A 72,089-nucleotide genomic window follows, 5' to 3' on the forward strand; every position below is an offset into this window, starting at 1 on the left:
TTATTTTCTCTGGGCTTTCTTCTGGGGATTCCTGCTGATGAAGCCCATCTCACATCTTCCCTTACCTGCTTCAGCTGTTGTCCTCGCAGTCTTGCATATGATGTCTCCATCACCTTTCAAGACCCTCCCAAAGCCTGAACACAGCTGTTGAAACTGCTGTTCATTTTGGGCTTTTAGAAAAGCGCTGTATGAGAGCAGCATCTTAAAAGGTCTCATCCAAACACAGTCTTTGGTTCTCAGCACGTTCACTGTGATAGTCAATTGTTAACTTTAACAGTAGGTAGATCTCTTTCATACACAACTGAATTAAGTATAAAGGCCTAACAAATCCTGATGTTCCAACTCTTCCTCCACGTTAGTTCAAAAGCATGTACCTCTGCTGATTGCAGCAGAGCTCTCTTCACAGTGTTTTCCACAAGACAGAACCCTCGTTTTCCATCTTTAAAGTGAGATGATTATCCTTCCTTTAGACATTAATTTTGGATAGGATTCAGATAAAATGAAGGAATCTCTTCTACTTCTGAAGTTCACATACTACCAGGCATGGTTTCTTGAGGACTTTCTCAAAAGGGGATGTTGAATTGAAGGGTCAACTAGACAATCACACCCAGGAGACAGCAGAAGGAAGTCTTTGAATGCTGTAAGCAAAGAGTTTACAGCAATAATTTAAGAAATAATGAAGATGTGCTTCTTTTTGTGAGCACGAATTTCTGCTGATGCACCTAAGCAAGTAACTTTACTCACTCAATACCTTCTTTTGGAACACTGGACATGCTTTATTTTTTTTCCACAATTTATTTAAACATCTCACATATACAAAATACATTTTCTTTTTTTTTCCTTTTGAGAAATGGTGGTTCGTTTTTATCCATTGGAGAAGATGAAAATGAGATTTGGAAGCAGAAACACCTGATTTTGGAAGGACAAAGATGAGGAAAAACGATCCACATGCTTAAGCTGGGGATGAGACAGATTTCAAAGAAACAGAGAAGTAATGCTTTAACTGCTGCTAGCACCATCAGAATTCAAGTATTGGAAACACACTCCGGAATAATGAAATTAGCACCACTATATTCAGAGTGGGACTGAAAGTAACTCATACGATGTCGAAAAGTGCCTACAAAGGATGTGGATCACACTTGGTTTAATGTATGAGGTAGTTTAAACCTTTGGAAGTTGTGGTTTTAAACTTCGTCTGTGGAAGACAGTCAAAGGCCACAAGTGGTGCAAACTTTCATGATTTTTTATTTTTATTTTATTTTTTTTGTTTTTTTTTCTTTACAAAGGTTGACATTTCCCAAAGCAAGGTGTTAAATCTTGAAAGACTTCCAAGTCCTTTTGGGGCTGTATTAAATTTCATTGCACAATGCTCCAATCAATTCTTCTCCTTCTCTTTCGCCCAGAGTTTAAGCAAGTAGATGAACAGAAGAAATGGAAGGAGTCAGCTCTCATTACAAAAAGAAATGACAAAGAATAATTTTGGGGGGGGACTTTAAGTTAATTTTAGTTCATTCATTTGAAACAGACTGGGCCAATGTCCAAACCGAATTCTTGGTCAGCGCCACCAATGTCCAAAGGTGCAATGTCAAGGATGGGCAAGCGAGATGGCTTATTTGTTCTGTACTCAATGATCGTTTTGCCCCATTCGCTGTTCTTTCTCTGCAAGAGAAGATGTGTTAGAATTGTTATCGCATTGTTCATAGAACTGAAAATTGTTTCACCTAACTGGAGCATTTCTGAAAGAATTTTAATTTTACTGCCACTGTTTGCAAATAAGATGCTCATATCCAACTAATCAGAACTTGGATACAGAGAAAACATTAACATTTGTGAGGCCCTACATTTCTATAGTTTTCATGCTGATTAAATCCTCAGGAAATGTTCCCTGATCTTCTGAAGACTTGACCCTGCCTCTCCTGCACCTTGCGTACTACATTCCCAGCACACTTCAGTTTCCACAGAATTTGGGTCTGGTTCCTCAGGAAAGCTTTTCCATTTCTTTGCCACACTGCACAGTACAAGGATTTGTTAGTTCCCTACTCTTTGCCATTCATTAAAGATCTGGCGTAGCTGCTTCTGTAGGTGATTTATCCTCACTGAGTAAAATTTTTCTGGTCTGACTGACAATCTGAATCAAAGCACAGCCCTCACCAACCAGTACAATCACAGTGCCCACAGTTTGTGATACTTACAGAGCAGCCATCCACAAGAACGCTGTAAGTGAATCTGCTGTTGCCTTCAGCTCGTAGTTCAACATCATTGGATCCCTGGAGTATAACAGCCTTTTTAAGGTTTCCAGTCTCCTCATCCATGTAGGCAATGCTGTTCTTGCAGTGGTAGGTGATGTTCTGGGAGGCATGGTTGGCCAGCAGACGCATGAAGGCAAGTTGGGTGGCCATGTCCTTTGTGGTCACACCTTCACCATTGTATTCAAACTGAAAAAGACAAAGAAACCCACTCAATTGAATTGCTGGGGAAAAGTGAATGTTTGCATAGCTGCTGTAGGAATAGGAAAGAATTAAAGGCCACAGACATCTGAGATCAATTGCCTACTGCAACTGAAGAGCTAGAAGACACCACACAGAACTGGCAGGAATTAATTAGTGGGCACATGGAGTGGGTGGAGTTAAGCTGTAGAACTCTGATCCAAGATATGACTGTTGTAAGCAATTTATGTGGATTTAAAGATAAGATCAAACATATTCAAAAGAGGAGAAATTCACTGTTTCCTCAAATATACAGAACTCCTGCTTGAAGAAAGCCCTGATTCTTTTATTTCAAATTTTAGTTTCACAGAATAGTGTCTGTGGATGTTATGAATGATTGCTTCCTTATATTCTTTAACAGCATCTGCTTTCAGCCAATGTGAGAAACAGGACTCTAGAATATGTAGGGCCCTTGTTCTGATTCAGTAATAAATTTTTTTGGTTTTATATTATAGACCTTGGACAGTGAGATTTCATCATAAGATGAACTCAATTTCATTTAAAAATTATGAAACTAGTTCTTAGTCATAAAAAGGACTTTCCAGCAGGCTGGCACAGTAGCTGACATGCAGGTAGGCATACTGATTTTACTTAGTGGCAATTCTGAGTGCTACACGGGCATACACTTAGGATCCATTATGAGCAATAAGATATTTCTAGGTGCAATATGTCAAAAATAAATCCCAGTTTAAAAAGATAGTAATAAAATAGCTTTTGCTTTCTCAGTTTCTGGACTGTCTCTGTCCTAAAGTAACATATTCCAGGACAGGATTCCCTTACAAATAGCCACTAGCCATGCTGAATTGATCATCTGCAGACACTGATGAAAATGAGAACAATACTAGGAAATCCTGTTAGCAAATTGTGCTTGAAGTCAACACTGGAACCCCATTCCCTTGAGATAAAACAAAAATTGTTCCCCTTTTCATATTTCTCCTCTAAGAGTTTATATAACGGGTTTTGTTCACTGAGAGTCAGCGAGTAGGGAATTCTTCAGAAAGCATTGGAGGAAACAATCATCCTCCAGTGCATCACATACCTGAGTGCCACCGTTGATAGTTTCACCAAACCATACGTGCTTTTTGTCCTTGGGGTTCTTGTTGACGTACCAGTTCTTAATTGGAATACTTTCAGGGCTAGCATGGATGCAAGTCTCACCAGTGGCAAAGTCACAGTATGCTTTAATGGCATCTGCAGTGCAGCCTTGGTTAGGATCAATCCAGTAGAAACCTTTGAAGAAAGAAACACTTGCGTTCAGTTTATATTCAATGGTTTGATAGAGGAACTCTGTGGTCACAAATATCACTTCAGTACTGTACTTAACTGTGATAACTGGAAGAAACACATCTTTTAGATCATCAATGTGTAAGAAATCAATTGTATTCAAAAACCAGGATTAAACATTTTGCATTATTTTAAAAGAGACTGCAATAATTGCACAACAGTAGATACTTCAAATGTCTCCAACTGTCCTCACAGAAATGCATTTTCACTGGAGGCAGAAGGAACTTCACTGCCCATTTAGTACTTCTGCTGGTTGACCAGGGATACCTTTCATCAAGGAAAGCTAATGAGCTGAAAATAACTTGCTGAGCCAGAAAGGGCAAACATCTGGCACTGACGTACCGCTACTCCATTCTGGGTGGCTAAGTCTGAGGTCACGGCAGGTGCGAGCTGGGTTCTTTCTGGAGCCTTCTGGGGTCAGCAGGGTCTCAATTTGGTTGTTCAGTGTTTTCAGAGTGGCATCAACTTCATAATCCTTGGGTCTGAGAGAAGGCTGATCAGCTCGGTAGTATTCTGCATCAAAGCCAACTTCATATCCACCACCATTGGGACCAGGGGGACCTGGGGGACCGGGAGGACCAGGAGGACCCTAAAGTTTTTCCAAAAGCAAAAGACAAGAAATGTTGTTTTACAAATATGATTCTTTTAGCAGAGTGTTTCCACACAAGCACTGTCCTGCCGAAGCCTTAGCACCATCAGCCATAATCTGAGGAAGGACCCGTGGACCTGCTGTGTGGTAACTACTGGGAACTAAAGCAGAAGATGCACTGTGTAGGAGTACCACATCTTGCTAGCCATAAAAAATGAACAAGGACTTCAGGTTTAGATCTATTAGGGAAATGTTGAATGTTCAATAACCAACATTTCAAAAATCCTTTTTGAAATAAAAATACCTCTCTCTATGAACTAAGATTTTGAAGTGATTTTTGTTTAACTGTTACCTAAATGTGTTAAATCAACAGAAGTTATACTCACAGCAGGGCCTTGGCTACCATGAGAGCCACGTACACCAGCAGGGCCAATGGGTCCAGGGAGACCATTGCGACCATCCTTACCAGGAGGACCAGAAGGACCAGGAGGACCCTAGAAGGAAACTCAATCAGTTTAATGACAACAGGGAACACTACAAATAGGAATTCATGTACATGAGTAAATATATTCCATAAAAAGAATGGGAGAATTATTTGCAAACACTTAAATTCACGTACCCTTGGGCCAGCAGGACCATTGTTACCAGGAGGACCTTGATCACCATGTTGGCCCTGTTAGAAAAAACAAATGCATACTCAAAAAAAATGCAGTGCCACAACATCATGTATTAACATAATTCAAGAGGGGATCAGCAGATTAATTTGGGTTCAGAGAATGGAAATCTAGGATGACTGGCATTAGTGAAGTTGGGATATAAAATGCAGGAGGAAAGAGAATGAAGAGAGACGTTTAGAAGGATAACCTATAAAAGTCTCTATATTGTTTCTTAGGGTTTCCAGAGAAGCCTTTACAATAAGAGCCAAAATTCCCAAAGAGGATACCAGAATTTAAAGGGAAGATAACCTGTAAATGACTTGTTTCTCTGTGATACAGAAGCTTTACAATTTCTGACCAGAAAAGAAGAAGTAACACTAAAAGGCAGAGCTTTTTGAATTCTTGTCAAATATAGTTGATTTTCAGGGCAAGCAATGGTACTCACAGTTCTAAAATCAACTATCAGAGTCATTAATAAAATTTGCTCTATTATGAGGAGAGCACCAAATGTTTGGATCTTTCAGCCTTTGAAACATGATGCAGAGAGAACTAAGTCGAAGTACTGAAGATGGTTTACTTACAGCAAGACCAGGAAGACCCTGCAATCCATTGTGTCCCTTCAGGCCAGGCAGACCTCTATGTCCCTTATCACCAGGTTCACCCTTCTCACCACGTGGACCTTGTGGGCCCTAGGAAAGGATACACATGCCAGAGAAGGCTTCAAGTAGATATTACTGACAAAGAAAGAACTAATATAAAAGCATTCTACATAATGCCACAGGTTGCCCCAGATAGATTTATGTGCATCCTGTAAAGATGCCCAGGAAAAGTGTGAATCTCAAAAGCTTCAGGTTCAATTCCATGATACAATCCAGATCCTAGGTTTATAAATATTTACAGAACTACTTTTTATGCTGAATGCAGTTGTGGGTCCTTAATAATTAAGCATATGTTTTCTCTTCCTGTAGCAATGTATATAGAAATGAAGACTTACAGCAAGACCTCTTGGGCCAAAAGCACCAGCAGGACCAACAGCACCAGCAGGACCCTGGAACAAGAAAATATCATTGATGTATATCATACCTAATAAAGGTTCCATGCTAAACCTATCTCTACAGAAAGAGAAGTCGTTATTCAGATATTACAGGGTTTTGATGCATACATGTATGCACATTATATATATAATGTATGTAAGTAGGATGGACAAATGTTAGTCCTGTATCAATCAAAAAATGTAAGATCTCATCAACTCACAGGATCACCACGGTTTCCAGGCTTTCCAGAAGGACCAACTTGACCATGAGGACCAGGAGCACCCAGAGCACCACTGGGACCAGGGTTACCAGGAGCACCACGCTCACCCTGAGAACAAGGGAATGCAAGAAGAGAGATGCTGTGTTACTACTGATTTATACATACTGGAAAATTTCTTTCATGAATATGAAATAAAAGGGAACAAGTAGTCACCTTGAAACCAGGAGCACCATCACGGCCTGGAGGACCATCATTTCCAGGATTGCCCTGTTAAAGTACCATTTAAAAGTCAGTATTCCATCAATATTCAACTCACATAGAACTTCGTGCCAGACTAATTACTCCCAATGGGATATAGACACTGAGATAGAATAGCATGAATCCTGAAGGTAAGCTTTGTTTTAAATCTTACATTCAATTCCCTTAAATAAATTAACATTCTCAGAAAACATAGGGTGGCCTTCAAATATTTTACATTATGAATATAGGAGAAAGTTCATGATTTTTGGTTCTATTTTTGTAAACAGAAAGTCAGTACAGGAGTTCTATGCTAACACTGCCTCAGATTATCAAATAAACTTCCCTTATAATGCCCAGAGAAAAATTTATCTTAAATCCTTAAGAACTATAACATGAATATTTTACTTCTCTTAAGAGTATAAGCAATACCTAGACACTGTGTGGATACCCTTCAAAGTGAACTACTAACCTGGATGGCCACGTTGAATGGTTAAGTTTATTCACTGCTCTATGAAAAGCTGGTTGCAGGGCCCTGTCCACCAAACAATCATCCATGAGGCAGGGTATTAGAGGGGACAGTTTATTATATTGCAGTACTCCCACATATCCCTTTCTACATAGGATACAGGTCCTCAACTCCCTGCGTTAATCTGTGGAGCTCAGCGCTATCTGCCACACAGGCCAGAGTTTGTCTCACCATGTTTTTAGCCTCCTTTACATCTCATGGTGAAGGAACGCATGTCAGATAGATACGCAATCACAGATAACCAGCTTCCCTGATATAGCTTCCCTCTCTATAGAGAAAAGCTTGTTGTGTGGGATGTAATTTTTTTTACCAGCTCCAACAATTAAGGCTTCTTCCCACTCAATCTTTTCCATCAATTAAGCCAAAAGATTCTGATTGTGACTCCAGAATTTACCCCACACACAACTTATGCCTTGAATTTGTCAACTAGTCAGTGCTACTGGAGAAGAGGATTGAAATTAGCTCCATAATGAGGAGGTTCCCTCTGTTCTAGACCTTGCCAAATATGGGATGTGTGTATTGGGATCCTGCTACTGTTTTCCCTGAAGACACTGGAAGGTAAAAGTCTGCTAGCAGAACAGCATCCAATTGCATTCAGTTTTCCCTGTGTGTTTGTCTTTGACTCAGAACAAAAGTAAAGCAATCTTGGAGAAGAAAGAAGTCATAGCTTACATCACGACCAGCTTCACCAGGAGCACCATTAGGACCGGGAGAACCCACAGGACCAGAGGGACCACGAGCACCAGGAGGACCAGAAACACCCAGGGGACCAGGTTCACCCTAATACAGGAACAGTAGTAACAAAATGTATTATAATACAACAAAAATCAGTCTTGTGAAACTGTCAGCCTGTATCTAAGAGAAACATTTCTTTTGCAGTCAGTTCTGGAAGTGAAACAGAACCAAACAAAGAGAAATGTATTAAACTATAGCAAATATCTTCGTATTTAAGTTCCTAGTTCTTCTATGTCTTGCTAAGAATGGATGCTTCTAATGTCATTCAAAAATATGTTCACCTGCAGGCACAAGTCTTGTTTGTCTGCAGTAAGCAATAATTTCTTCCACTTCAAGTCTATAGGCTCCATTTAACCAAGATCTGTTTGCAGCAGCAATGAAAACAACAGAATCTATACCTCCTGTCCTCCAATATTCCTTTAGAGGAGACCTCAGCATTTTACTTTGTAGTTTAAGGCAGTTAATGAGTCAAATACTCACTGTTGCTCCAGCAATGCCTGGAAGACCACGTTCTCCCCGAGAGCCAGGAAGACCAAGGATACCAGGAGCACCAAGAATACCCTGAGGACCTGGGGTACCAGGAGGACCCTGTGACATGAAAAGATGATTATTATCAGGGGGAAAAAGTCCCTCCACATTTCTCATTTATTTTGTTCTATAACTATTTCCCAAAGATCTCCACGTGGGTCACTGCCAGTTTCCAGATGAAAAGATTTATGACCAAGGCAGAAGATCAAAGCTAAAGGTTTGTAAGAAAGTAATGTTGATTATATTCTACCCCCAATTTGCTTTTCCTTTATGGAAAAGATCTTCTACTATGCCATTCACATTCATTAACAGTGAGTGGTGAAAACTGGAGTGTTCAGAATGGAGAAGATGACTGTATTGAGGGAATTCCACAGTAAAGAAACTGACCATCTAATTCAGTGACAGCCTCAGGAGGTACCTAGATGGTATATGACATCTCCCCACAAGCCTTAGAGCTCATTACTGATCCTCTGAAAAGGCACAGGCTGTTTAGTTAAGAGACTTTTCAATTTCCTTAAAATCTGAGCATGTGCTGCTAGATTTAGCTTAAGTAATCATCCTGAAAGATCATTATTCCTAATTGCAGTCACACCCTCTAGTACAACTATATTTTCTTACAACAAAACTAGAAAATGTACTGCTTTTGCCCCAGAAAGCAAAGTATAATTTCCAATGGTCCCTTAAGAAGTTTTAATGTACATGTCCAACAGTGACAGTGAGAACTTTATTCTGAGCTGTAACCTCTACAGATCACAGAACAAGCTTCTATATATTTGCATTGAGAAACAGTAGAGAGGTAATTCACATGAAGAGATACTTCTACAAGATACTTGACACAGGTACTGCTCACTTTTTAAGGTACGTTTGTCAAACATACCATATAAATAATTTCCTGAATCTCAGTGGAGCGACTGCTTAAATACTTTGCTAAATTTGGTATAGGAGAAATGCCCTTCAAAAGTGCCAGAGGTATCTTAGTAGCTGTAGCATTTACACAAAGAGAGACATTTGTAACAAGACATTACTTACAGCAGCACCAGCCTCTCCAGATGGACCTTTCTCACCAGCAAAGCCAGGTGGGCCAGCAATACCCTGTTCACCAGTACGGCCAACTGGACCAACATCACCACGCAGACCTCTTGGACCATCTTTGCCAGCTGGGCCAGGAGGACCAGGGGGACCAGTGATGCCCTAGAGGATAGAGCATGAACCTGTCATCATTACAACAGAGACCCAGAACTAGGGAGAAGAGAGTAAGCTTCAAGCCATGCACAGAAATGGTGCTTTCCAATAAGCAGGTGATCAGCTGCTTTGGAGCAGCAACTACTCCTACTTCTGTTAAGCAGTGCAGAGCTGGAATCAGCAGATTATTGAATTAGGGAACGTGGCAAAATTTTGCATGTAAATATTGATTTGGCTCTAGACCCATTCATTGTTAACTATAAAGTCTTCAGGGAAAAAAAAAAACCTACAACTTTCCATTCAGCAGGATTGTTTAGCTTTGGATAGTGTGATTTAAAATACAGGAAAGAAATACCTCTTCCCAAGGCTTGGAACACCTTTGTGAAAAGTAAACTTTACAAAAAAAAAAATTGGAAATAAGAAGTTTGGGCTAAAAAAAGAAAGTCAGTCACTTTCACAGACAATGAGAAGCTTCCCTGCTTTGGGCATCAGTTGGAACTGCAGATACTTTAGAAAGTGTGGAAATGAAGTAATCTCTACATTCTTTTTGAGGAAGGATATGACCTTATTCCACTCAAAACCAATATATATGCAGTTACTCTCAGTGAATAAAAGGAAAAAAAAAGCCAAATTTTTACAACAGGCAAGGAACTTCAAGATGCAGAAGGATGCCTGTTAGCTTTTGAAAAAAAACCTCGTGGACTGGAAATTAAGCATTTATTCTGTCTTATACAGTCTTGTAAAGTTTTGAAGCAATTCTAGTAAAGTCAGAATTTGAGTCATATAACAAAAATGAGGATTATCCCTAACCAGTACAGCTTCAGACTTGTCTTCCACTAAAACTTCTCCATCAGATACTTACAGCAGGGCCTGGAGGACCAACTCTTCCAGCAGCACCAGGGAAACCAGTCATGCCCTAAAAATATTAGTCAAAAGGAAAAATTAGTTTAAAGGAAACAATGACTTCATGGAAAGCAACAAAGCAAATGGTAAAAGTCTGAAGACTTACAGGAGGACCAGCGTCACCACGCGGGCCAGCAGGACCAGCAGCACCAACAGGCCCCTATGTGCAAAGGGGAGAAAGAGACAGATAAGCAAAGACTTGTTATAAGAGAAAGTAAGCAATGAGATTGACCCCTTACAAAAAAGAAAGAGAATTTTGTCATTTACTTTAATTGAAGATTTTTGGGCAACAAAACAATGTACTGATATTAGGGGAAGAAAAATTTAACGTACTTCTTAACTCAATATGGTAAGGACTGAAGAGTTGCATAAGGCATTCATGATTCAAACAAATCTGCCTTGGCAACGGTACATAATCTAAGCAAATCTGTAAGTAAAATGTGAAAGGTGTAGAGTAAGGCAAAGAACAGCAGGACCTCTGTTTGCACAGTATGACTGCTGCAGTCATGTAGTTTCAAGATGTGGTATTGGTCTTACAGAAACATATGGTAAGAACCTCTGCCTATGTCCTCTTACAAAACTTTGGAGTATTTCATATACCAAGGTCTCACTTTCTGCATCATTTCCACCAATAAGCCAGTAAGAAGGCTGCATGCGAAACAGTGTATACCTTTGGGCTACATTATAAGCTTATTTGCAAGGGCATGCACAAATTTGCACATATGCACCTGCAATGACTGAATCTAAGTCAGACTGCAGTAGCACATTCTGTTTTTAAGAGGAAGGTTATCAAGGTCCTCATCTCAGGAACTTACCCACAAACACCTTTTGAATGGTTCGAGATAGACTGATTTTGCTGATCTTCAGCACAAGTTGAAAACTATTTTTTCTCCTCTTCATTTCAGTTTCAGACTCATGATCTCAGCCCACATAAATAGACTGATAAGGTATTATATAATATGTGAAAACCAGAATGTTGACTTCCTTCACAAACCAATTTGAAATAGTTTCCTCTTTTTTTTTTTTTAATTACCTTTTCAAAATTCCGAGGCCTTCAGGTTAGCACATTGCTTGCATAGCACACTTAAGAACCATTCCTTTTACAAAGATACTGTTCACTTACTGGTGGTCCAGAAGCACCAATTGGCCCAATAGCACCTGTTGGTCCAGTTTCACCCTTTGGTCCCTTAGGCCCACGCTCGCCTTTAGCTCCAGGCTGACCAGCTGCACCCTGTAGGCAGAAAAAATACAGAATAAGGAGTTGGAAGAGCAAGCTAAGAAAGTAAAGGAACAGCGTGGCATCAGTAAGAGGAAAATGAAAAAAATACTCACAGGAGGTCCAGCAAATCCACTAGGACCCACAGGACCAGGCTCACCACGTTCACCCTAAAGAGAAGATGAGAACTAGTTGGAATTGGCTTTACAAGGGCACTTCTCTGAGTATCACATCTTTGATAGAACAAAATAATTGAAGGAATTGCTTCTTACAGGAATACCACGGGCACCAGCAGGACCAGCGGGACCAGCAGGACCTCCTTCACCCTGAAATAGACAGGAGACACAATATGGGGGAAGGCCACACTTGTCAAAGCAGATCTTGTGGTACTGATGCATATAGTCTATCTCCCCATGTCTTTGTTTTAGTGTACCCCATGTTAAAAACAACTTCTAATGATACTTGGACAGGATAAAGAGTCATTAGGCTCTAATGTGTGGTTGTTCAACACCGTATCAGAACCTCTTCCCACAGTGTGAAGAGCACTGTAGCCTCAATTGGAAAGAACTCAGACAAAGCTCAAATCTGAATCTCCTCTGTAAAACACTGCTGTATAGATATACTTCCATCCATCCCCTGGCCTTTTAAGAAAAGATATGGGGTGCAATGGCAAACTCCCAGTAACACTTGCTTCCCATGATGTGAGAACTTAGAAAATAATTCCACCTTGTTTTGCTGTGCAAGTTTTGTATTAGACTAGAAAATTCCTCTTAAATGTTCATATTGTGGATAAACTGTATAAACAAGACACTTTTCACTCAAAGAGCAAACTTACCCGATCTCCAGCTCCACCAGCAGGGCCAGGAGCACCAATTGCACCAGGGAGACCCTACAGGATAAGAGAAGGACAAAATGTAAGCAAGAGTGACTAGTTAAATTTTTTTGCTCTTTTCTCCTAGAGATAGGCATGTGACTTTATTTCAGTTATTCTTTAAAGGACACCTGGTTAGGTAAAATATATTAAGTCTACGCTGTTATTCTCCTCCTGAAGTATGAAATCTAGGACAAACAGCCAAAATGTCAAATTAATGTTGCATGGCTTTGCAGGCTGCCTTTACAATTGGATATAAGGGCTGAGCCCATAATGTTCCAGAGGACATCACACTGACAGCTGTCTATGAAACAGTGATCTCTGCCAATGTCATATCTCTGCTTCAATGCATGAAGAGCAATCTCTTCCCTCTCACTCCTCAAATTCACACATCCTGGACAAGGGGCTACACTGTGATACTGACTTGCACCAAAAGCAAGCAGCTGTAAGAGGGAAAGGAATACGCTGGAAAATAAGTCATAAATATCCTGTTTAGTCACTTATGGGGTCAGGTGCAGCAAGGTAAACTCAATTAGAACCAAAAGATACTTACACGGGCACCATCTCTGCCTGTTGCACCAGCATCACCTCTCAGACCTGGGGCACCCTAAAACAAACACAGAGAGGAAACAAGCATTATATCAGTAGTATGGAAAACAGTTTGTCAAAAGGAAGCCCTGAGCTGTTCACGGAGTGCACACGTATTAGAGATACTTCTGCTGGTTTTGGTTTGGGAATGGACTTAGACTGGTTTCATTCTTATTGCTGAGTATGTATTTGCAAAGATAAAATGTGTAGACCAAGAGGATCGATAGAATTTGACAGAATTATAATCTTGTCTCTTTTATTATATATAAACCTATTTTGTTTCTCCCAAGTTCCAAGAATTAAAAATTCAAAATCAAATCAATGTCAATTCCAAATGGTGAACGTAAATATTACCTCAAAACCCCTTTTCTTTTGGTCACAGAAGAACCAAATATAATTTTTTCCTGGGGACTCATGTTATGAACTGTATTTGAAGCGAGGAAAGAACTGATAAAAAAATGAAATCATGAGTGGTCATGTAAAAGGGTGTGTATGTTATATAAGAAAAATAGTATCTAGGTCATCACTAGTGTCAAAAAGTCAGACCAGCACTCTGTTCTCTTCTTTTTGAAGAAATCCTACTCTTCTGCATTAATCTGCATGCCAGTATATAGTTTTAATAAAAAGTTGCAAGCAATTTTCATCTTACTTAATATTAATTTAGAATAAATGCAGTTGTAGATATTTTAGTCAAAACAAATGCATAGAAATCTCAGTTTAAAGTTTAAATAAGAATTTGGAACAAGGTGTATCTAACAAGACAAAAATCCACTTTATAGATAATTATATGAATAAAGCAGAATTTGCAACAGGACTTGCACTTAAACAGACTTCATGGCTTTATGTAAGTGCTTACCTTGGCTAAAATTTTCTGCTTTTATACACATCTGATACAATCACAATTTTATTTTTTTAATTTCATTGAATCAGCAAGGTTGGAAAGATCATCCAAGTCCAACCATCCACCTATCACCAGTAGTTCTCACTAAACCATTTATACATCATATGTACTGCATCAGAGTAGAGCTGTTATGGGTTTGATCAGACTTTCTTCTCTTCATGATCCATATATCCATATGCCCACTCCTGCTGTAAACCCTGCATTCAGATTTAACATGGCTTTCACAAAAGTTAAGCTCTTTGTTACTCAACCCTGCGAAGCCCTGCCTGCCACTTACACCAATTCTAAATGCTGAGCAAAGACCAAAATGATAATATTTTGATGTACTAAGGCTGCAATCTGTTGAACCAACACAACCTTTACTTACTGAGATTTAATGAGACACCATGAAATACAGTCACAGCAAATAGAAGTTGTATTTGGGTAACCTGCATTTTTTTCAGTTAGTGAAATTCAAGCTTTTCCCAGACCTGTGCACATATAACGAAGATCATCAGCCTTACCTTCTCACCCTTGCCTCCTGGGACACCTGCAACACCTCTCTCTCCTGGGATTCCACCAGGCCCAGCGGGACCAGGAGCACCAGCAGGACCGACGTTGCCAGGCTCACCCTAGCAGCAACAGTTGTTTAAGAGATGGTGAAACAGGGAACAATATTGCAATATGGAACAAAACTGTCTTTACTTTATAGGCCCATCATTCTGTGTCCTTGTAAATACACTGAGTAGTGGTATTCGGTCTTTAGTTATTTTTAATTTTTCAGCTAGCAAAGATGGTGGACATTATTTCTCACTGATTCTGTGGTACCAAATTCCAAACTAAACCTTAGTGGAAATACCACAGAAGATCTTGAAAATTGAGCCCCACACTCAAGTAGCATCCATCCAGTGTTATTTTGGCAGATGACCATGCGTTATCATGCCAATGTTTTTTGGAAAAACATTGCTTACACGAGAACTTCTTTTCTCAGGTAGGTATAAACAGGTTAGTATGAATTTTAGCCAAAATCTGAGTAACAGTATTCCCAACTATCAATCAGTATACAAGTTCATTCAAAATTGAAGCTCCCATTCCATTCTCAGTGATAAACAAAACAAAAAAACCCCTCCATATTAGTATGGACTAGCCATCATGGAGATTAACTATTTGATGAAAGGGCCCAGCACCTATGATATCTGCAGGTTAACTGCTTGCAGCAATCATTTATACTGTGTGAAGAAGGTTTCTGACCGCCCTCCTCAGCAATTCAACAGTGATGCAGTGGTAGCTGGAGAAGACATACCTTGTTACCATCAGGGCCTGGTGGGCCAGATGGACCACGGCTTCCGATAGGACCAGCAGGACCAACAGCACCACTTTCACCAGGAAGACCACGCTCACCCTATGAGAGACAGTCTGATTTGAGTTTTTCCCTTAGTCATTCTGTAGGCTAGAGATTTAAAAGCACTGACTGGTAGCAGTGACACTATGATGCATTTTCAGCTGAACAAACCACTATTAATATCAGAATGATGCACACTGAACTGGTTGGAAAAAGTGGATTTAGCTTTTGATACAAAGCCAAGTACAAATCTGAGGTCAGACAATGGATTCTAGTAAGATGAGGGCCACAGAAATTGGCAAATTGTTTCAACAGTGGCAAATGCCACCAGAGAATAAAGGTGGCAACTAAAACCTATTAATAGGACCTGAACAACGTAACAGGTATAAGGATAAATTTCAAACAAGGTATTAACTGGAAATAACCAGAAACCAGGCTCAAATGCACAGCAGATTATCAAATGTATATAACTTTTACTGAAAAAAAAAAAAAAGGCTCAGATTATCCCACTGTAATCAAGCTGAACAGTAGTGAATAATCTGATAGGGCATAATGGAAACTTTCATTAGTTGTTGAGAAAAAGAATCTGAAGGTTAGAGCAAGAACATGATCAATGTAACTGACTCAGGGAGAGATGACACACTCAGAAAAGCACCAATGAGACCTTGTGCAAACACCAGGGAACTTTTAGGAAGTGCTAGTTTCGTTATACTAAGCATTGGTAAGACCTAATTTGGAATACTGAATGAAATACAGTCTCGCTGAGTACAAGCTGCTTGTACTGCTCCTACAGTGGTAAAGGGATCTTGGGATGGATAGATTAGCAAAATGAAAATTTAAAGAAAACAGTTACTAACAGCCTCACAGCTGACTGACATTAAGAATGAATGGGAATATTTGTCACTCACAAATACATTTAGACTGAAAGGCAGAATGCTTTTGGTCAGAGAGAAGAGGAAGCAATAGTTTAAATACCAACTTTTCTAGAAAGAGATTCAGAAAGAAAATAAATAATTGAGCATTTTATAAACTGAAATGTACTTGTTGCTCTGTGTAAATGGATTTTTCTGCAAGGCAGGAAAGCCTCCACACAAAGCTCTCTACAGCCATTTATTCACAGATCAGGAGTAAAGAGAGCTGAGGGCAGTATCTTCTAATGACTTCTCCAGGCTCTGGATTCAGCCTACCATTTGTTCACAACATCACATGAGAGGCAGAAGCTGGCTGGCAGGGTGGTATAACTGAACTTATGAAGTTTATAAATCTACTACTTTGGGTAGATGGCAATGGAGTTAACTATAGGATCAGTTTTTTGTCACCCACATTCCCACTGATAAGTTAACATAAATGTACTAGACCAGCTCATCAGGACATAGTTGGGTAATATTTGTATTCCTTATCCAGAAGGATACTAACAATGGCAACTACTGTATTATATTATCAGATATTTCCTGAGAAGTAGAAAGAAGAAAAAATTCTGCTTCTAGGTAGTCTGCTGCAATATATGGTACTCTGTACTCAAGAAAAGTCATTTGTCTTGAGAAACTTCTAAGTTCATATAGTTCCTATTAATTCTATACACTTCGTTAAGACAAGTTTCTACTAGATTTCAGATGAGTCACTCACCCTTGGGCCAGCAGGACCAGGGACACCAAATTCACCATGAAGACCCTGGAAGAAAAGATATGGATTGATAAAGGTTATTTCAAGAGCAAACTTACTGACCCAAATTGAACTTTTGAACTTTGTTTCTTAGCAGTAAATAGAAGTGCTTCTCAACGTTCAGCAGTATACTGAAAATCTTCAGATTTAAATGTTTTTTTTAGATACATAAGCTGTTCTCATATAACTGCAGAAAATCTCAGAGCACACATGCTAAGAGATGCACTTCTCATGTGAAAAGAGCTATTAAATTTCAAGCTTTTTTGGTCAGGGTACACGCAGGGGAAACTCTCACCATGGGCCATGGAATGATGTAACTACAAACTTAAGGGATATATAGAGTAATTCCTGTTTGATTGAACCACACAGATTTCAAAGGAAATCTGGAATACAATATCTTCATGTGCTGTCTTGTCTTTTGCTGAGGATGTTTTATTGTTGCTTGTGGCCTCAAAAGCAAATAACTTTTTTTTTTTCCCTTTTTAATAAAGGAATTTTTTTTTAAGTATGCTGTGAGTGCCTAGTGTGTGTATTGCTTCTCTATTTGTGGATAACTTCAAAAAAAAGGGACTATTAAACATTGAATATTACACAGATTGCTTTGTCTTGGCAAATGGATCCAATGGACTTGTGCTTCACCACAGCTGTTAACGTAAGGCTTATGCAACACACATCTCTATTTGTGCAGTACTTTATCTGTTACTCACCCTTTCTCCTGGTTTACCAGCTTCACCAGCTGGACCGGAGGGACCTGGCAGACCCTAAGCATAAAGAAACAAGGATGCAAATAAAGTTAAGGCAGAAGAACTTTATGCTTTGTAAACCATAGGCAAGATTGGTCAGAGTACGTAGCTTCTTACCTGGAAGCCTGGAGGGCCAGCAGGACCTGTTTCACCCTTTGCACCTTGGTTGCCCTGGATAGAAGAACATGAATTTGAAAATAAGAGGCCACAGTGATGAAAAATAAATCACAAATTGGATTTTTGTGGAGGCTGCTACTTACAGTGACACCAGGAGGACCCTGAGCACCGTTGTTTCCCTCAGGACCAGGAGCACCCTAAATATGTTCAAGCAGAAAGCTGTTATCAAAGCTTTTATTTGTTAAGAGTAGCATCTGTCTAAAGCTCTTCCATGACAAAACCAAAGTTCTCTGCCTGCTTATTCTGAACTTATACTGCTACATTTAAGTTGAAGCCCTAGGTTTCTCCAACTTACTCAATTGCTCATAAGAGCTTCATTACCAAAAGGTTATACAAATGCTTACAAAATTAAATTGCAATAGATAATTTTAGGTTATTGCATACCTTTAACCTTACAAAAAATCCCTTCAGAATTACAGATACAGAATCTCCCCAGTAGATGGCATTTTTCCCAATACAGGTCAATTATTTGATTCCTTAAATGGAAGATTTTGCAAATCTCAACTATCAGTAAGAAAGTGCTGCAAATTCACAGAGCAAATTAGAAACTATACACCCTCCACAAAAATTTGTAGAGGAATTGCTATTTTTTCCTTTTAATAGGAAGCTAATACCCAATAATCAGTTATCTATTCAATATCTAACAAGAGTCATTTTGATTTTCATTAATATTAATCCTCAAGTAACAGTCTCCACTGACATGAAACTATATGAATGCATTCCAATGCACTTTCCTGTTTCATCACCTCTTCATGCTTGCACAAAACAGTGCTATCATAAAGAGGCTTTGAAAATCCATATTTTCCTCTCTGGTGATTAATAAAGAAGAAATATCTACATACCCGTGGGCCAGCAAGACCAACATTGCCTTTTTCACCAGGTTTGCCAGGTTCACCCTGAAGGAAAAAAAAAAAAAAAAAAAAGCAAAACACAGAAGTTAAAGACTTCATACAAGATTCAGATTATACTGCTGGACAGAAGGCAATACCTCTCCTTGACGAAAGATTTATACCATTTCTTTCATAAAAGAAAACAAACAAAAACAAAAAACCTGTGTCTGGCTTGTTAATTGAATCAGAGAGAAAGAACAACCATGCAAATATTTTCTCTTTTCAAAATTCATCTGATCACTTTTGAAATAATAATGCAAGCTTCTGATATGCTGTGTAGTTCTGTATGTAATACACTAATATCCATGAGTGTATGTGAGTACACAGCAATACCACACATCCAGGGAAAGAACTATTATCTGTTTCATCTGTAGGTCATATCAATAGCCCCACTGAAATTGCTGGTAGCTTTCTTCTAAAGTAAGAGAGAATTGGGATTGTACTCCAAAAATAAAGATTTCATTTTCTACAGAACTTTTATCAAGTTATTTATATATATAAATGATAAAAAGAACATGATAACGCAGAATCACGCAGAAATGATTAATCTCATCACTTCAATTTCCAAATATTACTAAATAAAGTATATTATTGTTTCTTTAGTCATATTTTAGATCATTAGAAAGAAATTTAAGATAGGATTCCTGAAAGTAAGTAAATGCCTTCCAATAGACAGTACAGGAAGATGCAGATGCATTTGATTGTTAAGAGCTGTGGACCTACACCTTACTCTGGAAATAGAAATTTTCTCTACTGTACTTACAGTGGGACCTTTTGGTCCAGGGAATCCAATGTTGCCAGGTTCTCCTCTATTACCAGCTGGCCCGATTGGCCCAACCCTACCATCTGCTCCAGGGAAACCCTAGAAAAAGAAAACACACCTATGAAATGACTGGTGGAGTAAAGTATACTCACAGTAAGTCTGTCATTTAACTTTTAAACACTGATCGTGCATCACATGCACCTGCAGTCCTTCCTTATAGAGCTCTATATTTCTTCTTCCCCTTACAGGAAAAAGACACCATCTAAGACCCACAGAAATGAATGGAAAGTCTTTTTACATATCTTTTGAGTAATTAAGTAGTAATTTGTAGTAATTAAGTAGTAATTAACCACTGTTTTTAAGTAGCTGTGTTAGAGTTCAGATCTCTGCTTCTTATATCTCCATTTATGCTTTGCATGCACTAGGGAAACAATTAAACCAGAGTACTTACAACAGGACCTTCTTTGCCAGCAGGACCTGGGCTTCCAGGTTGACCTGGGAGACCCTGAGAAAGGAAAGGTTTCATGTTTTTAGAAGGCAATCAAAGTAGCCAACATTTAGTCCATACATTCTTTTTTTTTTTTTACAAATGTGCACGTGCATGCACACACACATTAGGACTGTGTGTGCTGTTGAGTTCACATCTCATCTAAACTGAAATTTAATTTGTTGGTGCGTGCTTCCTTGCAGCTGAAAATGACTGAGGTTACTGTCTGTGCTGCTTAGACAAACTGATTTAGGTTCTACTTCAGCAGAAAGTTTGCAGACACGTAATAGTTCACAAATGCACTGAAAACTCTCACTTCTTGAGAGGTGAATAAGAAGGGAAAAATTAAAAGGACAAAAGTCATTGATATGGGCATAATCTGAGTGGATCCAGAACCACCAAAGTGGATGGCTGTTTTCAGTGAATGGCTGTTCTCAGTGAAATCATCAGCAAAATAAAATTGAAATAATTGAGATCAGTCATATCATTTTAGTATGATGTGCTCCTTTTTTAGTTAGTTTCAGAGGACACATACACCTCAACTGTGATCTTAATGATCCCATTCTGTAAATAATAACAAGCAGAACAAGTCAGTGGAGTATCCAGTACAAGGGGATGCTGCTCCATGACCAAGGCAATTAGATGGTGTCACATACTGAAGAAATGAATTTCAATAAACATTTTGATGCTGCTTAATCACTTCCTCCTGAATTTCTGAATAATTGTATCCACAGAATGTACATAGTTTTCTTTTTGCACAGTTCAAACTTACTCTTGGACCCATAAGACCAGGCTCACCAGGACGGCCAGCATCACCATTAGGACCCTTAGCACCAACAGGACCACTAGCACCACGGTTACCAGCAGGTCCCTAACAACAAAAGAAACAGAATTAGGAAAAGGTAGCAAAAAACATCACACATTTGTATATAAAAGAAGGTGGTTTAGAAACAGTGACTCAGAGACAAGTCTTACCATGACACCAGCTCTGCCATCAGCTCCAGGGAGACCACGAGATCCAGGCACACCCTGCAAGTGAATACAGATCAAATTTAAAAAGAGAAAGAAAGAACTGTTCCTGTGAGGTGGATAGTGCTGGCTAAATTTCAGCTTTTCAAGTAGATCTGCTAAATATGACATAAGTGCAGCTCTGGGCATGCACAGCTCAGCATATTGTGAAAGAAATCCCTCTCCCTTTCTATTTCTTTAAACACTAATCTGCTTTTACGAGTGCATTTTCAGCTGGGATCACACAACCTTGCAGGTGTTTCACCTTCACATCTCTGCAGCGTTACTAGCTTCTCTTTGACCCTGTACAACCCATGCAAGGTGCAGTACTGAAACCTTACTTCTAACATAAGAAGCTGATGAAAGCATTGCCTTTTTTTCCTATCCTTTTCCACTGAATTCCTACTCCTGCACCTGCACAAAGCTACATGTCCCTTGAAAGCCATTGTGTGCTTTCCTCACCCAGCGATGAGTGCTACAGACACCCTTGAAGACACTGAACTTAAATCTCTCCCTCACACTACATGTGATCTAACTGTCTCTTTCAAGCACTTACATCCTATCATGAAGCTTTATAGCAAAATCAGTGCCAATTCTCTAAATACTGATCAATAGATAATGCAAAGCAACCTATAATTAACTTAGGGAGAAGATAATAAACGGCATTAATGCAAAGCAAAAACAGGATTGGTCCCAACAAATTAAAAAGCTCAGAATAGCAAAACATCTTTTGTCTAGTTGCATTAGCACAAATTTAATCATTTATAATAAAATAATTTCCCTTTGTGAATCTAGCTTTATTTCTTCTTTCCTTTTTGTTTTTACTTCTGGAACATGAAAAGAAAACTTACTCTTAGACCAGCAGGGCCAGGGGGACCAGCAGAGCCAGGTTCACCATTGCTTCCTCTCTTGCCTTCCTCACCACTTGGACCAGGAGGGCCAGGGGGGCCAGCAGCACCCTATTTCAGCCAAGAGAGGAAAACAAATCAAATGCTGAGCTACAGGTACTATGAAACTATTCACTAAAACAACACTCACAAATTGCCATACTTACAGGCTCACCCTTGTTACCACTCTCTCCCTTGGCACCAGCAGGTCCTGGTTCACCCTACAGTTCAACATAAAGAAATTTTTAGAATGATGCTTAATTCTAGGATCTTTCTTCTACCTGTACAACTTTTTCATGAAACAAAAACATTTCTATTCATCCAGAGTCATGCCTGACTCTATTTTGATATAGACAGTTAATGTAACTGTGTTTTAGGGTTAATGGGCATGAAAATAAACATGTTGAAGATGTTTAAGAATTTTTGTAATCGAACTAAGAAACATTTTGAGCTAGTTCCTCTACTGAGGATACCCGTTGATGGTCTGATTGTGAGACTGCTGCCACATCTCTGTTGATATCATCAAGATAGACAGAGCTTAACATTTCTTGCACCCAAAGGGAGTACAAAGCTTGTTTCTCAGAGGCAGAAACAAGCTACAATGCTCAACCATACTGAAGCAACAAAAGTGACTATATTAAATGTAAAAAATTTTTCTTCCAGATATGTTTCTACAATGATGGATGCTGTATCCAGTTTTCAAATGGAGACATGAAGTAGCCAAAGTCACTTACAACAAGTCCCCTAGCACCACTTGGACCAGCAGGGCCAGGAGGACCAGGAATACCACGGGGACCGGGCAGACCAGGAGCACCAGCAACACCAGGAAGACCCTGTTCAACACAGACAAAATCTATTGTAAGTTCATTACCTTTCTGAGGCATTAACTGGAATGTGCTGTGCTTTTTTTTTCCTTAAAGCAAATAAGTGTGTGTGTGGCTATACTTACAGCTGCACCTTTAGCCCCAGGAAGACCGTTAGCACCAGGATTACCCTATTAAGGCAGAAAAAAATAATACTGGTTATTCAAAGTCTCAAATGCATGAATCTACAATAGATAAAGACTGGCAAGTCACTCACAGGAGGGCCAACAGGACCACTGGAACCAGGAAGTCCAATCTCTCCTCTTGGGCCAGCAGGACCAGTAGGGCCAACATTACCAGCAGGTCCAATTTCACCCTGTTTGAGAAAAAAATAAAGCTCTGTAACAGTATCAAGGGCTTTAGGGCAATTGCAGAGCAATCTCACTAGCCTGACATTATGAAGACAATCCAACATATGTCCTTGTTTCAAAATCCAGGGAAACAAGAAGCTGAGAGCCTTTATTTGACTCTATAGGCACTGAAGGTGGTAAACTTAGGTAGACCCCATCAAAGCTGATGGACAACATGAAACAACAGATGATCAGCATATCTGCACTGAAGACTAACCTACAAAATTAGAATTAAGATTCCTGTCTTCTCTACAACCATGTGTCTCCAGCAGTGGTCTAAGATGTCTCAAAGTGTAGGAGATCTAATGGACAGTTATCTTGTACCTTAAGCTGTCATTTGCATGGATGCAAAGTGTACCCGGTCAGAGAACTGCAGTCCAGTGCTCACAGTGGTGTAAGTGACAGGGAAAAAGATTCTTGATACCAATCTCAGAAACCATCATTCACCAAATCTATTATAAAACTGAATCACGTAGTCCACAAAAACAAAATGGTATTGCCTGAAAGCTAAAAAGTTTAAATGCAGTTTCACCATTGCATTTAAACTCTCCATCAATTTCAAGAATTCAGTTTGGAAGGAGCCTGATACACAAATAAAGCTTTTTTACCCTCCTCTTTGGTCAAGTGATGTAAACTGCTACTTCATTTATTCATAATGATCTACATCATCTTTCAAAGTTGGACACAACTTTGAAAGTTTTTTTTTTTGTGGTAAAAAAAAATAAAATAAATCAGGTTACACCTGCCTAGCATCAACCATTTGAATCAGCTCCCTTCTAACTCAAATTGTAGCTACAGCTTCCAGACATGACTTGCTGGCTATGCTGGCCTCCTGATCTCTATGTGTGTGACAGATGAAGGGCTATATACAAAAATACAAGACAATACAGTCACGTCTGGAGTATATCAGGCCCTGCATCCCAAAGCAGGTTATTTCTTCCAGCTATATAATACTGTTTTGAGTAGCACAGACTCTTCAATGTCTGTGTGTGTCAACTGTGAAATAACTATCTCAACGTTCACTTACAAGTCTCTCCAAATACTGAAGGAATTATTCTTCATTCTGACCTGCAACTGATAAGATGGTACTATCACTTCAGGTGATTTCTGCTGCCTACCTAATACTAGTTAATGTATTTTGTATTCACCATCAAATGTACCTGTAGAAGTAGATATTCATACCTTAGCACCAGGAGCACCTGGGAAGCCTGGAGGACCAGCAGCACCAATGGGGCCCTATGAAACCAAAGAGAAGCACTTAAGCAAAGTGACGACAAGAATTTTAGTGAAATAAAGAGATTAAAAAATAAATGCCCTTTTACTTAATCATTTCTACACATTGGAATATTATTTCCTTTTTGCAACTCCAAACAGACAGGTTTGGTTCATTACAAAGAGTTGAGAGTGAGGTTAATGCTGAAAAACACTTGTTGTGTATCTGAAAAATGCATGAATTAAGCAATGAAGCCAAACACTTGAAGAATGAACAGAGGATAGGCAGAGGTAACAAAAGTACAGTTTGAGGCAGTCAGTACATGCTTAAACTTCTTTTATGGCAAAGGCAACAGCATTTCAGCTGCCAAAGCCTTCTACTGAACCTACTGCATCTAGTGATTACTAAAATATTTATTATTATGATGGGACAAGTTTCCTAGTGCACAGTATGCAGACACCAAAAGAGAAGGTGTATTAATGGATTCATAGCCCATCAGTCTTTAATGCATAGTAATACAAAGGGATAGTTATTCCTTGGTTAATAATAAAACAAAACTCATTCATAGCAACTGGGGATCGATATCTACTTTTGTGAGCTTATACCTATGGTATAACTGCCACATAGATCCAAAGGAATAGAACAGGTGAGCCGACAAAGGTAAAGAGGAAGTGGCTTCTGGCATTTGATAAATGGGTATGTGGCACTCTCACTGTTTTTGCACAAGCAAAGAAAAAGATCAAGTGCCCTGTAAAATACCTATGAAAATACAAATGTTCTGATTTTTCACCATGGTGACCCTTTATACATTTTAAATTCCCAGAGGCAAAGAAGAACAACAATATTTTTGTTCTAGCTCAAAAAAAAAATGCTATACAGGATGCTTGCAACATGATGACCTAAATATGTGTGAAATAACTTGACTGGTATGGACATCAAAACCCAATGCAAGTTTCTGTTGCTGTCCAGTCAGTGTAACACCTCTGTGCAGCCACCAGAACCAGCATATTTTTCCTATGGTAGCTCATTTACCTTCAACACAGCCAAAGCAGTTTGCTTCTTCTACAAAGAATAACATCAGATCTTGGCTAAGGTATCTATTTGTCTGCATTTTAAATGCTTAATCATATATTTTTAGATGCCCTGTATGGGAGGACTGGAGTGAAATCCAAACCTCTGCTAACATCTCTGCTCTGCTGAAGGATGGCAGACACTTGCTGTGACAAGGAGCATTAGAATCAACTTCTGGTAAAGTCGAGAGAACCAAGTATGGCTACATTACTGATGTACATTTTGAAGGCAGGAAGTAAAAGCTGTTCTGGTCTATTTCTGATTTTTTTCTTTTTTGCATCTTTGAAACTACATGCTTTTACAGACGTTTATGCCACTTAAATAAATGAGGTTTAGTAAAGCGGTGTGTTGTAGTAACACTAACTCCATTAAAAAGGGTAAATTTATATTGCAGGTGTAAACGTGCATCCTAGAGTGAATATATACCTTTAGAATCTACATAATATTAGACATTTGCAACATAGGCATGAAATCTACCTGTTAAAAGGTACCATCTTTAGTTTTGGGATAAGAATTCATCTGTTAAACTGGTACAAATAAGGATTTTGTTCACCAGCTTTTTTTACAATGATTTTACCAGAATAAATGAGAAAATATTTTGTCCCGTAAATATAGATGTTTAAAATAAATCCCAAGGATCACAGCACATTGTCTGCAAAGGGCTTACAGTTTTAGATCCTCTTTTGTGATGATGCATTAAGCAACAAAGACCTGTGTTTAAAACATCCACACAATCAACATCTTTGAGGCCTGAAAAGTCCTCTATGAAAGGAAAGATAGGCATAAGGCCTAATGGAGCTAAGTTGTCACAGATCAAAAATGAAACTTACTGCAGGTCCAGTGGGGCCAGCACTGCCATCACTCCCACGAGCACCCTGAAAGCAGAGAACATAGTAAGTACAGATTGGAAAGAGTCAAAGATCAGAGAAAGCCACAGTAAGTGGCTGGTCAATAGTACCAACAGATGGAAAACTACTTACAGCTGGTCCAGGGGCACCTACTCTTCCTCTCTCACCAGGGAGACCGCGAGCACCCTGAGAAAAAATTAACTCGCTTAGACCTGTTCACTAAATGAAGACATACAGATTTTTTCATTTGCTAAGTCCCTATGTGAAGTGGACTGCATCCAGGCAATTCTGTTTCAAATATTCATGCATTATTACATTACAGTGTCTAGCCAGCTGGACTGCCACTGATGAAAGTAATTGGCCAAATGCTGACTGAGCCATACCTATCAGATTTCCCACAGCAGCACTAGATACTTACAGGTTGTCCGGGGGTACCATTTTCACCAGGGGCACCAGGTTCTCCCTATGAAAGAAAAAATTCACATGGTTAAGTTACTCACTGGATTTCATGGATTGACAGCACAAAGCCAGCTAAAGAGGAGATACTCAGTTCCTGTGTCCTATTGTTGTGCTGTTATTTTATATGGTGGTGTGAGTGATACAGCAGACATGGGATCCTAATGGTGCAGAGACTGTGACCATTCCATTATATACTGGAGCAAAGCCAGCTGAAATCCTCTTAAAAGAGAAGGCCTGGAGCAAATTAGTTCACTTGCCTTTCTTTACTCCCTTTCTTCATTCTGTTATATTTGCTCTGTAGCACACACCTATGAGATAGGGCTAGAGAACAGTCAACTACCAATTCAGATCAAACAACAGCTTTTTCTTTAGCTAGAGGGGAAAGAAAATGATAATTTCTTTTGCCTTCAGTTAAGGCAACAAAATTCCTAGTCTGTACTGATAAATGACTAAAAATAAGACAGAAATACCTGAGTCAAATTCTTAGGACCAATAATATTGATATAAGTGACAACCACTAAAACATGACTTATCTCCCTTCAGTATTTGGAGTTCTCAGTAAGTCCACAGTTTGTCTAGACTGGCCTACAGTGACAAAGTGTGCTCCAGAGGAGCAGTATCCAGAGCATATTTGAATGCATCAAGCCTTAAATGCTGCAAACTGTAGAAGTTTTTGCCTTAATCACAGTTAAATCACATTATACTCGTGTTTTTAGTCAGTTAACATTCCTAATAACTGTTGCTTCATTTAATAATTTACTTCATCCACTTTTAGTCTCCAACAATAGCAAGAGCTCTGTCCAATCTATCTCATTACCAAACTTTTTCTGGAGCTTAACAAGTTGCAGTGATATTGAAAAATACCATGCAACAGTAAATAACTCTATAAGCAAGTAGTGCTCTTGTAAACAAGCAATAATGAGGATTAGAATTCTACCCTTGAATTGTTACATTAGAAGTTTTTGAATGCAGACCTACTGTGAATGAATCACCAGCATTAAAACTTCCTACAACCCAAAAAAAGCAGTAGTGTTTTTTTAAGAACATTGCATGTAGGCACTGAAGTGGAATGGAGTGATGAAGAAATGGAAAGGAAGAGCTTGCTAAATATGCTTCTACACCACGTTTAAGAAAAACTTAAGCAGTGTTCTAATATGCACTAAGCTGAGGAAGACAGAAAGAAAGAAGTCTGAAGATCAAGCAGCCTTAACTCAGAAGAGCACTCCATTTATCCGAAGTTCTAGCAGAAAGCCTTACACTAAAGCATGTCTTACACAGCAGAGCTTTCTAGATGGATTAGATTCTCATTTTAATATGCTTTAGGAAAGAAAAAAAAAACACACTCAAACCTCAATTACATACCATGAAAGGCAGAGAAAGCCAATTATTAGGAGCCTAGTTCTGCTGCTCTTACTCATTAACAGTTATTACTTGACTGAGGACTCAAGAAAAAGGCCCCAGCTTAATTTCTCATCTTGAGCCTCACATATTTTGTCCTGATGGAGCTGCTGACTTCTGGATTATTGCAGCTGGGCAATATTCAGTGACAACACAGAAGATCAGCTGGAGAAGATCACATATGTATTTCCCTAGAAAGTGCTACAAATGCATCCTGTATTTTCAGATCTCATCTTTACCTTGGTGCCAGGAGTACCAGGTTGTCCCTTTTGACCATCCAGACCATTATGCCCCTATATTGAGTAGAAAATTAAATGTTAAATATGTACTTTCTCACTAAATGCTATATACAAACTACGTATTCTGTTTTGCCAGGTAATATTCAAAACTTCAAATATATTAAAGCATTCAGAATATATACTCTTAACTTCGAGGGGATTTTTAGGGGTTTTCAGTACACTGAAGTACTGTCAGTTAACTATTCAGGGAAGAAGTACACACATACTCACCCTAATTCCCTTGAAGCCAGGCAGCCCAGGAGTTCCAGGGAAACCACGAGCACCCTAAAAACACATAGAAGGTGAATGACTGTCTCTCATGTTATACACAGTTAAAAAATAAAGAAAAAACATAAGTCTTTCATTAATATTAATAAGTAGATTGGGGTCTCACTCACTCAAGTGAAGAACACAGCCCACTCCCAAACCTCCCAGGATCAGAATTGTTCAAGGTCTAACAACAATCAACTTATTTTCCAGTTCTGAATCCCAGGAATGTCATTAATTGACCTGTGACACCACAGCTATTTTAGCATCTTATTTTACCTCTGTTGCTAGTAAAGAGGGGTGAGGAGGGAGGGGCAGGGAACAAAACAACAACTACACGATATCCTTGGAAGGTAAGAAATGAAACAAATATTGATGAATCCATGTGAAGAATATTAATGGATTGTTTATGGAGAGCAATTCAGAAATACCATTAGAGGTTTCATTGATATGAGTACTACCTCAAATAATAGACAGTAAATCACTACTTACCTGAGGACCAGCAACACCTCTCTCACCAGGTCTTCCAGGTTTACCAGGGTGACCCTAAAAAATGCAGTAAAAATGCACTAAGAGGGAAGGCTCATTTCATAAAAGAACAAAAAGCTTTTTTAAAAAAGAAAATACAGGAAAGATTTCTTTTAATAAACAGAGAAGTCAGGAGCTTCCCTTTCCTTATGTTCGGTGAACCAAACCATGTATTTGGAGAGATTTTAAGGTTACTCATTTTTCCAGACAGCATCTTTTGTACAATTAAATAATTACTTCAGGGGCTTATTTATTCCATCAAATATTACAGAACAATGTATAAGTGATGGTCAATAGAATGCTTAGCTTAACAACAACTTAATGTTAGAGTTGCATCATAGCCCTAAAAGAGACGAAAAACAACTTACATCTTCACCAGCCTTTCCTGGAGGACCAGGGGGACCACGAGGACCTTGGGGGCCCTGTTAAAAACAGACTGAGTATTATGTCAAGCAAGGTGAGCTTCTTCCCTGGTTTCTGACCTCAGTATAACATAGCAAGAGCCTGAACTAACTCAAGGTCCTTACACACCAATTGTCTTTGGGCTCTGTGAGTTTCAAATCTGAAGGAGTGAACATGAATGTTCATCTCTGTTTCTGTAACAGGAATATCCAGTTCAAACATTCAAGTGTAAGCAAATGGATGGGAGTAGCAGGCCTAAGCATTACTAGCCTACCTATGCATTTTATTCCTAATACTAATAATGTCTATATGTGAAATCTGTACTTACTGTTTGACCAGGTTCACCAGGCTCACCAGGAACACCTTGAAACCCAGGAGGACCCTAGACAAGAATGGACATTCTGCTATTGAACAGGCTATTTTGTGATATTATAGGTATATAAAAAAAAGTCCTTCTACTGATTAATTAACATTGACTGCACTTACAGGAGGTCCAGATGCTCCAGGTGGGCCTCTAGGTCCCATTAAACCCTAGGGAGGAAAGAAATAATTGAAAAAAACAAACAACCAAACACTACTACATAAACTCACCTGTAATACTAGTTTTCTGACGTTCCTAAAATTCTGATAAAAATGGTAAATTTCAGTGTGCAATGTTCAAAACTAAGTTGAAGAAGTTAAGAGATCTGTATGAATTTGCAAAGGCAGCCCAAATATAAACTGATCTGATGCCAGTGAATCCTGTGAGATGATTAAGAACGTACCATTATGTCTAAGAACCCTGTGATCAGGCCTCTCATTCTACTGTAGCTCATTAACAAGTGCTTTCACATGCTGGCTCACACCTCTGCATAGAGGCTTTTGAGCATGAGCTTCCAGAGTTTAAAGGTCATAATGACTTATTAAGAAAGGCTGCATTTTGGGGACTATCAATTTTGTCATAACTTTTGAGAGGATATATTGGAAAAAATGATAATTTAAAAGGTAGAGAGGAAAAAAGGAAAACAAATGTGCATAAATGACAGTGTTACTAGGAACTGGGAAGTTCACACGTCAGTTTGGAAAGCTAATGAAGTAAAAGGCTATATATATAAAAGTGTACACACGTTCTAGTCCATAAACTACTACAAACTTGCTTCTAGACAGTTTGAATCATCTATACTGCATAAGCCCTATGAATCTAATTGTTTTCCCTTCTTTTCTGTTTTCACAGTCTCAGATTTTCTTTATAGAAGTTGAAAATTCCTCATAGAAAGTAGAATTTACTGCCTTCTCTGTCAGTGAGCTCTCATCCAGTAGAACACTGGAGCTTAGAGTTGTGACTCTCCAAATGGTCATCTACATTGTCAGACATCAAAGGCCAATCTTAATAACTATAGGAAAGCAGGATAATTTTTAATCATCTAAATGGATGTAAATGTATTTTCAAAAATTAATCTACTATGCTATTTTTAGGAACAGAAACAAGTACTTGAATCAGAATAATCCTGGGCAGTCTTCATCCTGCTGTTCACCCACCATCAGACTCACTGTAATATTTGTGATGAGGCAAATTTAACCCACAACTTTGCTATATACATGCACTGAAAAATACTTGCTGACATCAGCAAGGGTTAGAAATTTGGATAGAGAGGCAGCAGACTCTTTAGATGTCAGCATTTACAGTAACTGGTAAAGATTGCTCCTCACAATAGCTTAGTAGTTGCAAGTCATAGAACCACAGAACGACAGATCCTAGATAGCAAGTGCTAGCTTTCAATTGGCCAGAATCAATTGCTGCAGTTGATGTTCTACCAAATATGTGCAGTGCAAGGATGCCAAAAGAGCTGTACAGCCTTTGGGAGAAAAAATGGTCACCGACTGGACTAGAGATACTGTGTTACTTTCTAGGTAAATGTCTGCTGTAGTCAGTATCTCTACAGTTAATCCAGTTCCTAAAACAGACTTCTTCTGTCTCAACACAGGTAAAGTACACTGTATCAAAGTAGATGTGCTGAAATTAGATTATGATATTTACCAATTCATAAAAGCGTGATGCGAATTAAAACACAAGACCCAGTAGTGCTATATCCAAGCTGAGAATGAAGACCTAAGACTGCTGTCAGACACCACACATTGTGCTCTATCTAGAGATCAGTATACAACCTGACTCCACATATATGACCAAAATGCCAATTTTAAAACTGTGCTTTGAGTTAATATAGGTGTAGTATACCTAAATACATGTTTATGCAAGTTACCAAGTGCTAAATCATATACTTGCCATAGGTCCGGGGCCAAAGTCAGCCGCTTTAGATGGATCATATTGAGCAGCAAAATTCTGTAGGTGACAAAAATTTGAAACAAGAATCACTACAGTTCTTACTTCAAAAAGTATTGATAACCCTCATTCTATCTATAGATATAATATATATCTATATATCTATCTATACCCTCATCCACTATCCGATTTGCTAGACAATACGTTGAAGCAAGGTACTTAAAACTCAGTAAACATGATCCTACTACAAATACATTTCTATTCACTTGTTTCCAGAAAGACATGATTTCAGTAGCAAGGCCCTCTCACACACTGCCCTCAACTATCTACCCAGGAGAGACATTCAGGCTTTGAAATATGTAGGCTCAATGCCCATTAAAAAATTGAAAACAGTCTTGAATCTTTTAAATAATTCTGTGTCATTTCCAATGACAAAAGTAATTACGTAGAATTTATAGTCCATCCCTGACAGACTATCGGATGAAGTGGTTCTATCAGCTTCAAAAAGATCTGTAGAACATGAAGGCTTAGAAACACTGTGCTGGATTTTTCACCTTTCAGTCAGTGAAAGTTGTATAGACAAACACATATCCAGCTTTCTTCACTAAAATAGAGAAAAGTTATATGCAACGCAATCAAAAATCCTTCTCTTGCTTTTTTTTTTTTTTTATCAGCATATTAAAATAAGAAAAACTAATAAAAACAGTTCGGGTCTGCTAAAACAAAAATAAATTGTAGCTATTCATACTGAAGGTAAGTGTATTCTTCCATGCAGGAGGATTTATAACATGAAAAGAACCACTGCCTTCATGTTCTCAGCCTGATGTCAAGCAAAGAGTTAAAGCCAGCATTCTTCAGAATGCTTGTGCAGAAAGTATATATATATATATATATATATATATATATATCTGTCCACTTAAGATAGATACATACAAAAAGTTCTAAAGGAAGAACGGTGCCAACTTCTAAGTACGGACTTTAAGTTCAGGGGTACTTTTCTCCAGCTTATTCCAGTACAGTTGCTTTCTCTTGAACACAACAGCCCATCCATTTAACAGCACAGGCTTCATTGAGTTGAATCCTAACCCATAACACATTATGATGGCACAAATCTAATGCTAATTAACAGGGTTGATTTGCTCTTATGCACATCTCTGTTTAATATAGAATCCAAAGTCGTCAAATACAGATCCTAAAGAGAATTTCACTGGAACTCAGACCACAAATCTCACGCCAATCACACAAGAATGCTTCCTCTGCTCTCCAGTTCAGTGTCAGTGTTTCCCAATAAATATGGCTTTAGTCTTTTGTTGTCACAAAAGAGAGATTATCAATTTCAGTAATAAAAAGTTTGGATGTCTTACTCCGCCAAGACCTGGAGGACCAGGGGGGCCTGGAGGACCTGGTGGACCATCCTCACCATCTCTGCCTGGTGGACCTGGTGGACCCTAGAGGCAGAATGAGGATTATAAAGTTAACATTAGAAATTGCTCATGAAAACTCTGCAGCAATGAGAGACAGCAGGTACCTACAACTCATACTGTAGCACTGCTTTACAAGCAGACTCCATATTTGACTAATGTCAGAAAATAACCATAGCCTGCATTTATACTGCCTTTCCACTTAAGAAATACACTGTAGTACCATTTTTCAGAAGATTTACAAGGGTAATATTGGATCTGTGCTACTGACCTCCAAACTGAGAAGCAACCAAAGCCTGTACCCATAAAGACCAGGTTACCCATGTGGACCCACACCGCCTGACAGATGCTGCTAGCCAAGAGCTAAAAAACTTTCCCAGACAAACTGGGGATTGGCAGGTCAGCCCTACTGTTACAAACTAACAAAGATCCAGTACAAGTCAAATGCCACTTCGGATTATTTACTGCTAAAATTGCAAATCTGACTACAACAAAACATTGCTTTCTACAGGCTTTCTTAATATCACTCTGCTATCACTGTCATAACCACACCTACAGAAACTTGAAATGATATGTATTCAGTCCTGAATATTTGCCTTTATGCACTACCATCCTCAATGCACAAAGCTGTTAAAGGTTTGCTATCACAGTATTTGATATGAGGGATCTGATTTGACCTACACAAAATCCATAATTAAAATCTTAGATTTCAAAAGCAGCAGAATTAGGCTTATATATTTCATTCTGAAGACAGCATCTCCTCACATTAAACAGATTTAATCAACAGTAGTCCAAGGCAAACATCCAGTTGACCATATAGATACACACTTCCTAGTAGTTCTCATTGTGTTTGTCAGCATACTAAAACTGAGGAAACCTTCAGTAGCTTCCTATTAGTAACAGGCATTTTTATTTTCAGAAGATGATACAAAAAAATACATGATAACCACACACTGCTCATATAAGCACACGAATTTCAGAATACAACTTTATGAAAAGTAGCAGCAATGCAGAAACAAATCAGAAAAGCAAGTATCAGCAATGTGCATGGACACCACACTTAAAGCATCCAACCACTTTCATCCTTGGCTACATTTATAATAAACTTCAACAGCACAATACCTGCTATCTTTAATAGCTATCATCAGGAGAGCTTTTTCAAGCTACCTTTGGAAATACAGGTACTGAATGATCCTCAAAGCTATCCTTGTCTATTTGGGTTTTATGTAAAGAGCTTCCCTTTATACTATCCTATTCAAAGACTGCATTCCTCATGTGACAACTTTATCTTCTGCCTTTTCATGCTCTATTTCCACTGTGTGCAGCTAAAAAAAAGTTTTTCAAACCATCACTTGCAGAGCTAGGCTGTTCTCCAAACCAAATCACATCTGATCAATAACCATAGTAAGGTTGGTGAGGTATTGCCAGGAATAGCATTTGTACATAGATAATTTGATTTCTGTTTATTTAAATTGTATTTGCAAGCTTATACCAAGTACATTAATCTCATTAATTTCTAAACCTAGGTTTTTCCTACTGATCTTCCAACAACTGCTCAAAGACCACAAACAAATTAATATCAATCTGTTTCCTTACCCTTTCTCCCTGTGGCCCTTTGTCTCCTCTTGGGCCCTAGAAAGAAAGGAAGAAAATAGACCTTAAGAAAACAAAACTTAACAAGTTACCATGGAAATTTTCCAGGACAATACGAGGAAAGAGATACATTAAGAATGATTGGTGTACATGAAAACAGGGAAATAAACTGCATAGATAAGTGCCATATTTATTTTCCACAGCATATTTTTTGACATCAACGTGAACAAGAAACAGGTAAATTACCATCATCACCATGTCAATTGAAGTATCACAGCACAGAAGTACTTGCACAGTTTGTTTTGTTCTCTACTGAATAACTGTCTGCTATTTAAACAACTGAGACTCTTTAAAGTAAAATGGTATCTACTTAACCTTTCAGATCCGTATGGATACTGCTGTACTCCTCAATTCATTAAACTCTTCCAAAGGGGTTGAACCAAAGGGATTGTTGAACAAGAACCCTTCCTTGATGAAGCTGGGTTCTTGGTATATTTAGTTCTGCTCTTGGATAAAGAAGCTTAAATCCAAAATTTGAATTTACCATTTTGCTAAGTTATTGCATTCATTTTCTCCTTTTCAGTTCTTACTCATCTCAGTGAAAACCGAGAAATAATGAATTTAGTCAATTTTGTCATCCAATACTTCCCAAAATATTCCTGAGCAGAGTAATATTTCATGTCATCTGCATCTCCAGACAAAAAAAAAAAAAAAAAGGAAGCTGCTTACCTTCTGCCCTGCAGATGCCTGGAAGAGAAAAGGAAGAGAATTAGAAAAAAAGACACAAATTATCCCTTTAAAAAAAAAATAACAGAATGTACAAACTTAAGTTCATCTTCTTACAAACCTACAATTTCTGCCAGTACCCTATATTTAAGTATGCCCTATGCTTTTTTAAATTACTAGCAAGGCTAGGAGTTTATTATATAGTGAAGATATATGCACCTACATTAGAACCTTCTACTGAAGGATGGCAATTTTATACTTATTATAGCCTACAGATATAACATAAATGAAAATCACACCTGAGTTCTCTCATAATCATTCCACGCAATGAAATTTAGCCTAGAAGACTGGCCTTCTCCAACCCAAACTGCCAGGTATGATGTCCAAACCCCACTGCTCTGTTATTTCTCCTCATGGTCTTTGCACCTATGAAGGCAGTCCCTCAAAAAGGCCAGCCCACTGCACAAATTGGGGTGGGTACATTTCTAGGCAGTCCCTTCAGGACTGGTATCTTCCCAGGGTCACCTTGGGAACTAAGGTTACTTCATGGTACTGTCCTGATGAAGTAATCTAGCTTGTTAGTGGATGTTGAGTGTTAACTACTTCATTAAAAATAAAAAATAAAAAAAAAATCATACTGACCTCACTCACATCTGCAGAAGGAAGGGAAAGAAAAAGGAAGAGATAATTAGAATGTGGATTCTATTGCTTTAAAAGGTTTACACTTCAATGCTTTTAAATAAAAACGTGATTTTTGTCAATTTTCTTAATGCAAGTTTTCCCTTCATGACATTATATCAAACTGTGTGAACCCACACGGCCAAGTTCATTATATTTTCCCAAGTCAAAGCAGATTCCTTAATGTAATTAAGCAACAGATGTTTCCTAAAATCCTGCTCTAAACGTGCTCAGAAGTACGTATCTCAAAAAAAGCAAAAACACACCACTCATTCTCACATGCGCATTCAACAGCTGAATGAACCCAGACATGATATGTGAAGATATTAATTGGAAGGGGTATATTTAAACACCAACATAAGTGGCCCCTCTTACTCCTGTGGAGGACATTTAAGCATGTCTAGTTCCTATATTTCCAGTAAAACATCTCTGTGTAGAGCAGGGAACTGCGTGAAGCTGTCAGCCACCAAATGGCAAGTAGCTTTCTTTGTATGCTACTTACTACAAAGGATGCTTTTGCCAATTAGTTGGAGAAAGCCATTTCCAAAGTCTGTTTTCTGAATTTCAAGCAGTGAACATCTATTTTGGCTGAAACTTAGAACCACCTCACAGGTTCAAATGCCAATGACCTGAGATGTAACTCACAGGATTTTGGACATACCTCCCCCCTATAAAGTGTCACTTGAGCAACGCAGGATCACAACACGTTCAAACGGCTCACGCTACAAAAAAAGGCAGCAGCGTAGCGCAGAACATCACTAAGCAGCACTACGGCGGATTGCAGACTGCCTATACCAACAACGCAAGGTGCAAAAAGCGGCTGCTTCCAGGTGATGGTGGCACAGGGGTTGGACTCCGAGCGGAGCCCCCTCAGGGGGGCAAAGGGCTCCGGCGGAGCCGCTCCTACTGCCGCCAGGGGGAGGAGAGGGGCCGGGGGCGTCCCGGAGCGCCTCAACCAGGGTCCCCCCGCCGGGCACGGTCCCGCCGCGGCTCTCGGTCCTCGGCCACGGGGCAGCCCACGCCTGGAAGCAGCCGCGGCAGCGCGGTGGGGCTGTGTTGGGATAACGCAGCCAGCCATCCCATCCCGCAAAGCGACTTATTCGACGCGGGGGCGGTTGGGACAGCGCTTCCCTGAGTGCCGCACAGCGGAAAGCGGGGAAAGAGGCGCCCTTCTCCCCGCGCGGAGGAGGAGGGGGGAACGACCCTCTCCGCGCACTGTAAGGGACTGTGCTTCTCCCGCAGCACAGCGCGGGAGGAACCCTTTAAAATCTCCCGCTAGAGCTGATATCCCCGCTCGTCCGCTCCTCTCCCGCCTCGTAATGCCTCCCCCTCTCAGCAGGACGGCGGGGATCCCCCACCCTTCGGAGCAGGCTCCGCGGCCGCTCCGCGCTCGGCCGGCAGGCGGCGCCACACAGCGCTGCGGGCGGCGGAGCGGCACAAAGCCGCAGAGGGACGGGGCGAGCCGCGCCCGCTCCGGGGAGCGCGGAGTGGGTGCGTGCGGGCTCCTGAGCTTTATGGCTCTGCAACTCAATTAGGGCTTAGCGTTCTCCTTAGGATGCGAGCCCATCTTCTGTGACTTTCTTTCTTTTTGTTGTTGTTGGAGCGGGAGGGTGTTATCTCTCGGCCTTTTCCCGTGCGTTGGTAGCTCTGAACTAGAGGCGCCGCTCTGAGACGGAGGTGGCAGCTTTACAGAGGGTCTCCGGAGCGCTCAGAGCGGGATAGCCACCCCCTGCCGCCTCCCATGCCGCGAACAAGCGGAAAGCACTTACGTTGGCTTGTTGCTAGGTATGAAGTTACTGCGAGCAGCAACAAAATCCGCGTATCCACAAAGCTGAGCATGTCTACTTGCTAGACATGCAGACTCCTTGTGTTGCAGAGCCCCCGGACGTGGTTGGCTATTACCTGCAGGACGCAGGCATACAGTCGCGAGGAGTAACTCCAAACTTAGCAGAAACCTGCTGCCCGGGATGCTAAATTAATCAAGTCCCGCTCCGCCCTATTTATACCGCAGGAGGGTCCCGCGGCTGCGAGGCACCGGCGGAGCTGCAGCCAATGGGCGCGCGGGGCCCGCGCGGCTCCCAGCGCTGTCACGTGCTCACCAGCCCCAGCCCCGCGCTGCTCGGCTGCGGGGTCGGGGGGGGTGGAAAGAGGGAGGGAATAGGAAGGCGGCGGCGGCGCTAAATTGGTTCCATGCTTTGAGGACGTGGACACTTTGAGGCTTTCGGAAGGAAAATCTGACTCGCCGTCTGATTTTATTTTTTTATTTTTTTTTACAGACGTTCCCCGCCCCTCGCCCTGCTTTGCTGGCCGCGCCGGGCAGCACCGGGACGTCGCTCCCATAACTGTCGGAGCGGGAGCTGTCCAGGACCTGGGGCGGCTGCACCCCCACACCCCCCACTTTTCCTTGCCCTTTGCGGCGGTTCGCCCTCCACGCGGAGGTCCCCGCGGGCACGACGCCGCGCCTTCCCCATCCCGGCCCCGCAGCGCATGGCACGGGGCAGCGGTGCCCCCGCGTCCTCAGCGCCGCACAACTACGGGCCGGCAGCCCCACGGCCGCTCTGCGGCGCCGGAGGAGGGAGGGCACCCCGCAGCCCCCCCCCCACCCGCGCGGCCGACACCCGCGATCTCGCCACGTCTAGCTTCTGCCTTCCGGGGTGGGGGTGGGCCCGCAGTCACTTGGGGTCGCCCATCCCGGTGGAGGGGGTGAGGAGGCGTGGCGGCCCGCTTCCCTCCCCCAGCTCCACCCCGCGGGTGTGGGTGGCGGCGCGGGCGGCTGGCCCTCAGACGGGTGGTGGTCGTTCCCGCAGTTCACCCCGCGGGATGCTCGGCTCAATGCAGCCCTGCGATGAGGCTGAGACGGAGCATTCGCGAAAGGGGATCCAACGAGGAAGATCTGAGCGCGGCGGTACGGAGGCTGTAATAAAAGCGTACCGCTTGAACGGTACTCATTCAGTGTTTCTTCGATGTGAATTGTGGCAGTTAAGAGCAAATAGGACGTAAAGCTAAGGCGGGAAGCGAAGCGAGCTGCTTCGAAGTTCACGTAAAACTAAAATTACTCGGTGGGCTTCAAACAAGATGATGACTGAAATTAGACTCAAGTGCTGCAGCTTGATTCCAAGAATGAGTATTTCCTGACTCGGAAATAACCAGTTTTTCTTCATTTGGTCCAACGAATTCTGTCTCTGTTGCATCAGCCCGACATTCATTGCCTGGTTGTAATGATATTCAGACTATTTTGTGATGAAGTCTGTTCTAATTGTGTTTGTATAATGTCAAGTAACTACTTCTTGCCTACTTAAATCAGGAAACAATAGCCCTTCTCTGCTAATGGAATTCTGTGGAGGTACAAGAACATGGACACGCATCCTGCTCAAACCAAAGTATACCACCATTTCCCTCCATCCTTCCCCTCGTATTTCACACAGGAAAATGATATCTCCCTCTCTCCACCTCCTCTCCCATCCCCCCCCCCCCAAAAAAAAAAAAAACAAAAAAACCTCTTCAGGACATATGGTATTGCAACTACTACCAAAAAGCAAAGGGCCAAGATTGAGATATAGCCAGAAGCTCAGCAAAGCACAAAAGCTATTGATACAATCCCTTATAGTTTCTCAGACTTCAAAAGATACGTTTTTGGTGTGCTACAACAAGTTCTAGCCCTTACCTAGAAGAAAGAAAAAAAGGAGTTGGAGTTGGCCAGCTGGTATGACTCTTTCCCCATGTAGGTCTCCTATGCTGAAAAAAAGCATACCTGATGTTCTGTAGGACTGGCAGCTTTGACGTAACAGTGGTGGACTTTCACAACCTATGGAGCCACTGGACATTCTCTTATCTAACACACATCCATAGTGTTTTTCCTTATTTTTGAAGAAATTTAGGAAGAGAAAAGAGGAAACTCATTTTATCTCTACTCCTGAATTAACAAAAGTAATATTACAGCTTTTGGAGCCATCAACAGAGCAGAAGTGATTTGATCAGGTGACTTTACCAAGGAAATCTGAGAACTCCTTTTCCCTTTGCATCACATGTATTTAAAGGAACTATTTCACACTGAAGCCAGTAATGCCTGTGGCATAATTAAAACTGAGACAAATGATTATAAAAAATTATCTCTGGAAGTTTTTTGTTAAGCCAAGCCCTTAAAGAAATGACTCTCCAGGTAATGTCAAAGCAGATTTGTTTCTTATTATTTGGAACAGTTCACAAGAACACAGACCTAAAATTCTTTAAGCTATAACTGTTTCCAGTACCTACACTGGGAACCATTTGCCCTGAGTACCCTTTCCAAATTTATTAGCCATTCATCCATCCAGACAGTTTAATACTCTTAGGCTAGTACTATATTACAAGAATGTGTGAAACACTGCCAGAACTCAAGGACGGTATCTGCATCTTTTTAGACTCTTCCCAAACCTCATAGCTCAGGTTGGGTAGCTGGGTCTTGCACACTCTCACAACCCAGTTCACTTCAGGATGATATGAATGGACAGCAACAGTGTTTGTGGGTGGTGCAATTAGTTTTTGGTTTCTTAGCATCTATTCCAACACAAAGCTTCACACATTCATTCAGATAATGGATACATGCCCAAATACATAGCCATAAACGATGAGTAACAAAGCAGCTCATCATCCTCTTGTGCAGCTAGAAACATATAGAGATCTAAGAGCATGACACAGTCATTATTTGGACCGGTGTATGAGCATTTAGAGTGAATTTATACAGTGCCACTTGAAGGTATGAAAGCAGGAATGTTGTCCTTTGTGCAAATAACACATAACCACTGACCTCCTGGATATTCTAAGACAGTTATTTCAGAATCATCTAAAATGACTTTAGATGATAGTCCATCAAATTGACCTTTAATGAGAAATAAATAGGTTCTACATGAACAGCTATAGCAGCTGCTGCCTTTAATTCCTGTTCCCTGGGTGACGTGAACACTTAAATCATCATTCATTGTTCACAGCAAGGACAATGCTCATGGATTCTCAAGGAGCTGCTAGTAGGCAGAGGAAAGAGTTGCACCTCAGCAGTGCATGGAGGAATACTATTAAAGGGATCAGTGGTCAAATTTAATTAAAATTTTTTCTCAGTTATATTTAAATTAAGACAAAAAAAATAAAAAGAGGATTACTCAAAGCTGTTTCAATGAAACCGAGATATCTTGTCCTCCTCCAATGGATGACTTCTGCAGTCACAGTCATTGAGCTTTCTATGTCCTATGTACTTATTTAAAATGTACACTTTTTATTCATTTTTTCTTTTTTCTCTATTGTTCCTCAAAGATTACATAATTAGGAACTGAGGAGGTCAAAACAAAAGTTTTAGTCCACATATTTATAGAAGATTGAGTTTATATTTGCTATGGTCAAACCAGTTAATCAGGCTTAAGTAAGCTCAGGACACAAACTATTATCAGCTCAGTCTATTGGTTTATAACACTATTATCCTGTTAAGTAACTATATGATATACAATTATTATAATAATTAAAATGATAATTAAAGATTAGACTAATTTACATCTGAAAAATTATTTTAAAAACAATTTTAAGACTGTTTGGTCTTCACCTCCATTCCATTTAATCAAGCATAAGTCTACACAGCTGTTATAAAAAGCCCTCCACACAACTCTGATTCTGTTTTCAATCAGATAATAGAATAGAAACTCCCACTGACTTCAGAAGTAGCAGAGCCAGGCCACTGATCATTATAGCTGCAAGCCTCAGAAGCTTGAAAATCGTCACATGAATGAAGCTGTATCATAAACATTTTGATTTTCTTGTTTGCTTTGACCATCATTCCATTTTCCAACACAGGAATTTTGGCGTATGGACACATGATTCCCATCAAAGAATGGAAGACAAAATAATATCGAGGCTGTTAGTCCTTTTAAAACAATCATCAGTCACAGTGAATTCCAGTAAAAGCGAGCTAAGGTGATGCTGGTGTGAATCCTTTCCCTATATGAGCACAAATATTAATGAGGCTTCAAATAAGCTGGCAAAACTCTCAATTGGTGTGTTCTCATATACTAAGATTGTACTGTTGTTAAACAGCACATTGTTGAAATGGTGGTAAAATAATAGAATTGTAAAAGTTCTGTTGCATCTTTATGGCATAGCACTGTGAACTGGCAGCAACAGAGACCTCAACTTCTGAGGACTTCCAGAATTTCTTAATTTCTTTCTATTGCTGACAGGAAAAAAAAAAAAAAGAAAATGTGGTAAATCACCTGTAGGAGATGTTTATAGATCCATTCCTTCATATTCTTGACAGGTTTGGAACTGATAAGGTTTAGGACTCAGAAGTACAAATAAAAGAAGTGCTGGAAAATATAATAGAGATATCAGTAGAGTAGCTGAAAACAACAGGATCATTGGCTGTATTTGGTTTTTGTGAAAACGTATTTGCACAAAAGGTCCTGGAGGATGTCAGATAAAGCTCTAGTTATTACTTGATATGCTTACTATAGCGTTCAAAATCTCACAGGCAACATCATAGGAGACTGCCAAATCATTGGAACCTTGCCTTGAAAAGAACTAGTGAAAATGTTTGTTTCACTTCTAGAAAAAAAAATGATTTAAAAAAGTACACACTGTTTACAGCTGATAGAAAAATAATCAGTCTTTTTTTCTTTACGTTCTGAGTAACACTGAACATGACTAGATGGTAGTTTTCCGTATCGAGAGAGAATTTCCAGCTACAAGAATGAGTACATAACTTTAATAGAAAGAAATCCTTTTCAGTGAAGGAAGCGCCTCCCTGATCCTTCATTATATAGACATGGCTTGGTATGCATGCTGACAGTCTAACATAAGCAGCAGTGCAAGTGAAGGCTTGTTTCATGCAATGTGCATCTCTAAAGCTGACTTTAGAGACAGCTGAATTCCCACAGGCAGTGGGTGTAGCTTCCAAATACATCTGAATGCTGCTTTGAAAGTTGAGGTGACACCCAGTTTTAGCAAGACTCAGGAACAGCATAGCCCTGTCAGTCCACGCTTTTCCCTGACTTCAAAACTTCTCACCCTTTGTCATCTCACAGGAAAAAAAATCATTCTGCATGTGTCTGAAATGCTTTCATCTCCTACAACAGCTACGGACAGACGTCTGTTGTGTTTTATGTGTGGTTAGAACTCATTCTGGAGAAGGGACGCAGGGGAAAATCATCTGAATGCTGATTACTTTGGGATGTCTTTTCCCACAACTTTCTCATTCAGTGAAAAGTCAAGCAAGACATCCTGCTGCAGACTAGGAAGATATCTTAGACCATCCAATACAAGGACTTGAGACATACACTCATCTCACACAGAGAGAAACGTGCAATCTCTGCAGACACAATTACTCCTGTAAGGGTCACCTAAGTGCAGTATCTTGCAAGTCCCATAGTTACTTGTATACCACAGCGTTCCTTTTTTAAGTGGTAGAACCAATAGGCATAGAGTATGATGACCCTTCCTAGAAGCATTTTTAAAGATGTTTGTGCCTTGTTAAAAGCTTTTAATATGAATTAGTATGTCATTGTTCACTTGTGATGGCATGCAGTTTTGTAAAAATAAAAAAACCACACATTTGCATGATTTGATGAGCAGGGAAACTAATAGACCCTACAGACATATGTATCATTCATCCTACAAACCTCAGCTCCTCTCTTCTGCCAGATTGCCCTGCCACATTGTCCCCACGTAGGGACATGGGTCAGTGGGGATAGCAGTGATGAGATGACAGTTGAACCAGATGATCTTAATGGTCTTTTCCCACCTTAATGATGCTATGATCATCTGCACTGCTTTATCTCACCAGGCTCAGCTCCCTGCTGTGTAAACATCAACCAAATAAAAATCCGCCTATGCTGGTGCTAGCCCCAGCCCAGCCTGCATACAAAAATGGAGTTTCCAACTCACTCTGCAGCCTTTCCTTCTTGGAGCTGCTGATTTTGCCCTCTACCTACCTGCCATTGCAGAATCTTTGTGTCTTCTTCCTTCATTCCTACTGCAGCACACTATAAGTGAAAGCAGTGAGCAAGCACTGAGAAATGTCTGCATTCTGTTACTGAAACCTGTCATGCCTTCAGACCAAAAATCTATTTGCTAACTGTTGCTGACACTATTCAGCACAGAATTCGTTCTTAGCATTTATCTTTCCTTTTTAGTAAATGCTGACAACTTGGAAAGAGTGGTATCTCTCCATTCTCTCTCCTACATTATTTGAAAGTGGTTGCTAATCCCTGACTTGTTAAATTAATACATAGCCTTGTGTGTACTTCATTCTTTTCACAGGTTATGAATTTAAAAAAATATATATTTGACATGTTAATGAAAGAATAGCTGGAGTCATTGAATCTGTGAGAAGAGCAAACTGAAAGGTAAGAATTGAGTCTTGTGTGGTTGCTGCACCATGAGGCAGTAGGAACATTTTAATAAAATATAATTTCTTTTACCTTTATCCCCCCCCCCAAATATCTGCTATTGATAGATCACTGCACTAGGTATACCCCTGATTTAACCTCATAGGGCAACTCTTAGGATTCAAAGTACTTGGAAAATAAAACAAAACTAAATAACACTACTGAAAGAAATGTGTATTCTTTAAACAAAAAAGCCAATTGCGTCCATTCATTGTTTACAAATGTATCAGTATTGAAGCTGTGTATTTAAAATAATATTATTTTCCAGTATACTTTTTCAGATTCACTTTGTACTTTTTTTTTTGTCTTAAACTGCCACGGAAGTTCTTCATGAATGCCATGAAAAACTAATGTATTTGTCAGGTATACTCATGGGGCTGATAAAGGTAGGACCATATCTTTGGAATCTCTATTACTGAGCAGGTGGCACATGAGAATAGTACAACTGTCCAAGCTGATCATGATTTTACTAAGCAGACACAAGGGAAAAATACTTTCATTTGTAAAGTACTTTTTGTTTTGTGACATGAAATGAGATGTTGTAGGGTGAATAGCCCAAAAGAATAGTTCCCACAGAAAATAAGGGAGGTGGATGGTATACAGACAACCCATAAATAAAGAAAAGCTCACCTGTCATTAATGGTCAAGGCTCACCCAGGACTCCACAGGGGAGGGATCTCCAACAAGAGACCTCTCCCCAGTGCTGGTCAGCCCTTAAATGGGGTCTGGGAGAGGTAGAGCTAGACTCCATCCCTTCTGGTCACACAGATGAATTGCCTTCACCTGTGCTCCTGTGGCTGACTCAGTGCTCACCTCAGGTGATCAATCAGTGGTTCAGGCCATGATTCAACAGGGGTTGAATCATGGATAAGATTTACAGAGAATGCCTCAAGATGAAAAATGCATTTTCCTATTTTCGCTGTTTTGTATATGCTAACATAGTTACTCCATTTTTACAGTGTTAGGCATTTCAGAAATAATGATTAAGAAGTGAGGTGCCTTGGTGAAGTTTCTGTGTGCATGCAGACCCCAGTCCTGAAACACTAGGAAATCTCAGTGGATTCACTTCAGGAATCTAGCAGGTTTTGTGTTAGACACAGTGTTGGGAACCTAGTGTGGTGGACATGATGCTGTGCTGCCCTGTAGGACAGGTGGTGGTGAAGAGTTGGGCTATGGCACTAACAAACGGGTTGTCCTGCTCTGGGGTAACCCACAGGTCATGTAAAGAAGAGCATGCATTAGAAGGAAATGCTGTGCTGCAGGATTCAAATGCAAGAGCTACATGGATTCCCTACTCAGTCTCCCTGTAGCACAATGCTCCCACAGAATAGCTTGGGGTTGCAAACCGGATAGTCTGGATAGCCTCAGAAGGTGAGGTTCAGCACATGCTCAGTTCATATTTCACCAAAGTATCAATTGTTCCTAAACAAAAGCCTGAGAAGGAGAGAGGCTCGCCTATCAGAGATCCAGAACTAAACAACAATTGCATTCACACACGGGGAAATCTGCCACAGCACACCAGGGAGCTTCCTTGGTGCAAGAATCACGCCACTAAAAATGACAGGAATTTGGCTCTCATTTTCAACATCTTTGCCAAAATTAGACTGAGTGAAGCAATGAGCACCTTTGCATTCACTCCCTGCGGTATTAGTTTCATAGTTCTCTGCTCTTAGCTTTCAACTCATGTTGTTATTTCACTTTCCACAGCTTTGCTTAACAGTTAATCAAATTTTGTTAGAAATTTGTTTAATAATTTGCAAGATAAACCCGCCACATACCCCAGTATTCAGATTTCAGGTCATTAATACTGCCAGGAGACTCAGAATAGTTAGCTACAGCCACTATTTGCCAACTTAACAGAGCTCAGATCTCCTCATTTCAAAGGCTTATAAAGTCTTCAGATAACTTCTGAATTTCATGCAACAAATGAAGTATTTGCAAACAAGTAATATAAAAAGGCAGCATGACTGTGTTGGCCACAAAGCCAGCACTCAAGCATTTAGCTTCATGTGAAGCCACAAATTTACCTGTAAACGTCTGGCAATTTACCTCCTGGATTTCTGCTTCTTCCCCTCCAGGATGCCTCTAAGAGCCTTCATTTACATGACTTACAGATGTGTGATGCATACTAATAGCTTCATGCTGGCTTAGGACTTTGAAGATAGGAAGTTCAACAATGGTGCTAAACATTCTTCCTTTAGTCAGTCCTGCTTTACCTTCAACTGACATGGAAATGTTAATATTTTGGCACAAGTAGAAGTGATAGCTCTCTCTAATACCAGCCTGAGCCTTTAGTGTTGAGTTTATCCACTCAGCTCTAAATACATGTGAGAAATATGTCCCACTAAGTAGTTAATACTTCAAGAATGATCCTTCAGTCATCACCTGCACGTTTCTGTTAGATTGCTTGCCCATGTTGTATGTGATCTTGTCTAGGAATCATTTGTAAGCAGAGTACTAGGCCTTATTTATCACTGAGTTGGCATAACCACAAATGTGGGAGACTCCATCTTGATGACCAGAGATATGGTTGTCAGTTCTAAGGAGATTTTGGAGGCAAATTTGTGGCTGATGATGGTTCTGACAACCTGAGATGCTAACTTTGAACCACAGCAGAGTGGCTATGCTCTAGCTAGTCTCTGTTTCTTACAAGTACTTAAAGAGCTGGCCAGAAATGGGCTATAACTAGTCATTTGTACAAATGTTACCTGTCAGTAAGGCTGTAAAAGAACCAGAGCAAACAGGAAGCCCTCATCTTCAAGCCCTAATTTCAACTAAATAGGTGGTTACAAAGAGCCAGCTAACAACAGTTTCACTATATGATCATGATGATCAGAGATTTACGGAAGCTACTGGGTAGGCAGAGTGCAAACACATCTTGCATTTCAGTGCAAGGATAGAAGAAAAAAGTGTGGGAAAAAATACAGAATTACTATAACTGAGGGCAGGAGATGGTCGAAGTTAATCTTTCTATGTTCCAGATATACTGCATGTATATATGATATAATCTGTTCTCAAGATTCAGCTCTACAGATCAAACCTTTTTAAGAAAGCAGCACATGAACTAAGTTCATTGTTACTGAACTTGCCCCATAATGAGTAAGTGTTCTGGGACTTGTCCCATAATCCATAGTGTTCTAGCTGATCTGGATTCATATATCCTTTCCAGACTGCACAGCAGTGTGTAATGAGCTGGACACTGTATATGCTCTCTCAGGTGAGCTTTGTGAGATGTCTGCTGAACATTTGCCTCTCCCTTGATGGGCCTGAAGCTGCAGTTGGCTGTGCCAGCTGTGAGAGAAACAAGGAGCAGTGCCAGCAGGCACGGGCACAGATGTGTGAAATGGGCATCACTTCCCACATGATGTTTGGGTTGTTCTGTGTGAGATATCCCTGTAGCTGGGATAACAGAGAGCTGCAGGCCCTGGATGGGAAGTGGTCTGAATTCCTCCAGGCGGTAGAGGAGATCATTCTCTTTCTTTCCTTTGAGCTCATGTGTATCTCTTCAATGAGCAATTATAATAGTTACTTTACTACACCATGCAACCTTTCACAGAATCATAGAATTGCTCAGGTTGGAAAAGACTTTCCAGATCATCAAGTCCCACTGCAACCAAACTGTACTACCCAAATTCTTAACAACCCACTGCTAAATCATGTCCTGGAGCATCACATCCAAATGGATCTTTAACACATAAAGGGGTGGTGACTCAAACACCTCCCTGGGGAGCCTATTCCAGTGCTTAACAACCCCTTCTGTAAAGAAGTTTTTCCTGCTATCCAAACTAAACCTCCCCTGACCCAACATGAGGCCATTTCCCCTTGTTCTGTCACCTGTCACCAGTGAGAAGAGACTAACACAGGATGGCACACAGCATACTTGAGCTAAAATACTCTACAGTCACACTAATTAGCAAATGAAATGTGGAGCCCTATCAGTCTTTCCTAGTCTTTGCATATGAGATTACAAGTAATACTGTGATACCTGTGGTTTAACAGGGGACCTGGCACTGGCTGAACTGCAGTGTCCCTGAGCGAGATTAAGAAATCTGTGATAAATGTAAGAAAATGAGATTACTTGATTCCCATTCCTTTAAAAGATAAGGTAAATTGTGTTAGTTTGCATTTTAGGTGAACTGAACGTGTGCTTGTTGACAATGCCATAAACAGTTTCAGTGCAACCATGTCTTTAACTACTGATTTGATTTGTATGCTTGGGTCAATACCTGTTTCCATCTAAATCCATTTAACTGTAGAAATTTGTTGTGCTCTTTTTGAGAAGAGAGCCTACATCTGTTCTTTGTGGAACTGTTTGGTAAGTAAACATGTGTTAATCCTAAAGAGATGACAGTTTTACTGTAGTATCAATACCAGAGCAGTGCTCTCTGTTACACCATCAATTTTCTTTTGTTTTTTATATGAAATTACCTGTCTTTTTTTCTGCACTGGTCAAGGGCTACATTTTGATGGTCTGATTCCAAAACTTGTTAAAAAAAAAAAAGTAGAAAAAAATGTTGGAATGAGAAGTGGGAGTTCCATGAAGTTGGTTCTGCATCTGGCTTTGTAATTTGGAAATCCAGGAATGAGCCCCTGCGTAATGCAGCAGCAGCCATCGCCCAATACAGTGGCTTTGGACTGAGCTCTCTGTGCTGGGAAACTGAGGAGCTGCCTCTTTAGTTTTTTTTTTTTTTCTCTATCAAATTAGGTAGAATGAAATTCTTGATGATTTACTTGGTGTTTTAAGGATTTTAAAGTGGCAGAGAAATCATGAGTCAGAATAGACCTAAGGAATGTTTTCCAACCCAAATAGTTTATGTAAGTTAAGTACAGTCTGAAGAATGGGGGCAGGGAGGGAGACGGGCGGCTCAGACATTCTTACAATTTCAGCTACAGTTTTTTAGGTCTTGGGGAGGAGTTATTTTTCTTAACCCTCTCGTTAGTACTTGAGCATCTAAATAGCTAAAGGCACAGAAAATCAAGGCACATTTTTTTTACTACAAGAGCTATATTTTCATGAACTGTATGAGAAGGAGAATAAATACCAAATAACTGACATCAGTTTTCTGAAAAGGAACTGAAAAGGCTTCCTCATGTGCACTAGTTTTAATCTGGAGTAACCAGTAAATTCAGTGATTTTTTTTTTTTCCAGAGTTTGAATAATCAACATGGTTTATATCTTCAGATATTCTTTTACATTTGCTGATGCCCATATTGGTAGTTTGGTACTGTAACTGACTGCTCCATTTATTCCATCCTGTAAACTCTGTGTCTGAGTCACAGCAAACGAGTAACACCTGATGTTACAAGTTGCTGCCAGCTACCTATACATTTACAGCAGCCTATACACAGTGGTGTATTGCCGCAGTGTTTTGTTCTTTCCTTCCTGTCTCCTGCCTTCCACCATTAAAAAGCAACACCCCTAACAGCCTTGTCTGACTTTTGTTTCCACTGTGCTCTGGGGAGTAGCTGCAAAACTATTTTGTGGTTTGCCTTGATGCAGTGCAGCTGTTGGGAAGTACAGTATCTGTCCAGCCCTCTGAAAGCCCTGTATGGCTGCAGCCGTCCCCCCTCCTCCCCCTCACTAAAACCGTTTTCAGCTCCTTGGTTTCAGTATCCAGGCAGAACAAATCCATCCTGAGCATGCTCTTTGCTCAGGAGTGCAGTCAGAGGGCAGGGAGATGGAAGCCAGTGTGAAACTATGGCTGTTACAGAAACGTGAGGGGCAGTTGTTGTTGGCTGTAAGTAATTACATTTAAGACACTATTTCATGCATCCCTTCAGAAGAGAAGAGACATTATCCTCATATAGAAGCCTGAGCAGAAGTGGCCAGCTGTGTGCTTTAGTTCACCTGAAGAGTACAGCAGTCCAAATAATACAGGGTTAACTACTTGGTTAGAAACTCCTTTTGTTAATAAAAACCTTCTGTTTTCCTGCTTCTCCATTTCTCATCAGTGTTGTGCAGCATTTCACAGGCAGCTAGCTTGTAGAATATAAGCACAGACCCCAAAATTGAAAGCTCAGAGAAGGGCACACCCTTTGGTCAGCATAATGACCACTTACCTTTCAGTGAAATCCACACAGCTCAGGGCTTTTTTAACCAGACACATTAAAGAATTAAATATATCTACAACGCTCAGATACGTATGAAGGGAAGGACTGCATGAATTGTAGATTTAATCCAGCTGTGGCATCTAGCAACCCTCCTCTTTATTTAAACACAATATCCAGTGAAACTCTCATTTTAGACTCCAGTGGCAATTCAGCCATCTTAATTGTATTGTGGACACTTCTTAAGCAATATCATCTCTTCTCTCAGCTAAGTGAAACTTCTTATTGACAGACAAATATATATAGAGCTATTACTCTACACATGTTCTAGAGCTCCACAGCAGATATATGTTCTGTCCCAAGTTGTTTTTTATGATTATTTTGGAATATATTTTAAAGTCACTCCACAGGTTCTTATAATGAAAGACTACCAGGGCTCCTGGTTCAGGGTGAGATGCTGTGAATGGCACAATGAGATTTGGGATCTTGTTTCTGAGAATACAAGTGACCCTTGGCTCAATGTCTTCTATTCCCTCCTCTCATCATGAGACTCATTTAAAAATCATGACGTGAAATGTGAGGTACACACTTAACCTCCTCCATGTTCATTCCCTATTTTTTGAACATACACATTTCAGCTGAACTTGATTTTGTTCAGATGTTCAGCCTGACTCCTGGACCTGCACCTAAAGGAAAATTCAAACTATTTTTAAAACTGGGATTAAATTATGAAAGTGTAAAATGCCCCTGCACATGTGGAGTAAAAACAATCATTCTGACTGAAATTCAGTGGCAGTTCAGATTACTTCTGCTCCTATAGCTTGGGGTAGGGTCACTCCTAGAGGGGTTGTGTTTCAAGACTTTAACCCTTTTAACCTCCCTGCCTTGCTGTTCCCCGAAGGACTGCTGTGCTTCAGCTGGGCATAGCCCAAGTGACCTCAGCTGGTTAGAGACATTAAAAAAAAAAAAAAATCCAATTTTTGACTACTCCGATCCTCTTGTGCATGTGAAAATAAAGCATGTATTTTATTTAGCAAAATGTCAGAAAAGTGACAAGCTTACTCTGGAAATCCTTTTGACAGAAATATCAGAAATGAGAAAATACTACAAAAATAACAAAATAATTGGAAAATTGTCTTCAGCACTTCTCTAGGGCTGGAAATAACTTTAACTCATAAAGATTGATTTTTAATGCATCTGAGGAGTCAATGAAGAGATATGAGCTTTTGGAAATTGCTTGGAAAATCTGCTGGGATGGGCCTTCTCTTTTTATTGTATTGTGCATTGGATGCACTGTCTCCTTTTCATTTCTTATTACTCTGGAGTGAATGCAGTTGGATTGCAGCTGCCACAAAACAGGCTGAAAACCTTACTAAGATGACAGTTTCTAAATAGGAGCATGGTCAGAAGCATGTGTTTGTGGCCTATGTACCTGGTGGCACAGATGCCTGAAAAGTTTCTTCTGATTCCTGTCAGCATGATCCTGAAGTGCTTTGGAAAGCACTGCCTCAGCAAAGGGATTTGAAGGCATGAAGGAAGGGGAGAAAAGAATAGGAAATACTTCCATAACAAAGGCTGCTGATCCTGAAAGGACTGTGGCAAAATTTCCTTGAAATCGTTCTGTCTGAAAGCCAGAATCCTGGCTGGAGAACTGACAGCTGAGCCACGTTTGCTTGTGTCTCGGGGAGGGGCTGGAGTGCGGCAGCGTGCTCTGTTCCAGCACTATCCATGTGGCACTGCTGCTGTTGCTGCAATAGGATTCTTTCATCATTACGTTTCTTCTGTGGGGCTGCACGGCCTGTGCAGCTCTCAGGAAAAAAAAGAGAACAGCCTCCTTCTGCCCTCCCTCCAACAGCCTGAACATGAAATATCCATGAAATATGAAATACTGTGCGGCAGTGTTCACACACTCCCCCAGAACGGGCGGGAACTGTTGGTTAAGCTCAGCGAGGAGCAGCCTCTGGCTGAGCCCCCATGGGCTGCGAGCCCCGCCATGCTGCTGCAGCACCTGGGAGGCACAGGGCCTGCTCCACCGCCTGCCCAGCCTGGGGGATGGACTTCCTCATGGCCTGGGTGAGCTGGGCCCTGGGGAGAGCTCGTGGCACTCTGTGCAATGATGAGAAGGAGATTCCTGTGCTGGCTGATAGGGAAAGCTCATGTGATTTTTTTTCTCTCTCAATTACTATTAGGATTCATGGACTGAAATTACATCCTGAACTAGTCCTTGTGTGCTGTCTTCTTGGAAGAATGGACAGCTTGTCCTTTTCTGACATGGCAGGTGCTGATGGACGTGCAGGTTGACCCCAGCCATTCTTGCTCATTCCTAGGGCTGTGGTGATGCATATGAAGGGCCAGCCTGTGCTTTGTCCTGGTCTATGTCACACAGCTGCAAGTGAGGCTGTGCCTTAATCAGTGCATAGGCAAGACAAACTGAACATAAACAATAAGGCAGTGCTTTGTTTCTCTGTATGCTACAGCTTGATAAAAACCTGTAATGAACACATTCTGAACTGGCTGTGTCACAAATACGCAGGAGTGGATTGGTCACATAGCAGTGACGTGCTTGTACAGCAGTTATGTCTTCCTAAGATTTTTCTTTCAAAAGGGAGGAAAATAAATCTTTATCTGCAAATCCTTTTGATTGGCAGGACTGAATTTAAAATATATATATTAGAAACACACACACACAAAAAAACCCCTCCATTATTACTGTCATTCTAGTGAATGTTTTAAATTTAACCCAGTCATGACCAATGGCTCTGCATTTGCTTTGTGCTTAATTACCTCCAGACCACTGCACGACTGTAAGATAGTAGGCTACAGAAAACTTCACAGGTGACCAGAACAATCCTGGGTTCCAAAGGTACCTGAGATTTAAAGTCTATTAAATTAATTACAAAATGTATTTTAATGATTTTTTTTTCCAAAATGCATTTGATTTACACATGACAATAGGAATAACTGTCATAACTTATTACTTTCACTTGCAGGTACCCATATAAGCTATCTGGATAGGAGGTATGAATGTTGCTGGTTTTGTGAACCAGTCGTTATGGAGTTTCTCAGTTAAATAGATGAGGGAATTGGTTCAAATAAATGTCAGTCTCTGAGAAGAAAAAAAAACCACAATCAACAAACAAGCACCTTACTGTTTATGCTGTATCTATATGTATTCTTTTCTTTACGTGATCCTTTTCTTTTTCAGGTGATATCTGTAGCTATGTAAAGTATGGTAGGTCTAGTGGATTTTAAATATAAACAAGTATTTGAGGAACAAATACTGCTCCTACTTATGTACATTTACGTCAGGTGGACTGAGCTTGTCTGACATCTCATCAGCTGTCTAAGGCAATACTTCCATTCCCACATGGTCCTGGCTGCAGGACTTTTGATAAGCTGAGTCTTTGTCAGATCAACTCTACTCATTAAATCAGCTAATCATTTGGAAACCACTGTTCATGGTGTTTTTGTTTTTTTGTTTTTTATTTGTTTTATGGAAGTTTAATAATCCAGATTTACTCAGAATGAAGTCAGATGAGCTTTGGACTGCAGAACTGCCCTTTTCAAGCTATAAGCTCTCAGCTTCAATTAATTCATCATGTAAATGTGCATCCTTTTCACATCACCTAATTTGCACTTACAAATACTGGTCCGACAAGTTATTAAATCAAGGTCTAGGATTTCTTACTGAAACCATTACTTCCTAATGAACATTCTCCATTTTATTTCACATGTTCAAAGTCTACTACTTAATTTGTCACCTGTCTATCCCATTGCTACTTGCAGCAGGTTAAAATTTGCCAGAGCCGGCCTACATTAAGATCTTATTTATAATTATTTAAAAAAAATATTAATAAGTTTATTTTTCATTTTCTCCAAGTGTTTCATCTCTCCTCCATTCCTTCTATGTCACTGGAAAATTACTTTTGCTCATTGTTCACCAGTTTTCAGCTTTTTTTGGCTTCTCATTCACGTAAGCAGACAGCTGTAAACAAACAATAAAGAAAGAGAAAATCCCAAATAAACCAGTTACACATACTGTGCTATGTTGGACATAAAGTGAAGGAGATTATAGTTTGCCTGAGAGTTTCCTAAGCAGGTTGCCATGGGCCTGATTTTTACTTCTTGCACCTTCAGATTAGTTTACCATGAATGTGAAAAATACAGCCATGGAAGAAAGCCAAAACAACCTTTTGTGTCTGGGCTCCTATTGTTCAAGAATTGGGCAGTCTCTGAGACCAGTTGTTGCAGCTGGCTCACCCATTACCTGCTGGAAAATGACATGGCTGCCAAATAGTAAAATCAGCAGAACTGGAATGCAAAATTAGTGACTTTATAGCAGGTATGAATCTTGAATGTTTTTCTCAGTAGTACATCTTTGGTCTGTTACTGTTCAGTGAGATACATATAATACCAGATGAAGCAAGAATGCTGGAAACAGATCTAGAGAACCTTTAGTCTATACTGGTTAAGTAAACCTCTGTGCACCTGACTTTTGTTACAAGACTTCCCTGAACTCTGTGTAAACGGAATCTATGTGAATTGCATCATCATGGCTCACATGCTCTAATAGATAAATAGCTTATAAATGCCAGTATCCATCCTCTTAAAAATACAAAATAGGCAATAAGTCTGAGGTTCAAATTGTCCAGCTTTTTAAATCTGCTCTATAGATACCTACATTAGCAGTAGTCCTACAGGCAGAGAAAGCTGCGGCCGTTCAAGCTGGAGAATAGAGGGCTCCGAGGGGACCTCTGAGAGTGGCCTTTCAAGCATCTAAAGAGAGGCTGTAAGAAAGAAGGGGACAGACTTGTTAGCAGAGTCTGTGGTGACAGAAAAAGGAAAAATGGTTTCAAACTAAAAGAGGGGATATTTGATATAAAAAAAGGTTTTTTACAGCAGTTTCTATAGATAATTAGTAGCAATTTCTATGTCTCTAGGATATGAATACTTAGTTCAAATTTTAAGAGCTTTGATGGATCTCACATTTCATTTTTCTTTGTCTCAGTTCCTCAAGAATTAATTGTAGCAGAAGATCCTTCTCTGTTAGCCATACTACGAGAATAAATTCATTAATGCTATAAAGTAATGAGAAAGTTGCAAATTTGAGGACATTTGGGCTACCAGAGATTAGTTTGTGGAGGTTAAGTAGAAGGCTGTATTTTGCATATTTCAGGCTATGTAAGACTTGCAAGTATGCAAAATTTAGGCTATATATTTAGTCTATAGAATAATACTTGCTCTGGTCTTCACTCTATAAACTCTAATCTTTAAAAAAAGTACTTCTCACTGAAAGATCTAGATCCCTTAAAAAAGATTTTAAAGGTTTTTCTAGATAAAATTACGGGAAATGGAGGTAACTTACCACTGAAATGAAATGGTGGCAATAAAACTACAGAAACACATCAGTCTTGTGAGATGAAATGCTCAAAACAACGTAAGGGATGATTTTCTCATTTTCAGTTTATTTATGATGTTGTATGAAAAGTTACCTATTTACCTGGAAAAGTGTAATTTTTCCTGGTAATTTTTTTTTCTATAGAATTTTCTGCTTATTGAGTCATTTTCACACAAGATACTTTTCTCATATACATATCCCACATATGTGCAAATGCACAGACATTTATATGTTCTCAGATCTTAATGTTATGAATAATCTTATATGAATAATCCTCTTAAATGCAAAAATTAGAACATCTTGATAGGAATGCAAACTGCTTCTTGAATATAATAGTGTTCAAACTCTCCATTTTTCAGCAGGCCATTGCACAGAAGTTTAAATAAAGTTATACCTCTGAATCCTGTAGCTAAGGCATGGAGTCTACTTTTGCTGTGGAGAAGAATTGATTGATCACAAAGTGAGTAAAAGGGAGGAAAAATTCTAGAAACACATTTCTCTAGAAATGTAGCACCACATTATGAACTGGTTTAGCTTCAGACCTCTCAGCAGAGCTGCATCCATTTACTCCATCAAGTCTCAGACCCAGACTCACTTCCACTGCTGCTCTTTGAATCCATGCCAGAGCGAGGTATAGCTTAAACCAGAAACAGATGTGGTTGACTGTAGCTGAGCTGCAGAATATACGTAGGTTCTAGACGTGTTAATTTTCCATTTATCTGCAGCAGAGTTGCTGAAATAACTTTAAAATCTTCTAGCTGATGGGCTTTGAGAAAAACTTCTTTTCTGCTTGCTGCAAATTGTCATTCATTTCTGCCTTTCCTGTTTAGATTGCGCTACATCTATTTTGAACTGTTTTCAGCCTTTTCTGCTAAGCATCATGGGAGCCCACATTTAAGTGATTGCAAATGTTTTTGTGGTAATCATTTCCATCAGAGATGCCAGCTGAATCGTCCCCTGTTAACTAACTGAAACTTCTAACCTTTGCTTTTTGAAAAATAAAAACATGGGGGGATAAATATTCTTTGTTTGTATAAATATAGTCCTGAAAATGTAGAGTGCAGGTATATGGAAATGTAGAAAGTGAGCATTCCTTGAAGTAGAGATGCGCCATAGTAGAAATTCTTTTTCAGTGCTCTGTGGCTTTGGAAAGCAGACTGAAAGAAAAATGAGAGGTTTCCAGAAAAAACAGAGCAATGAGCCAAACTAAGCAAAATACTTAAAGTGAGCAAAGCAAAGCAAGAGTCCGCTAACAGTTTGTAGCAAGAGACTGTATTTTCTTTTCCAGCCTCCTACCCCAGGAACTTTGTCTTGACATCAAACAAAAAACAATAGGAATAAACATATTGGTGGAGGTACTTTGGACATGGAAGAGGGAAAAAAAAAAGATACTCCAAAACTAAAACAATGGCTGTCTTTGGATGTGGTTTAATTCCCTTTTTAATGGAAGGTTAATTTCTTATAAACTTGCAAATCAAGCCAAGTATATTGTCTTGCCTTAACTCTGCAATCCAATTAGATGTTTTATCAACTACTATCAGTTTTCTTTTTTTTTTTTTCCATAGAAAAGACATTTCTCTGTTAATGACAGTCTCATTTTCCCTTTGGATTGCAGGAGTGAGAAGACAAATATTTAAAGAAGATTCAGAAGCTCTCTCTCTTTCTTCCTTTCTTCCTTTCTTCCTTTTTCTTCCTTTTTCTTCCTTTTCCTCCCTCCCTCCCTCCCACCCTTCCTTTCTTCCTATGATGTTTGTGCAGTCTGAAATGAAGGTGGAGAAAGAGAGTTCAGCTTTCCCATTGCAAGAATTTCCATAGCTCCTTTCCTGCTGAGTAAGCACTCACAGTTCACAGTGAGCTCTGCATCCCAGCTTTTATATTAAAATCTTGAGCTGTGTATCTGTCAGTTTCTTCATTATTCCATCTCTCCTCCCTGTTGCAGTGCAGTTCTGCAGGAGACACCAAATGGACAGAGCCTGTGAGTCAGATTTCCAGTCTCTGAAGTTAACAACTGATATTTGAAGCTGAAATTTATTTACTGGGCAGATTACCAGCACAGGGCCCATCTGCCACGTATGTCCCATCCCTGTGAGGGTCATAGGAATGTGAAGAAGTTGTGCTGGCTCCCTGTGCTTGTAGGAGTGTAACAGTGTCTGGCAGACTGGTTTTGCATCAGAAAAATTCATTCATCTCAAAATATTGTTTTGCAAAATAAAAAGAGAATGCCTCAGTTTCAGAAAAGTCACTTGAAGAACATAGAATTCTGCAGAGATAATGTGTAGTGCATGTTCTATTAGAAAGCTATTCCTGTTCTGGTTCTTGTTGTTTGTTCAAAGCCATAGCTAATAAGATAGGGAGACTGGGATCATGGACCATCTAGTTCCAGCCCCATGCCATGGGCCGGGCAGCCATCCACCAGACCAGGCTGCCCAGGGCCCCATACAAAGTGACCTTGAGAGCATCTCCAGGGATGAGGCACCCACAGCTCTCTGGGCAGCCTGTTCCAGTGCCTCACCAGCCTCTGAATAAAAAATAACCTCCTAATATATAATCTAAATCTCTCTTCTTTTTGTTTAAAACCATTTTCGCTTGTCCTATCACTATCTGCCCTTGTAAAAAGTGGATCTCCCTCCTGTTTTTAAATTCCTTTTAAAAACTGGAAAGATGCAATGAGGTCTCCCCAAAGTGTTCTCTTCTCCAGCTTTCTTCTATATTAAAGATAGTGGCATTATACATCTCATCCTCCCCAGTTTAGAAGATACCACCCTTCAAGAAAATATTTTGTCAGGACACTGAGACCATGAATAAGCCTTACTGGTGACCACTCTCACTCCAGCACTTTTACCATCATCTGTGGGCTGAAGAGTCCCTTTTCACACAGCCTGGGGCCACCATTCCCTTCCTGACTTTTGTTGTAGGTGTAATCGTTTCGCTGTGCAACTTTGTCTGAAGCTCATGACTGGGCTGTGTCCAGAAAAACCCTGGTCCTGGTTCATCTCCCTCTGCGTGTCTGGCAGTGAAGCCCACTACCAGCACTTGGCTCTACCTGCTATGCTGCAGTCCTACCTTTCTGAAGACATTTATAGGACTATCTTTACATCATTTCTGATTTCTTCATTTGACTGTAGAAAGAAAAAAAAAAAAGTGAATAAAACCAGAGTGGCAGTCTGTGGCAGGTTCCAGGCTTGAACACAGCACTGTTACATATCAAAATATTTTATTTCAGTTGAATAAGAAAGTGAAGAGGTTTCTGCAAATAAGCAAAGTGATCACATGTAGGGAATTAAAACTTCATTTGCTTGGATATCACATCTCAGATGGGATATAGAAATGAACACACACACTGAAGCCTCCCATGGCACCCAGCACTGGAAAGAAATCATCCTTTGTGTTCTGGTGAAATTCAGCATCGTGCAACTATATTCTCATGAATTAAACTGCCCTGTACTTCTTCTTGTTATTGAATCTGCATCATCCTGTTACACATAGCCCTCTGTTCTGTGAAGTTAACTTCAGTACTCCATTTCAATGAGATGTACAGGAACTCCTTAAAAATCCAAGCAGTACAGAGCAATGTCACTAGACCTACTGTCTATATATTATATATCTATTATTACCTGTTATATCTATATCTATCTATTTATTTAGATCTATGTAAGCCAGTGTCTGGGTGAGTTGATCTTCCCTGCCACTCTGCAGCTTCTTATCAAAGAGATCGGTGTGTCTGGATGATAAAAGAAAGCATGAATGAATAGTTGTTAAGCATGTCACTAGAACTGAAGTGACAGGCCCATGGGTGCTGTCAGCTAGGTACACCTCTATCAACAGAGACCTCCATAGCCTCAGAGGGAGTTTGTCTTCAGAATAAAACTACAGAATCTGTAATGATAAGTCCTCTGCATTTGTAAGGGTTCACCCAAGGCAAAACTCAATCCTTACAGAAATAAAACTTTGTGATGCTTTGCAGTATGCTTGACTCCCCAGTCACAAGTGGCTTCACCTTATAAATAAATGATACTGTACAACGTCCAGCTGAGATAAGTAAACATAAACATGGGACCCCCCTCATGTCCACTTCATTTTCATAAAAGCAGCAATCACACATCAGAGATGGAATTTGTGCAAAGCCTTTCTCATTAACCATAGAAATTGTAGCCAACGGAACGCCACAGATGGAAAGAAATATTTCAATGTATAAACAGAATGCTATGGAAAGAATGACCATGATATTCTCTCTCTCAGTTTAACTTCCTTTCTTGAAGCTTTTTTTGTTGTTGTTGCTGTTGTTGTTGCTGTTGTTTAAACAGAGAGATTTATTTCTCTTTTGCAAGTCATTATACCGCCATTATTTTTTTACCTTAGAGAGAGAAAGAAAAGCACTTCTGCTGCCTTTATTGTTATTATCAGTTTGCACTAAGGGGAAAATGACAACACTGAAAACATTAAGAGAAACTTTCCACCCAGCAACTGAAGTGTCAGCTACGGTATTGGCTTCAGACATGTTCAGGCCTCCTCAGACAAACTGAGGAAGTTGTTTCTACTACTGCCCAAACCGTGGCATAACATATCTGTCATCTAATCTTCCTCACCAGTGGAGGATTCACACACATGAAGATGGGGTTGCTATCCTATTTGACTGCAGGAAGAGAAGGACACAGAGGATTCCCAGATGTGCAGAATACACAGTATAACATCTTAGACTCTGCAATTGGAGGATAGTGATCATCCTTAGCTCTACTCAGCCCAACTTAGTTCAGGTTTGAGGTTTTATTATATCATTTTCAGACTCAAAGAGCCATCATGTTTCTTCTATATTACACTCTCTAGCATAAGTAATCTTAGGACAGCAGAGATGGGCAGACATTGCCTTCAGCTGGTGTTGTTCCATGGCTTGATTCTGGTGACTGATTCAGCAGTGAGTGCTCAGAACTCCAGGCACAGCACTGCCCCAGTGGAGAAGGAAGACAGTTAGAGTTGATAGAGATATAAGCATTCGGAAACATCCTTATATGCATGGAGCTTTCAACGTTTCATGATCAGAAGTGTATCTACGTGAAGGCACTATTTTTCATGAGCATGTTTAACACCAGTTTGCACTACTTTTGTATTCCTTGCAGGGATAGATCCACCTCAGAACAGATCTGTTCTTCAGACCATCAGAGACCAGAAGATATTTTAACATGCTCTTAATTCTTATGCTTAATGGAACACATAGGTTTAAATCTGTCTGAATGCCTATACATAATATTTCAAGAAAGTAATCTACAATATTAATTGTGCAATAAGTTAAAAATGTACAGTTGTGTTCATAGTATTTGTTAAGTAGGAGTGCTGCTGAATTTGGAATTTGAGAATTATTTTATATGGAAATGGAAAGAGGCAAGAGAAGGTACCAAAACCTGTCTGCTGGAAACATTGTACATCTTAAGCATGAGTGGTTGAATGTCCTCCATGGCACTTAGCAAACAGTTTGGCTTTGCAGGACCAAGTTATAGAATTATGTTAACTGGGCTTCCCCCTGCTATTAGCAGCTGGTACCTGAAGTGATGTAAAATCAAGTACTACAATTAAAGAACAAACCTTAGATTTGGTGGTAAACTATAATCCAAGGAATTTATACATCTTAAACAGAATTACTCAATGCTACCATGTTACTCAAGGTAACAGAGCTCCCTGCATGGATTCTCACAAGTCTTTTCAGGGTGTGAACAATTTTGGTGAAGTCCGTGATACATTCTAACCTCATTCTCGAGCAATCTCACCAGAGCTGACGCGGCATTTGGGTCCCCATGCACCTGAGTACTCTGTGGAGTTCATTACATGACAACAATAAAAATTAAAATAAAAAGGTTGAATAGCTGGGCCCTACCAAAGCCAGTTGTGTGTCCCATATATACTTTATTCTAGTCTAACCCCTGTCTCTTACCGCTTTATGGGGTTGGAAGATAATTTTCCTGAGCATCAGCAGAAGGAAGAGAAAAATTCTCTCCTGCTTAGGTGAAAGTTTTCCCCTCACCAACTTATCAGATAAAAGCTGGATGTAGTGCGGTGACTCTTCAACACTTTTTTTCTTAAATAGGGACATTTTCTTTCTGTTCCTATCCTAATAATGTTTTGACTTCCTGGTCATTTTTAACTACACTTGAAAGAGGGTTAGAGGTCTCAGAAGTATTAAGCTCTTAAAAGTTCAATGTAAACAGGATGCCGAAGAATTAAAGCTTCTACATCCTGCTCTGGGAGAGTGATAATAAGAGCACAGCCGTGCTATTGGACACCAGGTACCTGAGCAAAGGTGGAGGAAATCAGACTTAATTTATTCTGCTACTCATGAAATGGCTTGCTTTTTCTTCTTATTTCTGGTTTGTTTGTTTGTTCATTTGTTAACTGGAAGCTAAGCCTCTTTCTTCCCAGGAGGCCAGAATCTGGCTTAGGTTTGAGCCATCTCCTACTTCCCCCTTCAGAGGCATTTGTACAAAATCTCCTGGTAGCTGTCACTCTGAAAGCTTTTCTGACCAATTTATCTGTGCTGAACTTAACCAGGCAGAGCTCAAACCTTGTTCTCTGTCCTCTGCTATCTTGGTGTAATTATTAATGCCCTTTATCTTCCACAGTGGACAGGTAAAATGCTGGAAAACAATAGGAGGTCAGAAATTTCAGGGAGCATGAGAAGATGCATTGGTAGCAATGGGTTATTATGAAGTCGCACTAACAGTGGTTCAAGGACATATTACATTGGTGAACCAAAATATTAGTTTTCTGCAGGAAATTACAGCCAGCATAAACGTTCTTGCTGAGTTCTATGTTAGCTATCCAAAATCATTTTGATAAGAAAAGAATAAGCTATACTTCTTACTCTCTTTCTTGACTCTGAACACTTCCTTCCCTCATAGTGGTCTTTAATTCTTTAATTTTTTATATTTGGCTGCTTGACTTTAAAATGTTCTTTTAATTTAGGCCTTCATATGCTTTATTTCCTATTTAGATTATAAATTGGATAAACTGTTTCAGAAAGACTGTTTAGATGGCAGCTTGGCTGTGCTAAGCTTTATGTACACAAACATACCATCCTGTTTTCCGGTCTGAACTGTAGATGCTTTTAAGCACCTACTTCAGGAGAGACCTGTGTGTGGTTATACAGATCCCACAGACTCTCCAAGTCCAACAAAAATACTTCAGGCTGAATGAATCAGCCATTGACATGATGGGCTTCTTAAGCAGTCCACACACAACTCTAACCACATGAGAGATGAGAAACCACCAACATAGCTACCTGTCAGATTCATTAAGGAGCCAGATGTTGTTTCAGAAAAATAAATACTTCCTCTAGCCTGGAATTTAAGTCCTGCCATCAGTAGAATTAGATGGCAAACTGTGCTGCCATCATACTTCAGCCACTTCATCTCTCTGCAATTTTTTACATTAAAATAGGCATTAAAAGTACAGGTTAAATTCTAGTAGTGTTTAGCACATATGCAAGGATTATTGCACAGGATGATTAGACATCAAAGAGCCTTTTGAACACATTTTATGTGATATTTCACTCAATTACAGAATGTGTATAGTAAATAATATGTGAACTACTCATATTCCTCCATTCTGGGATACTGTCTCTGTTCTCTACACCAGGAGCTCAGGTTCAGGTGATTCAGAAGTGTACATGGGGACAGGCAAGCATGATGACTTAACTCCAGTCATTAGTTGATACATATCTATAATTGCATTTATTTTCTAGATGATCCAACAATCATTTGGTTTTGTTTATGTTTTCTTTGAAAATCAAACCCAGGTAAGGTATCATGTATGTGGCTCAGAATGCCTCTTCAAGCTTCTAGATAAATGTGAGTACTTAGAATGTGAACATAGTGCTACTTAAGCTAGCTAAAAATGAATAATAAACATGGGAGTTGCAGTGTCATAACTTAATCATTTCTTTCACTAGGAGCAATGGGAGCCTGTGGTCCTTTGCATGAGGACAGGAGCAGCATTGGGCGGCAGTATCTGTCACGCTTTGATTCCCAAGTTAGCTCAGGTACTTGCACGTGGGACTGTACAATGTGGTGTAGATATACTGTCAGTATCCCCATATTTCAGTTGTTTTCCAACCCACAGAAAACATTGTGAGTCTTCTAGATATAGTTATACATTCTTAGTTTTCTAAATGGAATTGTGTATTTTGTTTTAAATACTGAGGCTTTAATTGTGTGATATCACCTTTCAAGCCTGACTGAGATACGAGGAACAGAAGAGCAGAAATAAGTAGGCATTTAGCAAGAGATTTCTGCCTTGAAATTCTTTTATTGTACGTTTTCACTTCTGTATGGACTGAAGAGCACTGTGCTGGGATATGCCTTTGCTGATGTGGCACCAGAATTTCCAAATTTGTCAGCTAGAAGGTAATGCTGCTACCTCCGCCTCCTTTTGTGTGCTGCAGCACTACAGACGTGGCAGCTCCCTGCGCGGCTTCCCAATGATACAGTACGCATGCTGCATGTCCCTGGTGTTGGTCAGGATAAGGGGAGAGTCAATAATTCCAAGTTAAGAGCCACGTAATACACACACACATATAAAACAAACGAACAAACAAAACAAAACAAAAAAGAAATAACGGGAAGAGTCTGTCAGAAAAAAGAAAATAGGAAAGATTTTTCTTCCTCTTTACTTTTTTCTTCCCATAGGAGAAGTGTGGTAGCAGCACAGCCCGATGCTCAGAGAACTGCTAGATCTCAGGATGAGAGAGTTTTGTTGTCTTTGTTACAGTTTCTCAGTAACGTTAAAGAAATGACTGTTACAGTTCGACTAAAGCTTGCAAATCAAGAAATCCGTAGGTCAAATCTTTCAGCCTCTTTTGCCTGCTCCCTCTGAAAGGGGAGAATCTGGAGGCTGGATGACTCACTCGTCCCTGGGACTTTTAATTTTAAGAGTCTGGAGCTGCTGTGAGCGGGGCCAGGCTGTGGAACACCCGGAGCCTTGCAGGGTTTTATGACCCCCTTCCACGTCATCCTGCAGCTCTCAAATCCCTGGAAGAAGTATGCAGGCAGAACAGGGGGGAAGGGAATCCTCTGCTTTTTGACCTGCAAGTTTTCTTGCACTCTGTTCAAGCGCTTGCATCTTTAACCCGTAAGCATATATCTTGCCAACATTCCTTCCAAGTGCATGTCTACCTCCCATTGGGTTCCCAACACATTTCTATATCCTATGAGTTTGTTTGGAAAACTAGGGGAGTTAGCATTTTCCTTTTCACCTTGGAAAAAAACATTCTGCTCCTCTTTTTTTGTGCCCTTGCGTTATGTGCTTGGGTGAAAATTTCTGTCACCTCTGAGACTTCCCATTCCTCAGTACTTCGGGGTAAAATCCAAATCTGGGGTGGCTTTGTGGTATTTCTGAATAGCACAAACAAGCAAGATGAAGCTAGAGGACATTTCTCTGTGCTGTGCCTTAAATGCCATCATTTTGTTACCAAGCTAAGTGAATAACTAGAATTTACAGCTAAGCTGAAAGGTGGTTGATTTTCTTTTAGAACAACACACAGAACAGGAGGAGTTTCCTCAGCTGCGCTGGGAAGAGCAGTTTTAATGAATTGCAAATGTCTAAACTTCCCTGCTGCCCCTCCCCCCACCCTCTTGAAAAAGTTTCCCTGCTCTTTGCTGCAACATAAACACTGTATGTGGCATTATTTTTTTAACCCAGTCTGGGCTGTTTCACATAGCTGTGCAACAAAAGAGTGAAAGAAATCATCTGGAAAACACACGCAGGATAGAGGCAGAGCTTCAAACCCCCCGGGCAAGGTCAGATTAAAAGCATCTCATGGAGCAGCTCTGCAGAGGGAAGCTGGCTTGTTTCACTTCGTGACGTGTCAGGAGGACGCAAATGACAGACCGTACTTGGGCTGAGCACAAAGCCTGGGCAAAGTATAAAATAGCCTTTGCTAAACTGCCCCCTGCATCTCGTCGAGAAAACGACCCACGACTCATAGTTGTGCAAAGTATGAGGAATCCTTAATGCTTATGGAGGAGAGCTTTATATTACTAAGATTTTAGAAAAGAGGAGGCACCAAGGACAAAGGAGAAAATTGTTTCGTAAAATAAGATTCAAGACTTCTAATTTTAAGGTTTTGTAAATAGGCATTTAACATTACCTGAAAAGTTTTACATTCTTCTTTTTAATTCCTGCAAGTTTAAGTAATTGGCATTTTTACTAAATCTGCTTTTCTATGAAAAAAGTTAGAAAAGATTTTGAACTAAAAACCTTTTTTTGTGCCATAACTTTTTTTTTCTTTTTTGGAAGAAAGCCTTCTGTATACATAGAGGCTCATAAACAATATTCATATTTAATGCTTCACTTAAAAACATTATTGAAAAGTTTACAAGAGCCTAAAGTTACACTAAAGCAGAGGAGTAATCTTAAATGAAATATTCTGACTTGAAAGATTTTTTTATTTTAAATAAAGTTTACATGAAAAGAACTTGAAAACTTCTATCCATCAGTAGGAAGCACCCCCTTCACAGAATCACATAAATATCTTCTGGTCAGGATGTTTGGAAGCTGGCTATTTCAGCTTTCTACATGAGACTGGTGCAAACACTGTCAACTATAGCTCTCTCATTTGTTGTGAGGTAGAATGGAAAGGTAATTCACCTCCTGCCACTGTTATTTTTGTTTCCTTCTGTGTTGAGATTTCTGATTAAAGTCTTCCAAAGATATGGGACAGGTATGAGACAAATGAACAGGAAACTAGCATGTAAAGAACTTTGCAGGAAATTCTGCAAAAATATAGCACGAAATAAAGTAGTCTCCTTCAACACAAGCCCTTATGGGAGATTCTCCAGGAGCATTCCTTGTTTCCTGTGCTGTCACCAGAAGCTCTCTCCTCCATTACAAGGAATAGGTGAACAAACTTAATTCCTATGATTTTATGAAAGGGGAAACAGTTGTTCATGAGAATCACATAAAAAATTGTGTGAAGGAATAAAAATAGCAGTTGGAGCTGAGTTTTAAAAGTTAGATTAAGATAAAAACTCTTATACTGGAACAACCTAGAAAAAAAACCTCAGATGGCCCATCAGCATTATTTCATTACAGATGTTAGATTTGGGGCATTTCATTGTCATATTAAAAAAGGCCATAGGCGAGTTCTGTTCCACCCCATATTCTCAGGGCTCATTGCGATCTTATCAGATTGGAGAAAAAGAGGAAAATGGCACAGCGAAATTCAATTAAAGCAAACACAAGTAAAACAAATTCAGGAAGAAAAAGAAACGATTGCTTAAATACACAGTGAATAGTTATTAGTTGGGTCATAACACAGTAGAGGAAGATCTGGGGAATACAATGGAAGATAAGCTGAGTATTGCTGCTGTCATTTGGAAGTCTGCTTGTAAGAACAACATATATAAGCAGCTATATTGCATTTTCAGCACTGATGAAGCTATGCTTGCTCTTGAAGTGCTTAGGAGACCAACTGCAGAGACAAAGGGAAAGATTACAAGCAGGAACTCATTCAACAAAGTTTAATGAATCAGTTTTGAGGAAATTAAGATTGAATGGGTATATAATCTATGTTTAGTCAATATGTGAAAAGTTGCTTACACTTGCAGAAGAAGTCCAAATTTATCTTATTATTTAAATGCAAAAAGTCTTCATTGAAATATTAGAGAAAAAATTCTAATAGTACCACTTACCTGCTGAAACAAGTGGCAGAAATCTTTCCTTAGTTGTTTCAAAAGTATATTAGGTATTTTTTGGAATTTGTATAGAAATACTAAACCTTGCTAAGAAGTAATGAAATCAATTAAGATGACTTTTTTTTCCTTGTCATCTCTATATTGCTATTAGATTTAATAGACTCAGAGTCTTAGATTTTTAATGGGCTTGCTGTTAAAAGGTTGATTCCAGCATCTACCTAAAAGCTCCACTTGGCAAAACCTTGGCAGGAGCTGTGAACTTTTTCTGACAGTGTAAACGTTGATGAGCAAGAACTTAAAAATCTGCCCAAGACCACCTGTTCAAGCACTAGTTACTTCTACACACTGAGTGAGATGGTATGTAATCTCTGAGATGAAACATCTGATTTTGCCTCAAAGCTATCTGAAACTTTATGTTAGATATTAGAATATGTAAAGTTCTTTGTGTCAAGTAGATACTCTCAGAGCAGCAAAATCCAGGTGATTTCATTTAATGAAGCGTTTCATTTAATGAAGACCTTTCATAGAGCTCATCTATGTGAGTCTTTGATTCTAAGATTCTATGATCTATCTAAACTTATTAAATGACGAAGTGGAAAAATAAATTAAAATTGCTTTCTTGATACAAAATTTTAGTGTCCTGCTGAGGGTTATTTGCCTTAGGCTTGCATTTGTCAGTGTGCTGAAAAGTAAGAAGGATAAATACACAGGAAAGATAGGTTCTCGGTACCTCATACAAGCCTGAACAAACTATTCCATAGTCTTTGGGATCAACATGTTCCAGTGCCAGGGTTGTTCTTCCCCAGGTGAAGGACCTTGCTCTCCTTGTTGCTGAACTCCATATCATTCACATCAGCTCATTTCTTCAGCCTTTTGGGGGTGACAGCATGACTCTAGCATTCTACTGCTCCTTCAAGTTTTGTGCTGTCTGTAAACCTGTTGATGGTACAGTCTATCCCATCATCTGTCTCTTTAATGTAGATACTATACAGGACTGGACCCACTAGTGACTGCTGGGTTACACTGCTAGCTGCTGGCCTCCAATTAGACTTTGCATCACTCACTGATCATGCCACTCTGGGCTCAGCCATTCACTCTAGCTCACTTTCTGCCAATCCAGCCCGTACATCAACAGCTTGCCTCTAAGGATCTTATGGGAGACAGTGCCAAACACATTATTGAAGGCCAGGAAGGAAGTATCCACTGCTCTTTCTTAAATCTACCAAGCAAGTCATTACATGATAAAAGCTTATCAAGTTGATCAGGCATGACTTTCCTTTGGTGAACCCATTACTCCCAATTATTTTCTTCTCTTTCACATGCCTGGGAATGGTTTCTGGGTTAAGCTGCTTCATAACCTTCCCAGGGATGTGATGCTGATAGGACTGTAATTCTCTAGGTTCTCCTCCTTGCTCTTTTTGAAGACAGGATTGCTTTGCATCTGAAGGTCTTTAGAGCTTCTTATAGTAGTGTGGCTGAGTACTCTTGTCTCCATCTCACATAGGGGGTAACAGAAGCATTACAAGGCAAGATGATTTGCTTTAGATGGTTCAGCAGAACAGTGGCACAGACAGCACAATGAAAATCATTTTGTGATGGAAAGTTATATGTTTGTAGACTGTTTTTTTTCTACTAAACTTCATGCTTCATTTTTTAATATAAACATCAATAGATTTTAGGGAATATGCTTTCACTTCTTTCCCTTCAAGGAATTTACATGAATATATTTCCTTCACTTTCTGTCAGAAAGGTTATTGAAGATTGAAGGAAGACTGCAGCAGGCATTTTATTTCTCCATCTCATCACGCATTTATATAACCAGAGTGAAATCTGTTTTCTGTTAGAAGAAAGAGGAGGGAGAGGAGGGGAGGGCAGTCAGGCTCTTTTTTTTTTCTGTGTTAACAGACCCAGAAGTTGTCTGGAAACTGTGCCAAAACAATAGCATAAAAAGAAGGCATCTGGAAGTCATTAGGGAAACTTGGAGTGGGCAGTGATTAAAGCAGGATGGAATTTCTGCTCCTTTTTTTTTTTCTTTCACAGTTTCTAAGCCAATCAAAAACAACTTTAAACCAATCAAATAAAACTTTTGAATCTTATGAATATTCAAGAAAGATAATTCTTGCCACCTCATTTCCCTCCTGAGGGCAATTTCAATTATCTCCTCTGTCAACATCTATATACATTTCCCTCATTATTTGGGAGAGTTCAAATAGTTTTACTTTTGTTTTGCTACTTTTTCTTCTTTTTATTTTTGTTTTTTTATAATCATTGGAAAATTCTAGCTCTTCTCTCACCTTAAGAAACAATAGCAGAAATATTATACTGGCATTGTAAAATACAGTGCTATAATTTGGCATTGAAGCTGGGGAGTATTATAAGAATCAGGTAAGAGATGCACATCTATCTTTCTGGAGCCTCCTTCGTTGACAAAACTGTTTTTCTGTGTGTAGTCATTTTCCTCTTGCAGCCATTGGTGTTGTAGGTTGGGCTGCTAGTCTTCTCTCAATAACTCCTGCCAGTGCATGCTTTGAATGTAGCAATTACTGCTACCTTAGTGATGCCAGGGTCCTCCTTTCCTAACTACCTTCAACCCAGGCCATGTTGGACGAGGCCCTGGGCAATGTGATCTAGTACTTAATCTGGCAGTTGGCAACACTTCCTGTGCCAGAGGGGCTGGAACTTGAAGATCTTTGAGGTCCCTTCCAATCCTAGCCATTCCATGATTGTAGGATTGTAGGATTCTAGCATTCTAGGATTCTGTAATTAATGGGACATCCTTCTTCACACATCTGTTGATGCGAAAGTCTGAAAACTTGATCCTTTATTATTCTGTTGAAGTCTCTCATTCCATTTTTAACTCTGTAGTATGAAACCTATTCTACTACAAAGACAGAATCAGCTGCAGTCAAAAATCTGAGAATGATTTTTTCTCAAATGATGTAAAAGATAAATGGTATTTATCTTATCTCACTTCAAAATGCCAATTTACTGAATTGATAGACACTGTTCCTGACACCTGCAAAGATCATAAATACGTTGAAACTTTTCACTGTAAAGTTTTCATGCCTGCTTACACTGTATTTGTACAGCATTCCACTGCAAGGGTGCTGTACTTGCAAGCTTGTGATGCTCTGTTTTCTTTCTCTGTGAAAGGAGAGGTATTATTTATGTGCTCTTATCAGTGTTCTTCCACCTAAAATATGAAAAACAGTGGACAGTAGCAACTGCATTCTGTTGCTGGATTGCACTGTAGATTTGACCTTGGATGCATCCAGAAGTGTTTGCAGATCCTTAATTATGAACAATTAGCTACAGATTCAGCTGTGCAGCTGAAACTTACCTGTTAGCACTCAGAATAGTTTTATGGTTCTTACACTATAATTCATTTTCCTGTGCTGTAATAAGTCGTGTACTGAAAAAATGAAGTCAAGGAGATGATGTGCAGACGTCCTGCTTCTGCCATTTCACCTGGCAGGAGCCCTAGAGACTGGAGAAGGGAACAGAGATTCGACCACCAGTGAGGACAGCAGATTGTACCTTACTTCGTGCCCACCACTGCCCACGTGAGCACAAAGAGGTGAGCCGTGAGGGTTGCCTCAGCACAGGTGACTGTTTCCTCTAGCTTCTTGAAACCTGTTTTTCACCCTGCTTATGGGAAAATCAGGTATGTAGGCTTTGTCTAGCATTTCATGTTAGAGAAACAGATGTTTTTTGCTTCCCGCTGCCTTAGCACAAATCACAGAAGTGCTGCTAAAAGGAATTAGCCTATGTATTATTTTGGCCTTGAGATCTCAAAATTAATTTTTCAGCCTAAAATGCGTGCCTCAATAACCTCCTTAAATTAATAATCCCCAACTTCTTTTCTTATTTGAACTTTGGATTTGCTTATGGTATAGTCTCATTCTCCTCCACTAATATTTTCTTTTGTTTTGGCCGCTCTCAGTTTTGTTCAGAAACTGCAATGGGGCCAATGGATCAGCTGTCAAACTATTGTTTCCTGCTGCAGGCACCATTAAAAATGAATCATCTGTAGCTAAGATGATTTTGCTTGAAGCCAGGTGCAGATGCAATGGAAGAATGAACGCAGCCTACAGTAACACAGGAAAAGAGCTTATAAGAGTCTGTTTCTGTTATGTTCTCTTCACAGAGGGGGCACAAAATAAGTTGAATGGGAAGAGATGTGAAAGGTAAAGCAATATAAGAGTCCTGAAAAGATGGGAAGAAACTTTGACCACGTAGGACTGATTCCAGATGCTTTTCCACATGCATGATAATTCTCTCTCCCTTGGGCAATACAGTTGTAATCAG

General features: G+C 39.8%; 1 protein-coding gene across 1 annotated transcript; it reads right to left on the reverse strand.

Annotated features, from left to right (window-relative positions):
• Nucleotides 1–775: 775 nt before the first annotated feature.
• On the reverse strand, nucleotides 776–38,207 carry COL1A2 (collagen type I alpha 2 chain). The gene is made up of 52 exons (XM_065731285.1): nucleotides 38,022–38,207; nucleotides 36,217–36,227; nucleotides 35,578–35,595; nucleotides 34,852–34,887; nucleotides 33,199–33,282; nucleotides 31,838–31,894; nucleotides 30,061–30,105; nucleotides 29,903–29,956; nucleotides 29,541–29,594; nucleotides 29,137–29,190; nucleotides 28,609–28,662; nucleotides 28,339–28,392; nucleotides 26,661–26,705; nucleotides 26,375–26,428; nucleotides 26,225–26,269; nucleotides 24,293–24,346; nucleotides 22,978–23,076; nucleotides 22,847–22,891; nucleotides 22,632–22,730; nucleotides 22,065–22,118; nucleotides 21,862–21,969; nucleotides 20,978–21,031; nucleotides 20,775–20,873; nucleotides 19,967–20,020; nucleotides 19,516–19,614; nucleotides 18,705–18,758; nucleotides 17,946–17,999; nucleotides 17,803–17,856; nucleotides 17,650–17,703; nucleotides 16,907–16,951; nucleotides 15,242–15,340; nucleotides 14,463–14,570; nucleotides 13,024–13,077; nucleotides 12,435–12,488; nucleotides 11,872–11,925; nucleotides 11,716–11,769; nucleotides 11,507–11,614; nucleotides 10,490–10,543; nucleotides 10,343–10,396; nucleotides 9,328–9,489; nucleotides 8,251–8,358; nucleotides 7,708–7,815; nucleotides 6,483–6,536; nucleotides 6,270–6,377; nucleotides 6,010–6,063; nucleotides 5,597–5,704; nucleotides 4,979–5,032; nucleotides 4,746–4,853; nucleotides 4,113–4,359; nucleotides 3,526–3,716; nucleotides 2,193–2,435; nucleotides 776–1,659 (listed from the first exon to the last, which is right to left on the reverse strand). Exons 1-52 carry the CDS (start codon nucleotides 38,089–38,091, stop codon nucleotides 1,513–1,515), a joined length of 4,092 nt encoding a protein of 1,363 aa, XP_065587357.1. The 5' UTR covers nucleotides 38,092–38,207; the 3' UTR covers nucleotides 776–1,512.
• Nucleotides 38,208–72,089: the final 33,882 nt, after the last annotated feature.

The sequence above is a fragment of the Cyrtonyx montezumae genome, unplaced genomic scaffold (genome assembly GCF_038088225.1).
Source record: "Cyrtonyx montezumae isolate F1298 unplaced genomic scaffold, pur_monq_1.0 scaffold_14, whole genome shotgun sequence".
In the NCBI taxonomy this organism is placed as follows: Eukaryota; Metazoa; Chordata; class Aves; order Galliformes; family Odontophoridae; genus Cyrtonyx; species Cyrtonyx montezumae.

Coding starts and splice junctions, on each gene's coding strand:
- COL1A2 (XM_065731285.1), bottom strand. CDS start 38,091: ATGCTCAGCTTTGTGGATACGCGGATTTTGTTGCTGCTCGCAGTAACT. Junction 23,077..24,292: donor CAGGTGCTCCTGGTGCTAAG/GTATGAATATCT, acceptor TTTCTCAAACAG/GGTGAAATTGGACCTGCTGG. Junction 20,874..20,977: donor ATGGCAGAGCTGGTGTCATG/GTAAGACTTGTC, acceptor TTTTGTTGTTAG/GGACCTGCTGGTAACCGTGG.